The sequence below is a fragment of the Nansenia antarctica genome, assembly GCF_963989245.1.
Source record: "Nansenia antarctica genome assembly, chromosome: 11".
Taxonomy (NCBI): Eukaryota; Metazoa; Chordata; class Actinopteri; order Argentiniformes; family Microstomatidae; genus Nansenia; species Nansenia antarctica.
Window position 1 is genome coordinate 2,690,399 of NC_137681.1, and position 72,089 is coordinate 2,762,487.

The following is a 72,089-nucleotide window of genomic DNA, read 5'->3' on the forward strand; positions in this document are numbered from 1 at the left end:
ATTATTCATGTCTTGCTTTTATCAGGCCTAGACATTGTAGCCTGATTTTACCATTTCATTCAATTTCATTAATTGTGATCTCCATGTGCAGAAGACACGTCTTCTAGAGGGGGGGTCTGTATCGCCTGCTTAGGTGGCGTAGTGGGTTAAGCGTGGGGTTCCCGATTTCATTCATATCCTGCATCATCCTCTCTCTCTCTCTCTCTCACCTATCCTTCCTGTCAAAATCTCTACTCTCTCTATCAATAAAAAGAAAAATATGAGTGGATCTTTTTATTTATTTTGAAAATAAAGTTATCATAAAATAAAATAACTGCCATGATCCTCTGGTTGAAAAGGGAAGCTCAGCTGTGGTCGTCCCTCTGGTGTCGTAGGTGTGTCCATCATAAACCAGACGGGTCTGATTCTAACTGAAAACTCCCGTCTGTGTGATCTACTCAGCGTTTATACAAACCTCAATGTCCCGTCTTATGTGTTCCCCTTTTCTTTTTCTTTTTTAAAGATACAAGATACAAGAGTCTGTCCTGAGTCTGAAATACAAGAGTCTGTCCTGAGTCTGAAATACAAGAGTCTGTCCTGAGTCTGAAATACAAGAGTCTGTCCTGAGTCTGAAATACAAGAGTCTGTCCTGAGTCTGAAATACAAGAGTCTGTCCTGAGTCTGTTTGCTGGGGTTTAGGAGCTTTCATCACATAGTTGCACTTATTCCTCCCATGACTGCTACATAAAAGGCAGGATTGTGTGTGTGACTGAAATCAGAGTGATTGGAAGTTGGCTGGACTAAATATCAGGTAGTAAAATCAGAAAAGGGCAGAGAGGGAAACAGCCTCTCATCCAATCCATCTCCTCCAGCCCCGTGGTCCAGAATTAACTTCTGCTGGGTTGGCAGATCTGGAACCAGATATAAGGAGTGTGAGACCACCACATCCACAGGCAGATTCAACCTCTGAGGTAAGACCCTCCACCTCCTCCTCCTCCTCCTCCTTACATGATTGACCTTGTCTTATCTAGGAGCTCCTTGTCTGATGCATTGTGGGAGTTGTTCTGGATGTTTTTACATTCATACTTGTTTCGCTCTATTTCAAGTCCTGCATTTTATTTGACAGGAAAGTGGCATTGTTTTTAAATCGTGATTAGATAATTCAAAACATGTTTAACTTCACATACAGTATTTTAGAAAGCAAATGGGCATGTTTATACCAAGTGGAAATTGCAGGTGCAAGGTGCAATCTTAAAACTTTTCTAGTCAGAATGACCTTTTTGGCTCTATACTATTATGAGTAATTATGAGGTTAGAGAGTACAGAGTCTCAGCTGTTATTTCATGCTATTTGTGTTCATATTTCACCATTTAGAAATGACAACGTAGTCATTTCATGACACCAAAAGTATTTTGTGAAAAATGTTAGTCAGGTGTGTTCTGTCACATAATGTGTGCAGGCGTAAGAGAGCTGTCAGCGTCTAGTCCTGATTCTAGGTGTTGCGTTTGTCTTTGGCCTCTACTACTCCTGTCTGCCAAGATAAGGTCCAAAGAGGCTTTAGGAAGCCATTATGAGGCTGAAAATATAAAGACAAATCTATTAGAAACATAAAACCTCAGGCTTGCCAAGGATTCCGTAGTAGAGGATGCTGTTGCTGTAGTCGAGTCGGGAAGTCATGAGAACGTGGATGAGTGTTTCAGCAGCGGAAAAGGACATTGAGGGTCGGAGGCGGGCAATGTTCCTGAGGTGGAAGAATGCAGATTTAGTGACCTGGTTGGCATGGGGTAGGAACCAGAGGGTGGGGTCAAGGATGATGCCGAGGTTGCGGACGTGGTTGGAGGGGGTTACGGTGAAGCCATCGATGCTGAGTGAGAATGTCTGGGTGGAACTGGTGAGGGACTTTGGGCCGATGATGAGGATTTCCGATTTACTGCAGTTGAGTTTCAGAAAGTTCTGTTGCATCCATGATTTTATGTCGCTGAGGCAGGTAGTGAGGGTGGAGAGGGTGTTAGGGGAGATGGTTTTGGAGGAGAGGTAGAGTTGGGTGTCGTCGGCAGAGCAGTGGAAGCGGAGGCCGTGGCGGCGGAGGACCTGTCCAAGGGGAAGGATGTACAGGATGAAGAGGAGGGGGCCGAGCACTGAACCCTGGGGGACTCTGTGGGAGGGGGTTGGGGGACTATGTATACATTTTTTTTGTTATTTCTAAATGGTGAAGCCATTGTGTAAAAAAAAAAAAAAAAGCAACAAGCCTCAAATAATGAAGAGAATCTAAACTTACTAAAGAAACAAAGCCTCAGCATCCCAATAACTCCGGAGGTCTCTGTTATATAATTATATCATTCTAACTACGGAGGTCTCTGTTATATAATTATATCATTCTAACTACGGAGGTCTCTGTTATATAATTATATCATTCTAACTACGGAGGTCTCTGTTATATAATTATATCATTCTAACTACGGAGGTCTCTGTTATATAATTATATCATTCTTCTTCTTTAATTGTCTTTGTTTGTTTTTCAGCTGACTGTGTTTGTAGGACCTCGGGTTACCACGAAGATACGATTTCATCTGGGAGGAGAAGAGAAGGTGAGACACGGTTTGAGTCTTCACATGATCAGAAAACATTCTGTTAAAGATACTGCCTCTAACAGGGTTCCTACAAGTTTCAACAAGTCGAATTTAAGACATTTTTAGACCTTGTTGAATATCATTTTAGACCTATTCGCATTCGTTTGCCAATAATTTCTCCCGGGGGCAGGAAATTTTAAGACCCAGCACCTCATTCTTTAGACCTAATAACTGAACCGTGAGACTATTTTAGGCCTTATAAATCGGATTGCTGGATTTTAGACTTTAAGGCTTTTTAAGACCAGCGTGTGAACCCTGTCTCTGGGAACTCTGTTGACTGGGGAGGGGTTAGTAGCACTGCCTCTAACTCTGTTGACTGGGGAGGGGTTAGTAGCACTGCCTCTAACTCTGTTGACTGGGGAGGGGTTAGTAGCACTGCCTCTAACTCTGTTGACTGGGGGGGGGGGTTAGTAGCACTGCCTCTAACTCTGTTGACTGGGGAGGGGTTAGTAGCACTGCCTCTAACTCTGTTGACTGGGGAGGGGTTAGTAGCACTGCCTCGAACTCTGTTGACTGGGGAGGGGTTCGTAGCACTGCCTCTAACTATGTTGACTGGGGAGAGGTTAGTAGCACTGCCTCTAGCTCTGTTGACTGGGGAGGGGTTAGTTAGTAGCCCTGCCTCTAGCTCTGTTGACTGGGGAGGGGTTAGTAGCCCTGCCTCTAACTCTGTTGACTGGGGAGGGGTTAGTAGCCCTGCCTCTAACTCTGTTGACTGGGGAGGGGTTAGTAGCCCTGCCTCTAGCTCTGTTGACTGGGGAGGGGTTAGTTAGTAGCCCTGCCTCTAACTCTGTTGACTGGGGAGGGGTTAGTAGCCCTGCCTCTAGCTCTGTTGACTGGGGAGGGGTTAGTTGGTAGCACTGCCTCTAACTCTGTTGACTGGGGAGGGGTTAGTAGCACTGCCTCTAGCTCTGTTGACTGGGGAGGGGTTAGTAGCACTGCCTCTAACTCTGTTGACTGGGGAGGGGTTAGTAGCACTGCCTCTAGCTCTGTTGACTGGGGAGGGGTTAGTAGCACTGCCTCTAACTCTGTTGACTGGGGAGGGGTTAGTAGCACTGCCTCTAACTCTGTTGACTGGGGAGGGGTTAGTAGCCCTGCCTCTAACTCTGTTGACTGGGGAGGGGTTAGTAGCACTGCCTCTAACTCTGTTGACTGGGGAGGGGTTAGTAGCACTGCCTCTAACCCTGTTGACTGGGGAGGGGTTAGTTAGTAGCACTGCCTCTAACTCTGTTGACTGGGGAGGGGTTAGTAGCACAGACTCAACCATGTTTGTGTTTTATTCTTCCTTTCCTAGTGAGCCGCCACCATGAGTACGGACGCAGAGATGCAGCTTTATGGCGAAGCTGCCATCTACCTTCGTAAGCCAGAGAGGGAGAGGATCGAAGCTCAGAGCAAACCCTTTGATGCTAAGAACTCCTGCTATGTGACTGACAAGAAGGAGCTGTACCTCAAGGGTTTAATTACTGCCAGGGATGGGGCGAAAATATCTGTGAAACTCCTGGTCACCGAGGAGGTAAGACTATAACATATAACCAGACTGCAGCTTCCATAAGCAGGATAAACCTTTCAACACACACTGACCAACGATGTCCCACTGTTTCAGATTAAAGAGTACAAAGAAGAGGACATCTTGCAGATAAACCCCCCAAAGTATGACAAGATTGAGGACATGGCCATGATGACCTACCTGAACGAAGCCTCTGTGCTGTATAACCTCAAAGAGCGTTACGCAGCATGGATGATCTACGTAAGAGACACATACACACCAGTCAACACAGAAACCTAGCCCTAACCCTAACCCATAAGAGACTCATACACACCAGTCAACACAGAAACCTAGCCCTAACCCTAACCCATAAGAGACACATACACACCAGTCAACACAGAAACCTAGCCCTAACCCTAACCCATAAGAGATACATACACACCAGTCAACACAGAAACCTAGCCCTAGCCCTAGCCCTAGCCCTAACCCATAAGAGATACATACACACCAGTCAACACAGAAACCTAGCCCTAGCCCTAGCCCTAACCCTAACCCATAAGAGATACATACACACCAGTCAACACAGAAACCTAGCCCTAGCCCTAACCCATAAGAGATACATACACACCAGTCAACACAGAAACCTAGCCCTAGCCCTAGCCCTAACCCTAACCCATAAGATACACATACACACCAGTCAACACAGAAACCTAGCACACAACACAGAGAACGAAAACATTACATTTACTTTTTGGGCATTTAGCAGACGCCTTATTCCAAAGCGACTTACAATCAATACATTTGACTAAGCAAGTGAATCATCAATCCACCAGTCGTAGCAGGAAGAGTAATCCAGCTCAGGCCCGGGGCCACTGATAGAAGGAAAAGCCTACTTCTATCACCTCCTTCTAAACCTAGCCTTTTTTTAAATTGTATATAGACACTGGAGAAACAGAGAAACAGTACAAGGGGGGCAATAGAAGTTTTTGGGGGACACAGTAAAGGGGAAAAGGTGGGTGTCTTCAAGAGATGCAGTGCTGGGGGGTAGTAGATGTCTCAGGAGGAGCAGTTAAGGTGTAACCTGAAGAGATGGGTCACATACACCCTATCAGTATGTTCAAAGATACCTACGTTTCCACATTCCAGCTAATCTGACTTGTCAAATTCCCATGTTTGATCCACTTCATCCAGACCTACTCTGGGCTGTTCTGCGCCACGGTGAACCCCTACAAGTGGCTCCCCGTGTACAGCGCGGAGTGTGTGAACGCCTACAGAGGGAAGAAGCGCATGGAGGCTCCACCCCATATCTTCTCTGTCTCTGACAACGCCTTCCAGTTCATGTTGGTCGGTAAGAAGACTCACGGATGGATGGATGGATAGTTAGATGTGTGACTTTGTGATGATGCCTTGAATGCAATAATCTACCAACATCCAGTGAATGAGTCTGAACAATGTGTTTCTCTGCTTGCAGACAGAGAGAATCAGTCTGTCCTGATTACGTAAGTTGTTCACTAACTATCTTACTTTTCAAAAAGTGTTCCTCCTTTTGCAGTAGGTTGGGGTAGTATGTAATATGTATGAAGTCAATATTCAGTGACTGAGTGAGAATATTTGAGAACATTAACTTGGTTATAAAACTTAGTTAAAGCAATGCCGTATTATTTTCTTGCTTCATGAATGCTGATATGATCCTAACCCTAAACCTAAACTAAAGCTTTAGACAGCTAAAGACTGTCTTGTATAGACAGGCTTTTGGATAGCCCCAAGGGCCTGTCTCTCTGTGTCCTGTTGATGTTGTTGTACACCTGTTGACTGTTACTTGTTCTTATTTTCACTTGTTTGCCTATTTTAACCTGCTATGACCTTCGCTCTTTTATTATGTTTTATTAAGTTCTTCTTTATTATGTTCTCTATATGTAAAGCACTTTGTGACCCCTGGTCTGGGAAAGGTGCTATCCAAATAAATGTTATTTACCGTACTTACTTACTAAACCCCTGGTTCTCTGTCTATGAACCAGTGGAGAATCCGGTGCAGGAAAGACTGTCAACACCAAGCGTGTCATCCAGTACTTTGCCACCATCGCCGTGGCGGCCCCAAAGAAGGATGGAGGACCAGCAGCCGGGAGCTCTGGGAAGATTAAGGTACGTTCTTCTCCTGTTTCCTGTCTTTAGAGGAAGCTGAGGTGAATGATTGAAAACACAAACATTCCTCTAATGTCCTCTAGTTTGGCTGAGGGTTTGGGGTGGGTGTGTGTGCTGTTGGGAACCAGAAGACTCAGAGACAGCTGGGTGGAACCCTGGGCTTTAGAGGGGGAACCACTCTCTCTCATTTCAAACAAAGCGTACCTCACTATAGCCACCGACCTTCTCAGCTGAAAGGAACAGATGTTGTTGAGAGAGACATGACGAGATCTTCAGTTACTAACGCTTTAGCAACTTTGTCTCATTCAGGGGTCTCTTGAGGATCAGATCATTGCTGCTAACCCCCTGCTGGAGGCTTACGGTAACGCCAAGACTGTGAGGAACGACAACTCGTCTCGCTTTGTAAGTATGAGGTGAAACACTTTGGCAGTTGTAGTTTTTTTTTATAACTGATTTCTAACTGACTGTACTCTACACTATTGTAGGGTAAATTCATCAGGATTCACTTCGCGTCTAGCGGCAAACTGGCTAGCGCTGACATTGAGACCTGTAAGTTGGTATCAGTCATTTCTCCATACTTATTCTACAAAACAATACTGCAATACTTTACATTTTCCCTCCTGTTCTCTCTGTCAGATCTGCTGGAGAAGTCCAGGGTGGCCTTCCAGCTGCCTGATGAGAGGGGTTACCACATCTTCTACCAGATGATGACCGACCACAAGCCTGAGATCGTTGGTACGCCAAAGCAGAGATCTGGGAAAACTAGCTAACTAAACTAGCTAACTGAACTATCTAACTAAACTATCTAAACTATCTAAACTATCTAACTAAACTATCTAACTAAACTATCTAACTAAACTAGCTCTAGCATTTTACATTTATGGCATTTAGCAGACGCCTTATTCCAAAGCGACTTACAATCGATACATTTGACTAAGGAAGTGAATCATCAATCCATCAGTTCTAGTAGCAGGCGTAATCTAGCTCAGGCCAGGGGCCACTGGCAATCGTCATGAAAAAGTCTTTTTTTTTGCTGGAGAGACAGTACAAGGGGGACAGTAGAGTCTTAGGAGGCATAGTATAGGGGAAAAGCTATAACCTGAAGAGATGGGTCTTCAGTCTCCGACGGAAGATGGGTAGTGACTCTGCAGTTCTGATAGCCGTGGGCAGCACACAGTAGCTGCTGCACTCAGTAGAGCCAAAGATGATATAAGAATCAGGCTTTGGTTGAGTTGATTAAATGTACCTGGTGGGGGGAAGAGGGAAATCACTCCACTGGTTGTTGAGCACATCTGTCATTGAGTATATGAGGTATTGAGTACAAGTGGTCCATATATCTAAACGCATTTGATTTAATAGACAACGTTGTTCTCTGTTCTCCACAGAAATGTGCCTCATCACCACCAACCCCTACGACTTCCCCATGATCAGCCAGGGGCAGATCACCGTGGCCAGCATCGACGACAAGGTGGAGCTGGACGCCACAGACGTGAGTCACGCAGAAGGGTCCTTCTTTGTATCAATGATTTGTTTTGGAGTTCCCAGTGTTAATGACTTCTCTTATAGGGGTGCATACGGCATCCACAAGAGCGCCCTGTGTAACATTGTTAAAATCCTATTGTGCTGCTAGTCAGCTAGAGGGACAGAGAAGTCTGACGTTTCCATCCATTCTGCTAGATTGAGTGCTTTACAAAGTGAGTTTGTCTTCAAATCCTCTCTGCTTTCTGTCCTGGCTAACGTGAAGTCGCTCTCTTCCAGGACGCCATTGACATCCTGGGCTTCATCCCTGAGGAGAAAGCGTACATCTACAAGCTGACTGGTGCCGTCATGCAACATGGCAACATGCACTTCAAACAGAAGCAGCGTGAGGAGCAGGCCGAGCCTGACGGCACGGAGGGTGAGTTCACCTCCGACCCCAAACATCTAGAAGTTGTTCCTGATGAAACACCAGAACAGCGGATCACTCAGGCCCTACAGACACCCAAACATAGATCTCACTTTCACTGATAAAACACTTAGAACATAGCGTGTAAACAGCTAGCGTGTAAATTATCGTTGTAATTGATTTGTTATTAATAAACTGTGCTATGTTTGTCATTATGAATGTACAATAGATTTTTCAGATGTTTGTAACCAGGGCTCCTCTGAACAAGAGAGCTCTCTCTCAGTAGGGGTAGGGTTAGCCGTAACCCCTCCCTGCATTTGAATAGTACGGCTCTGTCCTTGAGTCTGTTGTTGCTCCTTCTCTTTCCAGTGGCTGATAAAATCTCTTACCTCCTGGGCCTGAACTCAGCCGACATGCTCAAAGCTCTCTGCTACCCCAGAGTGAAGGTCGGCAACGAGTACGTGACCAAGGGACAGACAGTAGGCCAGGTAAGGCATTCATGTATCATTCTTTAAATTCTTTAAATTCATAACATACGACTCTACCATAATATGGTAGAGTCGTATGTTATGAATTTAAAGAATGATTGTTCACAATATTATTGTGAACAATATTTTGACTTGTCTTGGTTTCATAGTGCTTGAGTGTAACAGTGCCACCCTGTGGTTCAACAAGGATACATCATGAAACACAATTTCCCAAATCAGTCAACAGTCAACACCAGTATCCGATCAAATCAAACAAACAAACAGCCCCCCCTCCCCTCTCCCCCAAGTTTATGCAGTCACAACACTTGTATATAGTTTAGTGCCCTAATCCTTAAATCCCCCCCAAAAACCCTCTAATATCCATACCCCCCTCCACCTGCATCCTCTCATCCACACCTGCTATCTCGTGTATTAACTACAAGTATCGTTGTTTCCAGGTGAATAATTCCGTGATGGCTCTGGCTAAGTCCATCTATGAGAGGATGTTCTTGTGGATGGTCATCCGTATCAACGAACAGTTGGACACCAAGCAAGCAAGGCAGTACTACATCGGTGTGCTCGACATTGCCGGTTTTGAGATCTTTGACGTGAGTATGTTGTCAGGACAAGGAAACAACTTTTTAGCGATTATGAAAAGGTTAACAGCCATGTATGACAACAAGATTCCTTTATTCTGAAACTCCCATCCACAGTACAACAGCATGGAGCAGCTGTGTATTAACTTCACCAATGAGAAACTGCAACAGTTCTTCAACCACACCATGTTCGTCCTGGAGCAAGAGGAGTACAAGAAGGAGGGAATCGTCTGGGCGTTCATTGACTTCGGCATGGACTTGGCTGCCTGCATTGAGCTTATTGAGAAGGTAAGCAGCCTGTGAGGACTTAACTATTTAATGACGGATGTCAAAAGCACATTTAATAGAGGTAGGTGTTTGAGACTACTGTAAGGCGCTCTCACGGTGGTACAACACATCTTACTGTTAGTAACTGAACATAGTAACTGTTAGTACTTGCTTAATACGCTTCTATGACATGCGTATCATCATATAAAGGTGACTGCTGTTGAAGTAAAGAACATACTATACTCAATATAAAATATGAACATAAACATACTCGTTTAATAACTCCTAACTCTTTCTGGACACAGCCATTGGGCATCTTCTCCATCCTAGAGGAGGAGTGCATGTTCCCCAAGGCCTCAGACACCACCTTCAAGGACAAGCTGAACTGCCAGCATCTTGGTAAAACCAAGGCGTTTGAGAAGCCCAAGCCTGGCAAGGGCAAACAGGAGGCCCACTTCTCCCTGGTGCACTACGCCGGCACTGTGGACTACAACATCACCGGCTGGCTGGACAAGAACAAGGACCCCCTGAACGACTCTGTGGTGCAGCTCTACCAGAAGTCCTCAGTCAAACTTCTACCTCAGCTTTATCCTGTTCCTCCACCTGAGGGTAACGTTTGCATCATGTTCATAACCAGGCATTAGCTTAGCATTAGCATGATAACATCACGTTCATAACTAGGCATTAGCTTAGCATTAGGATGATCATTGGCATCAAGCCTGGCAGGACACTACTACATTATCTCAGCCACACATTTACAACCCCTCCTGTCCACGCTTGGATATAGTCCTTTTCTTGTCCACGTTTTAAAGGCCTTTTCTCGGTGCGTAAGAAGACGGAGGCTATAGGCCTACAGCAGTAACGTTTCACTATTCTGTGGCCAGCGCCATTTCTACTTCAATGAACAAACATTGAAGGGAGCTGATCAGAGACGGTAGCCTAACGCTAATATGTAGCCTAACACTAACATGTTTTACTGTTTATAGCCTAACACTAACATGTTTTACTCTTTGTAGCCTAACACTAACATGTTTTACTGTTTGAAACAGATTCCACAAAGAAAGGAGGCAAGAAGAAGGGCGGGTCCATGCAGACGGTGTCCTCCCAGTTCAGGGTGAGCTGCTGACAGTCCTGCTGAAGTTACTATCTTTAGAAAAAGTGTAAATAAGTCTCTGAATTATTCGTGAGAGCACTATGGTTTGTAACCCTCACAGGAGAACTTGCAGAAGCTGATGACCAACCTGAGGAGCACCCACCCTCACTTTGTGCGTTGCCTGATCCCCAACGAGTCCAAGACTCCAGGTACGACACAGAGAGACATATTACACACTAAGCCCATGGTGACATTACTAATCCTTACTACAAGTCCACAAGTCTTTAAAATCTACATTATTTGAGAGGTTTATTTGGGGGTTAAGATGCATTTTAAAGAGGCTTTTAAGAGGCTTTTAAAAAACAACTGAAGACTGTCTTGTATCGACAGGCTTTTGGATAGCCCCAGGGGCCTGTCTTTCTGTGTCCTGTTGATGTTGTTGTACACCTGTTGTCTGTTACTTGTTCTTATTTTCACTTGTTTGCCTGTTTTAACCTGCTGTGGCTGTTTTATTATGTTTCTTCTTTATTATGTTCTCTATATGTAAAGCACTTTGACCCCTGGTCTGGGAAAGGTGCTGTACAAATACATTTTACTTATTTACATGTTGTGTTTTCCAGGCCTGATGGAGAACTTCCTGGTTATCCACCAGCTGAGGTGTAACGGGGTTCTGGAGGGCATCAGGATCTGCAGGAAGGGCTTCCCCAGCAGAATCCTCTACGCTGACTTCAAACAGAGGTACAACACACACACACACACACACACACACACACTCACACACACACACACACACACTCACACACACACTCACACTCACACTCTCTCACACACACTCACACTCACACTCTCACACACACACTCTCACACACACACACACACACACACTCACACACTCACACACACACACACACACACACACACACACTCACACACACACACACACACACACACACTCACACACTCACACACACACACACACACTCACACACACTCACACTCTCTCACACACACTTACACTCACACTCTCTCACACACACTCACACTCACACTCACACTCACACTCTCTCACACACACTCACACTCACACTCACACTCTCTCACACACACTCACACTCACACTCACACTCTCTCACACACACTCACACTCACACTCACACTCTCTCTCTCACACACACACACACACACACACACACTCACACTCACACTCTCTCTCACACACACACACACACACACACACACACGAAGTGCCCGTCATTGACGATAAAGAACAGCGTATGTAACATATGTACCACCTCTCCCCCTCCAGGTACAAAGTGCTGAATGCCAGCGTCATCCCTGAGGGTCAGTTCATGGACAACAAGAAGGCCTCTGAGAAGCTGCTCGGGTCCATCGATGTTCCTCAGGATGAGTACAAGTTTGGACACACCAAGGTCAGCGCTCAAATTCACCCAGGAAATGTTACACACCACCCTAACCCTAACCCTAACCCGCACCACGTAACAGGACTAAAATATGAATGTATATATATACAGTATATCCATTAGAAATCTCCCTTATCTCCCTCAAACGACCTGCATTACAGTGCTAATTGTTGTTGTGATGAGCCTCCCTGTGATGTCATATCCTGCCTCCTCCTACATGTGACACCGTCTTACTCCTCCACTGGACGTGTTGTTCACCTGCGCTCAGGTGTTCTTCAAGGCCGGTCTGCTGGGCGTCCTGGAGGAGATGAGAGATGAGAAGCTGGCGACTCTGGTAACCATGACGCAAGCTCTCTGCCGCGCATACCTGATGAGGAGGGAGTTCACTAAGATGATGGAGAGGAGGTACGGGACGGAACATAATCTCTCTATAGTCTAACACCACGTATTAAACATCGCATTATGAATGCACTTCCCAGTAAACAAAGAGTCCAAAAGACGTCCTCAGGGAAGCCGGAATGTGGGTTCAGATGACGTCTTTCTAGGACGTCCTAAAGACGTCATCTGGACATCCTAGAAAGACGTCATCTGAACCCACATTCCGGCTTCCCTGAGGACGTCTTTTGGACTCTTTGTTTACTGGGTTACAGGCCAATTATATAATCATATCGTTTACTTATGTTATCATTGAGCCGTTCAAAAGCATAAAACTCACTACATCACAACTGCCTCCGACTCCCCCTCTCCCTCTCCCTCCCCCTCTCTCTCTCCCTCTCCCTCTCCCTCCCCCTTCCTCCTTGGCGTCGACCAGAGAGTCCATCTACACCATCCAGTACAACGTCCGCTCATTCATGAATGTCAAACACTGGCCCTGGATGAAGGTCTACTACAAGATCAAGCCTCTGCTGCAGAGCGCGGAGACAGAGAAGGAGCTGGCCAACATGAAGGACGACTTTGAGAAGTGCAAAGTGGCCCTGACTAAGGCGGAGGCCCGGAAGAAGGACCTGGAGGAGAAGATGGTGTCCCTCCTGCAGGAGAAGAACACCCTGGCCATGCAAATTGCATCTGTGAGTGAGAGACCAGGGAGGGCACACACACACACATGCACACACACAGACACAGACACAGAGACACACACACCTACACACACCTACACACAGACATAGACACACAGACACAGACACACACACACACACACACACCTACACACACACACACACCTACACACACACACACACACCTACACACACGCACACACACAGACATAGACACACAGACACAGACACACACACACCTACACACCTACATACACACACACCTACACACACCTACACGCACACACACGCACACACACACACACACACACACACACACACACACGTTTTTCATAGATTTGTATTGATTTGCTGTGTGCCCTTGGACTAGAATGAGTTTATATCTGCACACACATTTTGAGAACTGAAGCCATTAGCCTTTTCTTCCATTCTTGTTTATATGTTTATATGTTATAAAAGTACATAGTTACATGCTAACTCCCCCCTGTCTATATACCCCCTGTGAATAGGCCATATAGTGTATATATAAGTATAGAAGTTCACAAAATAGATACATTCTCAGATGCCTACCGATCACTTATCCCCCTATTTATGTCTATTTATGTCTCATTCTTGTTTTTTTTATTTTCTTAGGACTGTGTTTGTTTGTTAGCACCTAGGGGTTTGCATTTACATTTCGTTGTACCTGTTACAATGACAATAAAGATCATTCATTCATTCTTTCATTCTCCTGCCACCAGGAAGGAGAGTGTCTGAACGACGCAGAGGAGAGGTGCGAGGGTCTCATCAAGAGCAAGATCCAGCTGGAGGCCAAACTCAAAGAGACGACCGAGAGGCTGGAGGACGAGGAGGAGATCAACGCCGAGCTGACGGCCAAGAAGAGGAAGCTGGAGGACGAGTGTTCTGAGCTGAAGAAGGACATCGACGACCTGGAGCTCACGCTGGCCAAAGTGGAGAAGGAGAAGCACGCCACCGAGAACAAGGTCTCATATAACACAACAACAAACTACTGTTGTATATGGTTTCATATAACACATTAGCAAACTACTGTTGTGGATTTAATTGATTCTTAGTAGATTCAGTAGAACTTATAAAGCACAAAGAGCTTAAATCAACTGACTCAAATGAGGCCTTTTATTAAGCAATGTCACATGAGCGCAGAGAGAAAATAGCAGTTAAAAGGCCCCTTTCCTGTGAGAGGAACACACATTTTATAGCAGTGTCCTGCCTGATGAGGTCACTACTCTTGCTTGACCAATCATAATCATCTGCGCCACAAGTTATTGGCACATCTCTTACAGGAAGGGAAGGCCTTCCTTTGTGCTCGATTTCCCAGAATGTAGAGATAGAATGTAGAGATAGAATGTAGAGATAGAATGTAGAGATAGAATGTAGAGATAGAATGTAGAGGTAGAATGTAGAGGTAGAATGTAGAGGTAGAATGTAGAGGTAGAATGTAGAGGTAGAATGTAGAGATAGAATGTAGAGGTAGAATGTAGAGACAGACTTCAATTCTCAGCATATTTGATATAAAACTACAACACTACAATCTGATCAAACTGTCACTGTCAAACAATCAATGAACCCAACCAGAGCAAAACAATGACTGAATCTAAGTGATGTTGTTGGTCCAGAAACGAGAAGACATGAAGTAGTATCAGCAAAGTAGCTAGTCCCCACATTCATAGAACATTCTGGACTCTTCATTCTGTATCTGATATGAATTCAGAGTATACACACTGTGTGCCGTGTAGAGGATCACTTTTAGGATATGCTAACATTTGCACAGTTACATTATATGCTATATAAACTGCATTTCCTTTAGTGAGATTGTGAGGAGTGACAAAAGACTATCTGTGTTGTGGCTGTTTTCAGGTTAAGAACCTGACTGAGGAAATGGCGTCTCAGGATGAGGCTGTTGCCAAGCTCACCAAGGAGAAGAAAGCCCTGCAAGAGGCCCACCAGCAGACACTGGACGACCTGCAGGCGGAGGAGGACAAAGTCAACACTCTGACCAAGGCTAAGACCAAGCTGGAACAGCAAGTCGACGACGTGAGTGGGGAATGAACACCAAGCTGTGCGAGTCTCAACCGAGATTGTAATAGAAGAGTACAGCTTATTGTTTTCCATTAGTTAAAACACACAAGAACATGCGACAGTCAATAAGGTTGTGAATTATTAGACGGCTGTTATATTACGAAAGCCAAGGTTAGTCATTTACTTTGAAGCAATCATCATGAACCTGTTGAACCCTGTCTTATACTCTCAGACTAGGCATTACTTTATTCATGGAGTTTACTTTCATCAACAACATTGTTGTTCGTTATTTAGATCTTGATGACAAATCTGTGTGTTTGTCTCGTCTAGCTTGAGGGTTCTCTGGAGCAGGAGAAGAAGCTCCGTATGGACCTGGAGAGAGCCAAGAGGAAGCTGGAGGGAGATCTGAAGCTGGCCCAGGAGTCCATCATGGACCTGGAGAACGACAAGCAGCAGTCTGACGAGAAGATCAAGAAGTAAACAAAGCAAACAAACGACTCAAAAGTTGTATTTGATACAAATCGATACCATTCATTTTTCTTTAAATCGTTGCAATAGTCAAAATCATTCAGTCATTCTGTTGAAATGAAACGTTTCAAAAACCTTTTAAATGAATTGACAAACTTATCAAACTGTTCTTCAGGAAGGACTTTGAGACCGCCCAGCTCCTCAGCAAGATTGAGGATGAACAGTCTCTGGGTGCTCAGAACCAGAAGAAGATCAAGGAACTCCAGGTACAGAACAGGACCGTCAGATGGTTCAGTCGGCTGTATAGTGTCTAACGACCCAGTAAACAAAGAGTCCTAAAGACGTCACCTGGACGTCCTAGAAAGACGTCACCCGGACGTTCTAGAAAGACGTCATCTGAACCCACATTCCGGCTTCCCTGAAGACGTCTTTTGGACTCTTTGTTTACTGGGACACTACAGTTAACATCGCCAGGATCGCTATGAGAAACAGTGATCAATTTATCCTCCTGTTAGCGCTGTCTTGGTTTGCAATGGTTCAGCTGGTTTAAGCACGATGCTTAAACAACATACAGCACATTCTGTATATTAACTGTAAGTTGCTTTGGATAAACACGTCTTAATAAAATAATCGTTTGTAGGAAGTCGTGACGTTAGAATTATAAGGTTCTATCTCCGTTTAGGGTAGTTCAGAGATATTGAGCGTCAACATTTTTACATTCCATTATGTTTTGTGAGATGGAAATTTTGACCAAAATGGAGATAGAACCTAATAATAATTCTAACATCACGAAGTATTATTTCCTGAGCTCCCTTGCTTTGACTGTGACAACTCAACTCTCTGTTTGTGTCTCGCTACTGTAGGCCCGTATTGAGGAGCTGGAGGAGGAGATCGAGGCTGAGCGTGCCGCCAGGGCTAAGGTGGAGAAGCAGAGGGCCGATCTCTCCAGGGAACTTGAGGAGATCAGCGAGAGGCTGGAGGAGGCCGGAGGTGCCACAGCTTCTCAGATAGAGATGAACAAGAAGCGCGAGGCCGAGTTCCAGAAACTGAGACGCGACCTAGAGGAGTCCACCCTGCAGCACGAGGCCACCGCCTCCGCTCTGAGGAAGAAGCAGGCGGACAGCGTGGCGGAGCTCGGGGAGCAGATCGACAACCTGCAGCGCGTCAAGCAGAAGCTGGAGAAGGAGAAGAGCGAGTACAAGATGGAGATCGACGACCTCTCCAGCAACATGGAGGCCGTCGCCAAGGCTAAGGTCAGTAGCGATGTTTGGATGGAGCGGTGTGTGGGTGACCACTCAAATAAAACTGTAACAAAGGAAAGCTTGGCACTAGATAATCATGTAAAGGAATAACGGTTTATGTTTCTCTACCAGGGCAACCTGGAGAAGATGTGTCGTACTGTTGAGGATCAGCTAAGCGAGATCAAGACTAAGAACGACGAGAACGTGCGCCAGCTGAATGACATTAGCGGACAGAGGGCCAGACTCGTGACTGAGAACGGTACCAATGATACTCCAGATCCTGTAGAACTGTTAATGTAGTATCAGCTTACCCACCCCAAATCCTACCCATAAACATTAGTGAACTGACCATGAATCAAACTTGACACAAATTAGAATAGCATTGAGCAAGATAACGTGTTGTCTATTACAACAGCACAGGGATGAAGTGTCTATATCCTAGAAACTCAGAAATATAACTTATCAAACAACAACAACAACAACAATGAACATTAACTATTAGAACTTAGCGAACAGAGACCCCGTTAACAAGACGCACTGTCCCCCACAGGTGAGTTTGGTCGCCAGCTTGAGGAGAAGGAGGCCCTGGTGTCCCAGCTGACCAGAGGCAAACAGGCCTTCACCCAGCAGATCGAGGAGATGAAGAGACACGTTGAGGAGGAGGTCAAGGTAAGCGACTCAAAATCAGAATCCACCGAACACACGAACACATAGTTTGGATCACAGCTTCCACCCAGTGACATCTTCACTGTACTATCTACTCTCTCCTCCTCTCTCTCTCTGTATCTTTTTCTACGGCACTCTTAACACATTCTCTCTTTCCTACTCCCTTCCACCTGTATTTATCCCTCCTCACCTCTTCTATTTCTCTCTCCAGGCTAAGAACGCCCTGGCCCACGGCGTCCAGTCTGCCCGCCATGACTGTGACCTCCTGAGGGAGCAGTTTGAGGAGGAGCAGGAGGCCAAGGCAGAGCTGCAGCGTGGCATGTCCAAAGCCAACAGTGAGGTGGCTCAGTGGAGGAGCAAGTACGAGACTGATGCCGTCCAGCGCACCGAGGAGCTGGAGGAGGCCAAGTGAGTCACACACAACTATATACATTCTCATCTAGATCTGTCTCAAACTATGCCGTGTTGGGTCCTTGAATTTGAGGGAATTGAGTCTTGAAAGTCCTTGAAAGGTGCTTGAAAGGTGCTTGAATGTGATGTTTCAGAAGGTGTGGGAACCCTGTTTAAAGCCCCTCATCTGTCTAACAGGAAGAAGCTGGCCCAGCGTCTGCAGGAGGCGGAGGAGACCATCGAGGCGACCAACTCAAAGTGCGCCTCTCTGGAGAAGACCAAGCAGAGGCTGCAGGGGGAGGTGGAGGACCTCATGATCGACGTGGAGAGAGCCAACGCTCTCGCTGCCAACCTCGACAAGAAGCAGAGGAACTTCGACAAGGTGTGAAACGACTAAATAAATAAAATCAAATCTTTTTTTATTCATTCTAGCACCATCCATATCAACCTTTTTAAATTGAAATAATAAATCATATTTCTCAATTACCTAATGGACAACATCAATTACCTAACGGACAGATAGAAGAAAGCGAGATATTAAAAGTGGATTGTGTCCCCAGGTCTTGGCAGAGTGGAAGCAGAAGTTTGAGGAGGGCCAGGCGGAGCTGGAAGGAGCCCAGAAGGAGGCGCGTTCTCTGAGCACGGAGCTCTTCAAGATGAAGAACTCCTACGAGGAGGCTCTGGACCAGCTGGAGACTCTGAAGAGAGAGAACAAGAACCTGCAACGTGAGTCAGACAGCAGCGTGTGTTACGAGTGATTCTAGTGTTGGACCCAGATGTAGTGCAGAACACAGGAGGCGGAATGCGAAAGTAGAATTAAAAAATAAAGGTACTCTTTGAGCAATCGGGCAATAATCCATCCGAACTATAAGCGGCACAAACAAAAGTAGGAGAAAGCTAGTCTCTCCAAAAAGACTAATAAGTGCGCAATGCAGTTAAACAATCTCAGCAACAGTCAAACAATACTTAACTTCCTATACGGCGAGGAACGATAAGGCTCTGCTGACACATAGTACTCACGTACATGAAGTGAACAACCGACATATATACATAAATTTTTGAACAAACCACATATATACATAAATAGACCAAGACTAATCACTCACAGCTGTTATCAATCACAGACATTAGGACAGACAGAGAAACAAATACACATCAAAGGGGGCGCCAAAGGGTCGCCCAACAGTAGAGCGATCCCCAAACCTTACAGCATGATGCCTTATTTCATCAAGCCAGGTCAGAACAATGTTTAAACTGTCTAAAACCTTTGCAGACCCTAACCCTCTGTGTTCATGTGTGCAGAGGAGATCTCTGACCTGACTGAGCAGATCGGGGAGACCGGCAAGAGCATCCATGAGCTGGAGAAAGCCAAGAAGACCGTGGAGACGGAGAAGTCTGAGATCCAGACTGCCCTGGAGGAGGCTGAGGTAGAAACCAATGCAGTTTAATCCTGTTGTTCATTTGCAACATATTATACTCATCCTTTAATTTAAGCTTTGCTGTCCAGGTAAGTCTCATTGAGATCAAATTGTTTTTAGACCTGGCCCTCCTATCCTATTAGGATCCTTTTACCACATTTCCATTGCATACAGTAGCAGGTCCCTTTCCAAGACAAGCCATAGTTAATGAGTGCCAGTCCACTACTCTCCCCCACATCAACGCGTGACTACTATGTTGTTGTGTTCAGGGCACACTGGAGCACGAGGAGTCCAAGATTCTGCGTGTGCAGCTGGAGCTGAACCAGATCAAGGGTGAGGTGGACAGGAAGCTGGCGGAGAAGGACGAGGAGATGGAGCAGATCAAGAGGAACAGCCAGAGGGTGGTGGACTCCATGCAGAGCACCCTGGACTCAGAGGTGAGGAGCAGGAACGACGCCCTGAGGGTGAAGAAGAAGATGGAGGGAGACCTGAACGAGATGGAGGTCCAGCTGAGCCACGCCAACAGGCAGGCGGCCGAGTCCCAGAAGCAGCTGAGGAACATCCAGGGACAGCTCAAGGTAAGAATAATAATAATAATAATAATAATAATAATAATAATAATAATAAATTGTATTTATATAGCGCTTTTCCTCGGCCTACAACAACAACAACAACACGTTTAATAATCATATAATAACAAAAGTGAAAATGAAGAGAGGGTTTTTGTCTATTTGTCAATAAAATAGAACACAGGAATAAAGTAGACTTGTGTATAAAAAAATAGAAGGGTTATCAGTGAACACAACGAACGCATCCCGTACCGATCCAATCAGCTTACAAAAACAACAACAACAACAACAACAGGTTTTAATAATCCATGTGTCTTTGTGAATCCCAGGATGCCCAACTGCACCTTGACGACGCTGTTCGCGCCGCAGAAGATCTGAAGGAGCAGGCAGCCATGGTGGAGCGCAGGAACGGGCTGATGATAGCTGAGATCGAGGAGCTCAGGGTCGCCCTGGAGCAGACGGAGAGAGGCCGCAAAGTGGCCGAGCAGGAGCTGGTGGACGCCAGCGAGCGCGTGGGACTGCTCAACTCCCAGGTATAGGGGGTTCCTAGACGACCTCATCTTATCATCTAACCACTGTGTGACTTTTGTACGCTGCTTTCTTGAAATACAGTTCTTCCAACTAACCATTGAGTGTCCCCCATACAGAACACTAGCCTTCTGAACTCTAAGAAGAAGCTGGAGACTGACCTGGTGCAGGTGCAGGGAGAGGTGGACGACACTGTGCAGGAGGCCAGGAACGCAGAGGAGAAGGCCAAGAAGGCCATCACTGATGTGAGTGCCCATATTCAAAACCAAACAAACAAATAAACGTTATTTTGTCTCCAAAGTAGAGGTCTTTACAGATCAACCCAAATCCCCAAAATTCCAGACCAGGGTAAATGAGATTTACCGGAGCAGACCTGATAAACAGTTCTGATCATGAGAGCGTTGCATATACAGTTGTCACCATCAGTCCCAACTCATCAAAACCTGCTACTACAGTCTAGCTGCCTCTGGCCACGATCACACAAAGTGATAGCACATAGTGAGAGAGAGAGAGAGAGAGAGAGAGAGAGAGAGAGAGAGAGAGAGAGAGAGAGAGAGAGAGAGATAGAGCAGTGGAATGTGAGATGGGTAGGGTGAACACACGCACCACATTTTGGCTATTTGTCACTTCCTGCAAGGAAGCTTTTGTGCACTTTGTTCTCTTCACGTTGAAGTGACTTTCTACAGTTAACTGTTAATGTTAATACATTTACTTTTGAGTAATTATGGGACTTATTTATTTTTATATTAATTATCCTTCAGACTTTTTTGTCTGTATGGCAGTGAAATCCCTAATTTCATCACCTCAAGGATGACAAAAAGCTATCATGGTGTCGTGGATAGGTCTATATTTCTATTCAAAGAGGTCTAAAAAGGCATTACATTTTACTTGTTGAAAGTTGTAGGAACCCTGATTAAATGATTATACCCTCTACCGTTCCAGGCGGCCATGATGGCAGAGGAGCTGAAGAAGGAGCAGGACACCAGCTCTCACCTGGAGAGGATGAAGAAGAACCTGGAGGTCACCGTCAAGGACCTGCAGCACCGCCTGGACGAGGCGGAGAACCTGGCCATGAAGGGCGGCAAGAAGCAGCTCCAGAAACTGGAGTCCAGGGTGAGTCAGCAGAACTTATCTTATTCAATAAACCTTCGTTCACTTCACGCAGTCTATCTATGTTAGCTTAGTAGAATCAACCTCTACTTCTTTTCCAATGACTCACCACTGATTTCACCACCGTAACACTAGAAAACGACCCCCTCTTTACAATGCTCAAGCTGCTATTTACACACAACGACCACTAGTTGGCCGTGTGTAAATTAGCCTGCTTCCTACACAGAAAAACGGCAAAATAGCTTTATATTAGCTTATCCTGATGTGATTTAGAATATGTAAGGATACTGGGTGGTAGAACGCAGATATCTAGGAAAAGTCATGAAAGGAGGGTCCTGAAATTTGATCGAGTGCAAAGATATAACACTTTTCTTTACTCACATGACCCCTCATGGCTGTTCTAGTGTTAAACACACGGCTGTGTTCCCTCCTACACCTGTACAGGTGCGTGAGCTCGAGAACGAGTTGGACGGCGAGCAGAAAAGGGGCGGAGACGCAATCAAGGGCGTCCGCAAGTACGAGCGCAGAGTCAAGGAGCTCACTTACCAGGTAAGACTCACAGAAACACCTTCACACATCCTGGTACAGAGTCAAGGAGCTCTCACAGAAACACCTTCACACATCCTGGTACAGAGTCAAGGAGCTCTCACAGAAACACCTTCACACATCCTGGTACAGAGTCAAGGAGCTCTCACAGAAACACCTTCACACATCCTGGTACAGAGTCAAGGAGCTCTCTCACCAGGTAAGACTCACAGAAACACCTTCACACATCCTGGTACAGTCAAGCACCGCAATGCAATTGAAATATGGGGCATTGACTTTCTTCTGTTTCTTTGACTTTGTCCCACAGACTGAGGAGGACAAGAAGAATGTCCACAGACTTCAGGACCTGGTCGACAAGCTGCAGCTCAAAGTGAAGGCTTACAAGAGGCAGGCTGAGGAAGCGGTGAGTCACATACTACCAGTCAAATATCCTTACAGCCTATAAGACACATGGTTCTGTTCGTAGTCAACGTACGTGACTGAATTTGGTATCCACAACGTTCATCGCAAGTGACTGTAAAGGAAATAATACACACAGTGCTTCTTTTGCTTCTGTATTACCTTCACTATTAAGAATAAGTACCTACGTCATCAATATAACTCATATCACTTTGGTTCATTTGTTTTGACAACATTGCAGGTTGAGTGTTATTGTCTCTCTCATTCTTTACCTCTCTCTCTCTCCCTCCCCCTCTCTCCCTCTCTGTCTCTCTCCCTCCTCCTCTCTCTCTCTCTCCCTCTCTCCCAGGAGGAACAAGCCAACACCCACATGGGTAAACTGCGTAAGGTGCAGCATGAGATGGAGGAGGCTGAGGAGCGTGCTGACATCGCTGAGTCCCAGGTCAACAAGCTCAGGGCGAAGGGCCGCGACTCTGGAAAGGTACAAAGCTGCTGTCACATCTATTGATTGCCAGTGCACAAACTTATCCTTTGGGGGAGGGGGGAGGGGTAAAACCTTCTTTTTGGCATTGCACAATGCATTAGGGTCCTCCTGTTAGTGACAGATTAATACAAACCAAACTGACACAAACTGACACTGTGTTCTTTGAAGTGACTGATACGTAAGATGTTCATTCATTTTTTATCTTTCTCTCTTTTCACAGGCCAAAGAGGCTGAATAAACAAGACCACACACTTGATGGCGCACCGAGTGTGAAAACATCATAAAATATGATTTTTCATGGTGAAATTCTAAGCATTAAAAAAACTTTTCCTTTGTGACTTTGTGGTTTTATTGTCCATGAATTATATGGATTATTGTCCATGCACTAAACTGCACAAACATGTTTCAGAAGATCTGTGAAGGGCACTGGAAAAAAACCAAATACATTTTCTTCTCTATGATAAGTCAGTCTTCACCCTGTTGAGTGTCACACCCTGTTCTAATGGACTGCACTTATAGAGCGCCTTTTATCCAAAGCGCTTTACAACGGCCTCTCATTCACACATTCACAGACACACATTCACACACCAATGGTGGCAAGCTACCATGGAAGGCGCCGACCGGCTCGCTCACTGGGAGCAATTTGGGGTTCAGTGTCTTGCCCAAGGACACTTCGACAAGTGGCCAGCCGAGGCTCGAACCGCCGATCTGCCAACCTTAAGATAATTAGATGCCGGCTCTACCTCCTGTCACACCCTGTTCATTCCACTACCCTCCGGCAGGCAGAACCAGAGCATTTGTGACATTCTAATGCTTTGGTCCTCATATCATAGAATTATTGTCCGTGCACACAAATGTTTCAGAAGATCTGTGAAGGGCACTGGAAGAAAAACTGTCCCCCCTGTATCGTGCGCTCGCTCTGGGCACACAGCCCGCGGGCATTTTATTTTGTATAGCGCTTTTCTTAACACTCAAAGACTCCATGGAAACAAAAACAATAGATCAATAAACATTCAAACAAAAGTCAAAAATCACTCAAAACAACAATACAAATAATTAAAGATGAAAAGTTTCAAAATATGGCAACGAAAGAAATACACAATGAAAATGGAAGATGGACACATGATATAACTTGATAACCGAAATAAATCTAGGCGTGTCAATATGCCTGCCAAAGATATCTTTGACTTTTGACACTTTGACATTCTCAGTGACGCGTGACTTAATAGTGAACAGTGTGTGGGAGTTGGAACAAGTCGGTTCCTGTTGTGTCATCTGTTGTGGCTCAAACAGGATATAGAAGTGTAGATATAGCACACATGACACTCTCCTTATCTCAATGACGGACGAGAGAGAAGCAAAACACAACAGCCGAGCCCTGGCAGAGGAGCGGTGCGGATAGAGTACTTTATACGAGGCAGGTAGGCAATGTGCAAACCTATAAGAGCTATACTTTCCTATTTCAGTATTTATAAAGAGAAGTCTACGACTGGTGGATTGATGATTCACTTGCTTAGTCAAATGTATTGATTATAAGTCGCTTTGGAATAAGTCTGCTAAATGCCAAAAATGTAAAATGTAAATGTAAGTCACATTGAATATGTGACACGTTCTGGTGAAAAGGGACGCATGTCGGCAATTCTCAAGTCGCTCAAATGAGCGAAAAGCTTCTTTTAAACAACATAATGTTTTCCGTTTTTTTGCATATTACGAAAGTTTAAGTGTTGAAGAGCCCACTCGATATATATCAGCTGAACTTAGGGGCCTGTCGTCTACCATGCCAGGATGGCGCTGATAGCTGGACTACTGGGTCGTGTCCTGTCCTACCTGGCCCGGCGCTGGTCCGTAGGAGGCCTCCTCCAGCTGGCTGCTCTGGTCCTGAGTCTGGTTCTGTTGGGTCGGGTCGCCCGTCTGCTCTGCAGGCATGCCTGGTACACACGGCGACTACAGTGTTTCCCTCAGCCTCCTACCAAGGGCTGGCTGCTGGGACACCTGGGCATGGTGAGTTAAAGACACCAACATTTACAGTACAACATTTTTATTTATTTTTATTTTTATTTAGCCTTTATTTAACCAGGTCGGTCCCATTGAGACACAGTGATCTCTTTTCCGAGGGAAGCCTGGCCAAGACAGCAGCTTAAAACATCGAGCTTCAACAGTTAAAACAAACAGCAGAATTACACAAGAAAACAACACCAGATCAACAACAACAAAATAGACAGAATACAATCTGGTCAGAGCAATAGAGTGAAATAATGGGACTTTCCTATAAAGCAGGAGCAAGAACGATATGAGGCTGATTCCAAGTTACTCACAAGGTTTTTAAAAGTTCCAAGAGAAATGAGTTCCTTCAGGTTCAGAAGCTCTGTGGTGAATTCCAGGCAGCGGGCACAGAGTGCATGAAGGAGGGCTTGCTGAATTCAGTGCGAACTTTGGGGACATTTAGCAGATAACAGCCGTTGGAAGGTAAGGAGTAAGTAGACTGGGTGGTCCTACTGCATGTACCAGAGGTCTGGTCAGTTTGACTTCAACTCCAATCAATCCAGGAAGTGAAAAATCCTCCCTGAAAATAAGTGTACGTGTACATTATGTTTTGGGATATTGTGTTGGGCAAAAAAAAAAAAGAGATCTTCTCCTGTATTAAAACAGAATTGAACTGTAGTTGTTGTAAGTCGCTTTGGAACATCCAAAATATAAAAACACTTAAAAATAACTGAAATTGTGATTTTGTGAATTTGTATATTTCTTCTATAGTTCTTCGATGTTGCCTGAGAGAAATGTCTGAAGATAATATTTTCCGTTTGACCTTATCTATGTTGCCAATTTGATTTACAGGAATAGAGTGTGTGTGTGTGTGTGTGTGTGTGTGTGTGTGTGAGAGTGAGTGAGTGTGTGAGTGTGTGAGTGAGTGAGTGAGTGAGTGTGTGTGTGTGTGTGTGTGTGTGTGTGTGTGTGTGTGTGTGTGTGTGTGAGTGAGTGAGTGAGTGAGTGAGTGAGTGAGTGAGTGTGTGTGTGTGTGTGTGTGTGAGTGAGTGAGTGAGTGTGTGTGTGTGTGTGTGTTTCCAAGTAAAGTTAGGCAACTTAGTGAGAAGCTGATTTTCATAAGGTGTGGTGTTTCATCGGAAGGTAGTTGAGCCATCAGTACATCTCGTACATGGAGATTGAAGCAACAGTACAGAATGAAAGATAACCTCACGATTTCCAAATCTGCCGTGCTTACGTGTGTGTGTGTGTGTGTGTACGTGTATATGTGTGTGTGTGTGTATGTGTGTGTACGTGTGTGTCTGTGTGTGTGTGTATATGTATATGTGTGTGTGTGTATGTGTGCGTGTATGTGTATGTATATGTGTGTATGTGTGTGTGTGTATGTATGTATGTATGTGTGTGTGTGTATGTATATGTGTGTGTGTGTGTGTGTGTGTGTGTGTGTGTCAGATGCGGAGCACAGAGGAGGGTCTCCACGCCGTGGACCAGCTGGTGAGGAGCCACGTCCACTCCTGCGCCTGGTTCCTGGGGCCGTTCTACGCCCTGGTGCGTCTCTTCCACCCAGACTACATCAAGCCTCTCCTCCTGGCCCCTGGTACGCCCCCCCCCCACCATGGGTACACACACTAGGGTTCCCACGGCTCCTTGAAATCCTTGAAAGTTTTAGAAAAAAAAATCAAGGTCTTAAAAGTTTTTGAAAATAGACATGGGTCGGTCATTGAAAGTGCTTGAATTCCCCTCTCTCTCTCTCTAAAAAGATATCTATATATTCAACTAGTAAATAAGTCTCATCTAGTGTTCACACATTCAAGCCTCTCTTTTTAATTGTGTCATTGTCTGTGAGCGGACAGTTCTGGGGACAGACTATTATATAAATTCTCATCTAGATCTGTCTCAAACTATGCCGTGTTGGGTCCTTGAATTTGAGGGAATTGAGTCTTGAAAGTCCTTGAAAGGTGCTTGAATTTGATGTTGGTGTGGGAACCCTGACACACACACACTGGTTTCATAGTTTTCCACTACTATGTAGTAGTAGTGACTGTTTCCTCTGAACACTCCCTCCTCCACTCCCTCCCTCCACATCCTGGCAGCGTCCATCACAGTCAAAGACGAGCTGTTCTACGGGTTCCTCCGGCCGTGGCTGGGTACGTCAGTCTAAAAACACAACTCTCTTTCTTACTTACACACTCCATTAGTGTTCACTCTCTCCAGTGTCCTCTGTCGTCGTGACAACCACACATCCTCTCTCACGTTTTGTTTTGCAGCAGTTATGATTAACGTCATGTTTTGCAGCAGTTATAATTAAACACAAACACTTCTATCAATGTCTTTTTTCCATTAACTTTTGTCTTATTAAATGTTTTATCTATTTACTTCTTATATTTGCTTACTATGCTCCTCTTGCTGTATTTTTAAATGCTGTATGTAAAGCACTTTGAATTGCCCCTGTTGTATGAAATGTGCTGTACTAATAAACCTGCCTTGCCTTGCTTCACTGTTCCCTCCCTAACAGGACAGGGCCTCCTCCTGAGCAACGGGGAGGACTGGTCCCGCCACAGACGCCTCCTCACGCCCGCCTTCCACTTCGACATCCTGAAGAACTACGTCCAGGTGTTCAACCACTCCACCAACACCATGCACGTGAGTCCAAACATTAGCATATATAGTTGACAGGATCTATACAGGTATACAATGCAACCAAATGCAGAGTAGCTCTACAACATCAACAATACAGTGGAATACCTATAAAATAAAATGAATCTAAATATGAGAAAAACATTTTTGACTGACTTATATAGCTCCTTATTCCAAAGCACTTTACAACGGCCTCTCATTCACCCATTCACACACACATTCACACACCAATGGCGGCAAGCTACCATGCAAGGCGCCGGCCCATTCATTGGGAGAAATTTGTGGGGTTCAGTGTCTTGCCCAAGGACACCATGACATGTGGCCAGCCTGGGTTCGAACCGCCGATCTGCCAACCTTGTGATCATTAGACGCCGGCTCTACCTCCATGAGCACTACCTATACTTTACAGTCAGCAATTTGCATTCTTCTCTATTTGAAATCTTCAGCACATGTACTATAATTTTGTTTACGAGAACCAATGAGGAAGTGGTAAACAGTAGAGCTGACGGGCTGGTGAAAGGGGGAGGAAGTTGCGGAAATTACTTGTGTGTTTTTCGTTTTTATTTTGTTCATATTACGAAAGTTTAAGTGTGAGAGCCCACTAAATATCACAATCAACGGTTTTAAGATCACTAAATACTTCTAATTTGTCTGAACCTGTGAGTAGTTCCCTTTCTGTGGTCAGTTAATCTCTAGTTACTCTCCCTTCATCTTCTGCAAGCTCTCTGTCACATGAGAGCCTTCTGACACACACAACGTTAAAGAGAAGGGGACAGACACATTCTAATGCAAAAAAGAGGCATGCAAAGATATCATCTCATCAGATCCTTTTATACACTCTTTATTTGCATGTACGCAATGTTTACACATGCCTATTGATTGTGTTGAAAGATAACGTGATCATGTTGACATTCTGGACCTGCATCTGAGACATCTACTGCCCCCCCCAGCACTGCGTCTCCTGACACCCGCTTTTCCCCTCTACTGTGTCCCTAAAAACTTCTATTGACCCCCTTGTACTGTTTCTCTGTTTCTCCAGTGTCTATATACAATTTAAAAAAAGGCTAGGTTTAGAAGAAGGTGGTAGAAGAAGGTTTTTCCTTCTATCAGTGGCCCCGGGCCTGAGCTGGATTACTTTGATTGATTGATTGAAAACTTTATTAGAAGATTTGCAGAAGTAGGTACATGAAAGTACATATTACATACAAGGTCAACTAACAGGATAAAAACCCAAGAAAGCCACTGGCTTATTTCAATTGGGGTCCTTGATTCTCAATTCATCGTTACATGTAAGACAGACAAAAACTAGTACTATCTACAAGATAATACAGACAAATAACTAGTACTATCTACAAGATAAACATACATCCATCATGGGAAGAACAATACAACAAAACATAAGGTATGTACAGCGGGTAGGACAGGTGGGGACATACACCACAGGTGGGGGCGGGGGACAAAACACAAAGTATGTACAGTGGGTAGTTCGGGTCTTTTAATCTGATTTTTGATTTAGAGGGTCCAGTTACGGATTGCAGCCTCCTGTAAATGTTACTCTTCCTGCTACAACTGGTGGATTGATGATTCACTTGCTTAGTCAAATGTATTGATTGTAAGTCGCTTTGGAATAAGGCGTGTGCTAAATGCCAAACATGTAAATGTAAAATGCGTGTCTTTCCCCTGTTCTGTTGAATGGACACACAGGCCAAGTGGCGCCGCCTGGTGGCGGAAGGCGAGCGCTGCCAGGACATGTTCCACCACGTCAGCCTGATGACCCTGGACAGCCTCATGAAGTGTGCCTTCAGCCACAACAGCAACTGTCAGGAGTGAGTCTGATACCATCACTACACCCTGGGAGGAGGCTGGGGGAGGTAGAACACCAGGGGGAGGCTGGGGGAGGTAGAAGACCAGGGGAGGCTGGGGGAGGTAGAACACCAGGGGGAGGCTGGGGGAGGTAGAACACCAGGGGGAGGCTGGGGGAGGTAGAACACCAGGGGAGGCTGGGGGAGGTAGAACACCAGGGGGAGGCTGGGGGAGGTAGAACACCAGGGGGAGGCTGGGGGAGGTAGAACACCAGGGGAGGCTGGGGGAGGTAGACTCTGCTCGTTGTAAAAGCATGGAACAGAGAACACACATGTTTTTGATAACGTTCCTCATTCCCTTCCATTGCATTACAATGAGCCCATCCTCCGATTTCTACCTCCACCAGCCTCCCATAATTAATAATAATAATTTTGCCATTTAGCAGACGCTTTTATCCAAAGCGACTTACAATTACGAATTACAGGGACATTCCCCCTGGAGTAACTGAGGGCTAAGTGCCTTACCCAAGGGCACACTAGTAGTGGTGTGGCTTCAGGCGGGATTTGAACTCACAACCTTCCGATCCCAAGTCCAACTCACTATCCACTAGACCACCACTACCCCCTCCCAGCCTCCCCAGCTACACACACTGACTGAGACAGAAGCCCATCAGAGCCCATCTACATGACCTTTCAAAGCGCTTCACAACAGCCTCTCATTCACCCATTCACACACACATTCACACACCAATGGCGGCAAGCTACCATGCAAGGCGCCGGCCCGCTCACTGGGAGCAATTTGGGGTTCAGTGTCTTGCCCAAGGACACTTCGACATGTGGCCAGCCGGGGCTCGAACCGCCAATTTGCCAAACTTGCGATCATTAGACGGCGGCTCCTCTACCTCCTGAGACACAGCCACCACACAGCCGAATTGTGTCACTTCTACCTGGCGGTGTAAATGCAGCCATAGTGTGCATACAGTTTGTAGTATTCAACCTGAAACAGGCTGCAAACAGCCCTGAAACAAGTGTAACGCAGAGAGAGGAACCAGCCTTGATCCAGCCCTGAAAGCTCAGCTCTTTACATGGGCCATGGAATCTTCTACCACTCTTTGCCTCAGCCACCACCTCCACTTTCTTTGTTGTTGTTGTTGTTGTTGTTGTTGTTGTTGTTGTTGTCTTTCTAACATTCTATCTCTCTCTCCGCCACAGGGGCTCCAGTGAATACATAGCGGCCATCTTGGAGCTCAGCAACCTGATCATCGACCGCCGGGGTCGCATCCTGCATCACTGGGACTGGCTCTACTGGCGCTCCCCGGAGGGCCAGAGGTTCCGCCGTGCCTGCGCCGTGGTGCACGGGTTCACCAGCAACGTGGTCCAGAGACGCCGCGCCCAACTACGCCACCGGGGGGAGACAGAGAGCCACAACACCGACAAGAAAGCCTCCACCTCCACCTCCACCAGGAGGAAAGTGGCTGATTTTATAGATGTTTTACTGCTGTCAAAGGTGGGTGAGAGAGTAATAATGATAATGATAATAATAATAATGCATTTTATTTGTATTGCACTTTTCATTCAAAAAGAGTGCTACAGAGTAAAAAAAATAAAAATAAGCTGCCTAGAACATAGTAAGTTAAAAACAAAAACAGCCTAAAAACATAATAAGTTAAAAAAAGGTGAATAAAACGGTTTTTAGGCCCGTCTTAAAAGAGTCCAGGCTCTGTACTACCCTCTACTGCCCTAGAGTGGGGAACGGGGGGGGGCAGGGGTATAGAGAGAGAGAGAGAGAGAGAGAGAGAGAGAGAGAGAGAGAGAGAGAGAGAGAGAGAGAGAGAGAGAGAGAGAGAGAGAGGGAGACAGAGAGACAGACAGAGCCAGAGGGGGAGGAGGAGGCCGGATATTAAAAGTAGATGATTACTAAGCACTGTAAACCTCGATCGTTATCTATCCATCCAACGCTCTGTCCTCATTGGTCCCACAGGACGAGGAGGGGCGGGGCCTCACGGACGAGGAGATCAAAGCCGAGGCGGACACGTTCATGTTTGGAGGTACGGCGCTTAAGACAATACTGTCTTCTTATGGCATACCGCTTCATGTTATCCTGTATTATCCTTCACTCTTCTCCTGTCTCCTCTCTCAACTCCTAACCTCCACCCTCTCTCTCCTCTCTTCTCCTAACCTCCACCCTCTCTCTACTCTCCTCTCCTCTCCTCTCTCAACTCCTAACCTCCACCCTCTCTCTCCTCTCTCCTAACCTCCACCCTCTCTCTACTCTCCTCTCCTCTCCTCTCCTCTCTCAACTCCTAACCTCCACCCTCTCTCTCCTCTCTTCTCCTAACCTCCCCCCTCTCTCTCTCCTAACCTCCACCCTCTCTCTCTCCTAACCTCCCCCCTCTCTCCTCTCCTAACCTCCACCCTCTCTCTCCTCTCTTCTCCTAACCTCCACCCTCTCTCTCTCCTAACCTCCACCCTCTCTCTCTCCTAACCTCCACCCTCTCTCTACTCTCCTCTCCTCTCCTCTCCTCTCTCTTCTCCTAACCTCCCCCCTCTCTCCTCTCCTAACCTCCCCCCTCTCTCTCTCTCCTAACCTCCACCCTCTCTCTCTCCTAACCTCCCCCCTCTCTCTCCTCTCCTCTCCTCTCCTCTCTCCTCTCCTAACCTCCACCCTCTCTCTACTCTCCTCTCCTCTCCTCTCTCCTCCCCCCCCCCTCAGGTCATGACACCACGGCCAGTGGGATCTCCTGGGTTCTGTACAACCTGGCCCGACACCAGGACCTCCAGGACCGCTGCCGGGCCGAGGTCAACGCCCTGCTGCAGGACCGCCCCACGGAGGACATAGACTGGTCTGTCCGTCTGTCTGTCTGCATGTCTGTCTGTCTGCCTGTCTGTCTGTCAGCCTGTCTGTCTGTCAGCCTGTCTGTCTGTCTGTCTGTCTCTCTGTATCTGCCCTGCTGGAGGACCGCCCCACGGAGGACATAGACTGGTCCGTCTGTCTGTCTGTCTGTCAGCCTGTCTGTCTGGAGGAACGCCCCACGGAGGACATGGACTGGTCCGTCTGTCTGTTGGCCTGTCTGTCTGTCTGTCTGTCTCTCTGTATCTGCCCTGCTGGAGGACCGCCCCACGGAGGACATAGACTGGTCCGTCTGTCTGTCTGTTGGCCTGTCTGTCTGTCTGTCTATCTGTTGGCCTGTCTGTGTGGAACGCCCCAAGGAGGACATAGACTGGTCCGTCTGTCTGTCTGTGTGTCTTCCTCTCTGTGTCTGTCTGTCAGCCTGTCTGTCTGTCTGTCCTGCTGGAGGAACGCCCCATGGAGGACATGGACTGGTCCGTCTGTCTGTCTGTTGGCCTGTCTGTCTCTGTGTCTGTCTGTCAGCCTGTCAGTCTGTCTGTCTGGAGGAACGCCCCACGGAGGACATAGACTGGTCCGTCTGTCGACCTGTCTGTCTATCTGTTGGCCTGTCTGTGTCTGTTGGCCTGTCTGTCTGTGTCTGTCTGTCTGTCTGTCTATAACAAAAAAGGCTCCTTAAGACCTGCCCTTGCTCTGTGTCAAATACGGTGCTTTTATCACAACAAAGGGCACAACGCCTTCAAAATGTGGCCATTAGCTGGCCCAGTAATAAGACTGATGATGATGATGATGATGATGATGATGTTTGTTGCCATAGGGATGACCTGAGCAACATGCCCTTCCTGACCATGTGCATCAAGGAGTCCCTGAGGCTGCACCCCCCCGTGTCTGCTCTCACACGGCGCTACACCCAGGACATGACCGTCCCAGGAGAACGGGTCATACCACAGGGTGAGGGGGGGGGGGACAGGTCATACCACAGGGTGAGGGGGGGTGTTGTGTGTATGTGTGTGTGTTGTGTGTATGTGTGTGTTGTGTGTGAGTGCAGTCTTAGAAAAAAGGTTTTGTTGTAGTTTTTATATAAAATATGCTGAGAATTAAAGTCTGTCTCTCTACATTCTGGGAAATGGAGCACATCCCTCCCTTTTCCATCCTGGACAGAGGTGCCGATTCTGTGGCGCAGTTAACAGTGTCCCTGTGGACAGGAGGGGGGGGGGGGGGGGGGGGGCGCTAATGATGGCGCTAGGGGGCGTGTCTGAAATGTTAGAGCACTATTTTCAAGGCCCGAATTTTGAAGTGCAACTGATCATGGCACTTTGACCTGGTTGTTGTCATGACGATGCACCTCTAGGACCACTACCTCCACCACCACCTGAACACAGGCAAGACAGCGCTGTGGCCATTTCATACTTGTGTGACACACATCGCCAGTACGCTTTGTTGCACTTTGACTTGCATCCATTTTGTGCCTGAACATAGAGCCAGCGACTGGTATGTGTATATTTCAACATAAAGACAGAAAAGCATTTTTGTTTGTTTAATCCCTCAGGTAGCATCTGTCTGGTGAGCATCTATGGGACCCATCACAACCCAGCGATATGGCCTGACCCAGACGTGAGTACTGACTGCTGTTGTAGGCTCTTGTAGTCCTCTTCATACTGCAATTAGCCCTCGGGACTCACTCCACTTCCTTGTGTACTGAGAACACTGTAGTAGTCTCGCTGTAGTCTCGCTGTACAAGCAGACCGTAGCTTGATGGTCGTCTCACTCCTCCTCTGCCCTCCAGGTTTATGACCCCATGCGCTTCGACCCGGCGAACTCAGTGGGGAGACCATCTCACGCCTTCATCCCCTTCTCCTCAGGACCAAGGTAGGTCTCTCCTCTCCTCAGGACCAAGGTAGGTCTCTCCTCTGGTCTCTCCTCTGGACCAAGGTAGGGTCTCTCCTCTGGACCAAGGTAGAGTCTCTCCTCTGGTCTCTCCTCTGGTCTCTCCTCTGGTCTCTCCTCTCCTCTGGACCAAGGTAGAGTCTCTCCTCTGGTCTCTCCTCTGGTCTCTCCTCTCCTCTGGACCAAGGTAGGGTCTCTCCTCTGGTCTCTCCTCTGGTCTCTCCTCTGGTCTCTCCTCTCCTCTGGACCAAGGTAGGGTCTCTCCTCTGGTCTCTCCTCTGGTCTCTCCTCTGGTCTCTCCTCAGGACCAAGGTAGGGTCTCTCCTCTCCTCAGGACCAAGGTAGGTCCAACAAATGTTCTTCAAAGGGTTCTCACACAGGGACAGCCGAAGAACCCTTTTGAAGTGTGAGTGTGTGAGTGTGTGTGTGAGTGTGTGTGTGTGTGTGTTTGTGAAGTGTGTGATGCGTAAGTTATGTGGAAACTGGAAACTGATCTTTGATGCGTGTGTGTAGGAACTGACCCTTCCTGTCCTGTGTGTGAGTGTGTGTGTGTAGGAACTGACTCTTCCTGTGTGTGCGTGTGTGTGTGTGTGTGTGTGTAGGAACTGTATCGGCCAGAAGTTTGCCATGGCGGAGATGAGGGTGGTGTTGGCTCTGACGCTACGCAGGTTCCGTGTGACCCCGGGGGGGGCGGAGGCACGTCGGCTCCCTCAGTTGGTGCTGCGTGCTGAGGGGGGGCTGTGGCTACAGCTGGAGGGCCTGCCCACCCCCCAGGAATGATACATGGACCCCCTGGCTATGACGACCAAACCACCCTCAAGACCACCAGGACCAAGCTCCGGACCTTTTCAGCCGCAGCCCCGTCCCTCTGGAACGCCCTCCCCAACCACATCAGACAGGCCAACACCCTCCCAACATTTAAACAGGCGCTCAAAACCCACCTCTTCCAGCTCGCCTTCACCAGTTAACCCTCTCCCCCTCCCCTTCCCATGTGTCCCCAGCACTACCTTAATTAGGCCCCTATACTTTCCTTTATTTATTTTTTGTTTCTTTTTATTATAACTACTCGATCTTTTCAGTTTGTAAAGCGTCTTTGAGTGTCTAGAAAAGCGATATAAGTCGAATTTATTATTATTATTATTTATTATATGAGATGATTTTTTTAAATATCTGATGATGATTGATTTACATTTACTTTCTTACTTATTCTCCTTGTTGTACTTGTTTTCATGCTTTATGTAAAGCACGTTGAATTGTCTGTTGTATGAAATGTGCTATACAAATAAAGTTGCATTGCCTTGATGATACTGTTGTCTGCTCCTGTGCCCCCTCAGCTCAGCAAGGTTTTGATCTGTTTAAAAATTACTTATAGGTCTTCAGCTGGTGCTGAATGTGGCGCAGGAGGTAGAGCCGCCGTCTAATGATCGCAAGGTTGGCAGATCGGCGGTTCGAGCCCCGACTGGCCACATGTCGAAGTGTCCTTGGACAAGTCACTGAACACCAATTCGCTCTCAGTGAGCGGGCCGGTGTAGGTACCATATTTTCCCACCCTGCCATATTTTCCGGTTCCGGCCATAGGTCCTGCCCTTTCCGGCCATAGGTAGCGCTATGATTCGTTGACGAGGATGACGTACGATCACATGATGACCGCCATTTTTACCCATCAGTAATTTGGGCTGTTTATAGATCTAATCTCTGTAGCTACCTTAAGATACATGGATGTTGTGCGCGGATGTCTCACGAGACTACTATAAATACCACCACGAGGAGGTGCCATTTTCGAGAGGGAGAGAGAGAGCGACAGAGAGAGACAGAGAGAGACAGAGAGCGACGTGAGAGTGTTTAGGTGTGAGAGAGAGAGAGATAGGTGAGAGAGAGACAGGTGAGAGAGTTTAGGAGAGATAGGTGAGAGAGACAGGTGAGAGAGAGTTTAGGTGAGAGAGAGAGACAGGTGAGAGAGAGAGAGAGACAGGTGAGAGAGAGAGACAGGTGAGAGAGAGTTTAGGTGAGAGAGAGAGACAGGTGACAGAGATGGAGAGACAGGTGAGAGAGAGTTTAGGTGAGAGAGAGAGACAGGTGACAGAGATGGAGAGACAGGTGAGAGAGAGTTTAGGTGAGAGAGAGAGACAGGTGACAGAGATGGAGAGACAGGTGAGAGAGAGTTTAGGTGAGAGAGAGAGACAGGTGACAGAGATGGAGTTTGATACAGCACTCAAGTTTTACTTGATGCATGATATGTATCCTCCTGGCATGCCCCCCAGGTTGGAAACCTTAAATCAAGGATTCGAAAGGCGTCCAAGAATTACTTGATGAAAGGTAAGTCAGTGTGAATAACTATGTTATAGCCACTCTTGAAGCCACTGCTTGAAATGGCGAAAATGCATAGGCCTATATCAAAATCTCACAGCAGTTGCCAGGTATGCTCTATATCAGGGGTAGGCAACCTTTTTTATATGAAGTGCCAATTTTACATTTTCTTGTTAGTCAGTGTGCCAACCACAATATCAACATTAATTATGACTCGACATCAAGCCAAACCAAACAGACCAACAGATCTGCAATTTTATTCCACAACATGAACAAGAATTTTCAGCAAAGAGCTATGTATGCAAAGCCATGTATGCTAAATAAACAGGCCTAACAGTCAACTAACTGAAACTTGAACACAATTACCAACATAACATAAGACAACTAAAGCAAATTGGAGCGCTCAATTTCTAACAAAGTTGCTAACTGCGCTCCCTATGGTTATCATTTTAATAAGTAGGCCTAACTGGATGGTGATTATACAAGGGTCTTACTTGTATGAATTATAATTTCTATTTATATAATTATTTGGTTGTTGTTTGTTTTAGTTTTTTTTAGCAAATACCTATGTATGCAAACTGCAAAGCCATGTAAACAGTCCTAACAATCAATGTGATCCCTGGCCCTGTTTTCCTTTGCTCAACTCCATTATCTGGGGTTGGTACTTGGTCACTTTAAGTATCACACAAGCTTCGGAGTGGTCAGTTGTCAGACGGCTGCGTGAGAGGCTCAGCACGCTCTTCATGTGTGAGAATATCTGCTCGCACAGATAGGTTGATCCGAAGACTGTCAGCAAAGCCAGTGCAATGTTCCTGAGACAGCTGAACTTCTCCGGTACAGACATCCAGCAGGTGGCGATGCAGGATCCGTGATCATGCTCTTCGGTGGTTTCCAACTCTTTGCGTAGCTCTGCAAACTTGGACATCCACAATGATGAACTCTTCATCTCAATCAGCTGCATTGTCATGTCCTGTGTGTCCATCCAGTCCAGCAGAGATGAATCCAGTTCATGTCCATCAAAGCTGTCTGGTTTTATCAGGAAAGAGAACATGGGTCCATACTTCTGAAACTCCTGAAAGCGTGTTTTGAACTCCGACTCAAGCATGCTGATGTATTCGGATATTTCAGTGGTGCTGATGCTGTGCGTCACTGACAGCTCCCGTAAGTGTCCGAAGTAGCGGAAAGCGGAGGTAGCGACGTCCCTTGAAAGAACTGCCAGCTTTCCCACAAAAGCCGCCCATGTCTCGTACATATCCAGAACTGTTTGCCCCGCACCTGAAGATAAAATAAGATAAGACTTATTGTTGCACGTTGCACTTGCACGCTCACGCACACACACACACACACACACACACACACACACACACACACACACACACACACACACACACACACACACACACACACACACACACACACACACACACACACACACACACACACACACACACACACACAACAATATTATTATAGTTAACTAAAACTAAACTAACAACTAAAACTAGATTATATTAATAGAAATAAAAAATAGACTTAAAAAAAAAAATGAAAACACACACATAACGATAAATACATACCTTGCAGACGGAGATTGAGCTCGTTCAGGTGTCCAGTAATATCTGCGAGGAACATGAGTTTCACAACCCACTTCTTGTCCTCGAGTTCTGGATAGTCTTGGCCTTTTTCAGCCAGGAAGGCCTTTATGGCATCAAAGCAGCCGACAAACCGGTCCAAAACTTTCCCGCAGCTTAGCCACCTAACCGCAGAGTGGAGAGGGAGATCCTTGTACACGCAGTCCATTTCTTCAAGCAGGGACTGAAACTGCCGGTGTGTCAGTGCAGATCGCTTGACTATGAAGTTAACAACCTTCACCACTGTAACCATAACCTCATTAAGATCAGACTTTGACATCTTTGCACATAGGTTTTATTGGTGTATGATGCAGTGGAGTTTCATAATGGGGTGACCAACTCGTTCCTCAATTAATGCAACCGCTCCCCTCTGTTTCCCGACCATGGCAGGGGCACCATCTGTTGTCACCGCAAAAATCCTGCTAATGTAAATCCCTCGCTCCACAAAATGCTCGATAAGAACTTTGGCGATGTCCTCACCTTTTGTTGTTTCTGGCAGTGGTTTTAGGCAGCAGAGCTCCTCCCTTATAGCAGAATCACAGTATCGTGCTATGACAGCCAGACGTGGCATGTCATTCACATCTACACTCTCATCAAGTGCGAGGCTAAACACTGTCGCAACTTTCAAACCAGCGATCTGCTGCGCTTTCACGTTTTCTGCCATTTCTCCTATTCTCCGTTCCACACTTCTGGCTGACACTGGGATGTCTTTTATTCTTGATTTTATTGTGTCTTTGTTTGATAAACCTTCAAACAAAACATCTGAGCTACTGAGGAAAGCCTCTTTAATATATTCTCCATCGGTGAATGGCTTTCCAAGTTTCGCAATGCAATGAGCAATGCGAAAGCTTGCTTCAGTTCCGTGATTTTTAGCAGTGGCAAATGCTTTAAAGGTGCTGGCCTGCTTCCCATACCGTGACACAGCACGTTTTATTGATTCGGCCTTGTCTGCTTCATCCTTGAACGACTTCTGATGTTTGGTCTCATAATGCCGTTTAACGCTTGAAGTTCTGCAAACAACATTTTCGAGACATAGGACACATACAGCACGGTCTTTCTGGGACACAAAACCCCACTCTTCTGTCCATGAAGGCTGGAATTCACGAAGTTTTACTTAGTTTTTACAAAATTCAGAATTGTACTTTTACGACAATTGGCGCCAGAATACGGCTCTCGTGGAGTGGATGAGAGACTGGCTGCATTCGTAAATTCGCCCTGAGAGCGCCGGAGCGTCCCTGAGACCGCCTCTAGTCCAATCAAATTACTTGGTCCCATTGTGACATTGAACCCAGTGTGCGCGAATTTACGAACGCAGCCAACATAAAATAAATAAATAAATAAATAAATAAATAACTCCCATTCTCGCACTTGCAAGATCTCGCTTGCGTGCCACTGTTTAAGCTGTCGCGTGCCACTGCTGGCACGCGTGCCATAGGTTGCCGACCCCTGCTCTATATCAAGAGAAAGCAGGAGATAATTGTATGCCGTGGCCTAGTGTGACGATCCACACTTGAACCTATAGTGGGCGCTATTACATCTGTTGTCCTGTCTACCTTCTCTTTTTGTTCCAGATGGGCACAGGTGTGGGGCATTATCCTAATTGTCCCAGGAACTTTAAGAGTGGGTCAGATTGATGGACTCGCTCTCTTCCTTGTCTACCAGCAGCCGTTTTTGGTTGTCGTTACCATTTTCTTTATTCATTATTTCAATTCAATATTATTTTCTACAATAAATCTCCTACCATGAGTAACCAGTGTCTCCTCCCCCTCGACCCTGGCTATGGTCTGTGATGTAACAATGACCAAAGTTAGAATTCTTCTAAAACATTCCCCACTTAAGGATGTCACCATGTGATGACATCACAGTGTAGAACATGCAGCTGGGGTTCTAGAATCCAGCTGCAGTACACATTCGGTTCATTTACCTGTCATTCCTCTGTGAAGAGCTTGATAGATAGATTAGTTATTCGTTCTTCTCACAGTTTTTCTCCAACTCTCGCTATCCGAAAGTCACCGCATGGACACTTGGTAATTAGGCCTCACTAGGCCTGGAAGAATAGAACCAGGCTGCTTTATCTACTCACTTAGCCCAGCAGAGAGACACTATGATGGGCATTGACACTTAGTAATTAGGCCTCACTAGGCCTGGAAGAATAGAACCAGGCTGCTTTAGCTGCACACATAGCCCAGCAGAGAGACACTATGATGCTCTCACTCTATGCCTCTGCGGAGTCTCGCAAAGAGCGAGAGTTCACTAACGTGTACGTCAAGAACTTTGGGGAGGATATGGACGACCGACGCCTGAAGGAGAGGTTTGAGAGATTCGGACCGGCCCTGAGCGTCCGGGTCATGACTGATGGCGCTGGTAGATCCGTGGGTTTTGGATTCGTCAACTTCGAGAGGCACGAGAACGCCAAGAGGGCCGTCGAGGAGATGAACGGCCAGGAGATAAACGGGAGGCGGGTCTACGTGGGCCGGGCCCAGAAGAGAGGAGAGCGCCAGGCTGTCCTGAAGAGCCAGTTTGAGCAACTGAACCAGGGCCACAGGACCACATACCAGGTGTGTGTTTATGAAGGAAAAAATGTGACAGCTGCTGGTGAAAAGTAGTCAAAGCAACCAGTAGGCAAAGTCATTTTTCAGTTTTTTTTTTTACATGTGCTTAAACTACAGATACGCTTTCGTACGCTTTCGAATGATGTGTCATACAATCACAATCCAGAGAAAAAGCTGTTTAAAGAGTTGGTTGTTTTTCACACCTTCACACAGCCAGCTAATGGGCGGTAACACAACCACTCCTCCTCTAGATTGACAGCTGTCAATATCTGTCAGTGTTAGTCACTGGGTGAGATAGCTACAGCTAACATTATTATGTGTATAAGAAAAAGAAGCTGATAGTCTCGGTAAACATTGCTGATGTATTTGAGGTATAAAAACATCTCACTAAACATGCTCTCTCTCTACCAGCAGGGTGTCAACCTGTACGTGAAGAACTTGCACGACCGCTTGGACGACGACCAACTGCACAAAGAGTTCTCCCGCTTCGGAACCATCACCAGCGCGAAGGTGATGATGACGGAGGAAGGACGCAGCAAGGGATTCGGCTTCGTGTGCTTCTCCTCCCCCGAGGCGGCCACCAAGGCCGTGACCGAGATGAACGGCCGCATCGTGGCCAACAAGCCCCTGTACGTGGCCCTGGCCCAGCGCAAGGAGGAGCGGCAGGCTCTCAGAACCAACCAGAACATGGCACAGAGGATGGCCAGCGTCTGCGCCGTTCCCAACCCAGACTTCCTACCTAACTTACCCTACCAGGTTGCTCCCCCACCTGGACTCTTCATGGCTTCTGCCATTCCACAGACCCAGGACTGTGGAACCGCCCAATACTCCTCAGCTCAGCTGAGACCCACTCATCGCTTGGCTACCTTCGAACCTGAGGCGAAACCTCAGCACTTCCAGAACACGCCCGACGACACCACCACGTCTCCATGGGCTACCGGGCCTCAGACCTTCGAGGCTATGAAGGCCACACCCTCCCAGGTGCCCCGTAGGATGACGTCTCAGCACATAGGTCAGTTTATTTAGTGAAGCAACCCTGCGCATAGCAGGGTTCCCACGGGTCCTTGAAATCCTTGAAAGTTGTTTGTGAATTTGAGAAAAAGAAATCAAGGTCTTAAAAGTTTTGGGAAAATAGACATGGGTCATTGAATGTGCTTGAATTCCCCCCCCCCCCCCTCTCTCTCTCTCTCTAAAAAAATAATGTTTTACTCAGCTCGTCAACTACTTCTGTCTCAAACTATGCCGTGTTGAGTCCTTGAATTTGAGGGAATCGAGTCTTGAAAGTCCTTGAAAGGTGCTTGAATGGGATGTTTCAGAAGGTGTGGGGACCCCTGACATAGAGACAAGAGCACTATCCAAACATTTGCCATAAATATCCCTTTGGTTATGCTTATCTTCCCCTCTCAGCTACCCAGGCCTTGAGAAAGCACCCTGCCGTTGCAGATGGTGATCCAGCTATGGCACGGCTGCACGCTGTGCCCCAGAACAAGTCCACAGCTGGTGTACACCACCGCCAGCAGCACACGGCTCCCCAGCCACAGGTCCCCGTGCAGCAGCCTGCTGTCCATGTCCAGGACCAGGAGACACTGACTGCCTCCATATTGGCCATGATGGCTACAGTTCCCCATGAGGACCAGAAGCAGATGATAGGTGAGTCTATTTGTTTGTTTCTATGCCAGCAGCACACGGCTCCCCAGCCACAGGTCCCCGTGCAGCAGCCTGCTGTCCATGTCCATGTCCAGGACCAGGAGACACTGATTGCCTCCATACTGGCCATGATGGCTACAGTTCCCCATGAGGACCAGAAGCAGATGATAGGTGAGTCTATTTGTTTGTTTCTATGGATACCCATTAGCTGTTACAGTTACTGTAGAATTTCTACCTCCTGAAATGATGGCTAGGACTGGTGTTATCAAGCGAAAGGTTCTTTATATACAAATCTGCTGACATGCACTTGTGATCACTTTCAATTCAATAAAACAAGCTGTTAGATATTCACTTTCATATTCTGGACGGTACAATTCGCATTTCTCAAAAACAACAAACTGTCAACTTCTGTGAGACGTCTTGCTGCAAGGCATTCTGGAACCTGCAGTTCTGAAACCCATTCTTTAACTAATACAACAGAAATGTACTTCTTTTTTTTTAACTACCTTAACGATAAATAATAACTATTTTAACTGTCAATCAATCATGTAACATATTAATCAATCTCTTTTAACTGTCAATCGATCAGGTAACCTTTAAAGTTACAACAGTTACTGTTACTGATATTTACTCCCCCCTCCCTCCAGGTGAGCGTCTCTTCCCATCCATCCTCAGCATGCACCCCAGCATCGCCCCCGAGGTCACGAGCATGCTGCTGGAGATGGACAACCGTGATCTGCTGCGCCTGCTGGCGTCTCCTGAGGCGCTGCGCTACCAGGTGGATGAAGCGGTCGCTGCGCTGGAGGCCCACTGGGCTGAGGAGGCTGCACAGAAAATTGGCCACTTCCCAGAGTTCCAAGAGGCCCAGAAGAGAGGAGAGCGCCAGGCTGTCCTGAAGAGACAGTTTGAGCAACTGAACCAGGGCCACAGGACCACATACCAGGTGTGTGTTTATGAAGAAAATAATGTGACAGCTGCTGGTGAAAAGTAGTCAAAGCAACCAGTAGGCATTTTTCTACTAAACTAAATTTTCTACTAAACTATTTTTCTATGTACTACTAAACTACAGATTGTACGCTTTCGAATGATGTGTCATACAATCCACAATCCAGAGAAAAAGCTGTTTAAAGACTTGGTTGTTTTTCACACCTTCACACAGCCAGCTAATGGGCGGTAACAATAGCTGGTTAACCCCACCCCCAACCACTCCCCCTCTAGCTGTCAGCTGTCAATATCTGTCAGTGTTAGTCACTGGGTCAGATAGCTACAGCTAACATTATTATGTGTATAAGAAAAATAAGTTGATAGTCTTGGTAAACATTCTTGATGTATTTGAGCAATTCAAAACATCTCACTAAACATGCTCTCTCTCTACCAGCAGGGTGTCAACCTGTACGTGAAGAACTTGCACGACCGCTTGGACGACGACCGACTGCACAAAGAGTTCTCCCGCTTCGGAACCATCACCAGCGCGAAGGTGATGATGACGGAGGAAGGACGCAGCAAAGGCTTCGGCTTCGTGCGCTTCTCCTCCCCCGAGGCGGCCACCAAGGCCGTGACCGAGATGAACGGCCGCATCGTGGCCAACAAGCCCCTGTACGTGGCCCTGGCCCAGCGCAAGGAGGAGCGGCAGGCTCTCAGAACCAACCAGAACATGGCACAGAGGATGGCCAGCGTCTGCGCCATTCCCAACCCAGACTTCCTACCTAACTTACCCTACCAGGTTGCTCCCCCACCTGGACTCTTCATGGCTTCTGCCATTCCACAGACCCAGGACTGTGGAACCGCCCAATACTCCTCAGCTCAGCTGAGACCCACTCATCGCTTGGCTACCTTCGAAGCTATGACACGGCTGCACGCTGTGCCCCAGAACAAGTCCACAGCTGGTGTACACCACCGCCAGCAGCACACGGCTCCCCAGCCACAGGTCCCCGTGCAGCAGCCTGCTGTCCATGTCCATGTCCAGGACCAGGAGACACTGATTGCCTCCATACTGGCCATGATGGCTACAGTTCCCCATGAGGACCAGAAGCAGATGATAGGTGAGTCTATTTGTTTGTTTCTATGGATACCCATTAGCTGTTACAGTTACTGTAGAATGTCTACCTCCTGAAATGATGGCTAGGACTGGTGTTATCAAGCGAAAGGTTCTTTATATACAAATCTGCTGACATGCACTTGTGATCACTTTCAATTCAATAAAACAAGCTGTTAGATATTCACTTTCATATTCTGGACGGTACAATTCGCATTTCTCAAAAACAACAAACTGTCAACTTCTGTGAGACGTCTTGCTGCAAGGCATTCTGGAACCTGCAGTTCCGAAACCCATTCTTTAACTAATACAACAGAAATGTACTTCTTTTTTTTAAACTACCTTAACGATAAATAATAACTCTTTTAACTGTCAATCAATCATGTAACATATTAACCAATCTCTTTTAACTGTCAATCGATCAGGTAACCTTTAAAGTTACAACAGTTACTGTTACTGATATTTACTCCCCCCTCCCTCCAGGTGAGCGTCTCTTCCCATCCATCCTCAGCATGCACCCCAGCATCGCCCCCAAGGTCACGGGCATGCTGCTGGAGATGGACAACCGTGATCTGCTGCGCCTGCTGGCGTCTCCTGAGGCGCTGCGCTACCAGGTGGATGAAGCGGTCGCTACGCTGGAGGCCCACTGGGCTGAGGAGGCTGTACAGAAAATTGGCCACTTCCCAGAGTTCCAAGCGGCTAACCCATAAAAAAGGAGACCCGGACTATGAAACAATACCGATTCACCGATGAAATAAAATGTTAGCATTGAAAAAAAAAACGATTACGAAATGAATAAATTATTTCATTAGGAAATTAAATTGATGGACTCGGCTGTGTCTAGAAAAGGGTAAACTGGACCTTGACGATAAAAGTAAAAACCCTGGTTGGACTAGATCAGGGGTGTCCAAACTTTTTTTCACAGAGGGCCACATACAGAAAAATATACTCAAGGCTGGGCCACTCACTAGAGGTGAGGTATCGCCTCACCTCTAATGTATTAAAGTTAATCAAATGTAGGTAAAGTATGCTTGATACCTGAATATGCTTAAAGAAAAACAGCCCATATCTGTTGTGTCTTGCTGTTCTCTCTGACTTACAAGATACACTTTATAATAATAATGACTCTGGTCTCTGGAGCAACGTTCAGCGTGCGTCTTTATTCACCATTTCAACAACAACTAGACCACACTAGTCAATCGGTGATAACATTGTCAAGATGTAATGCTACGGAGGCAATAGCAATCAATCCCAGATCTATGCTAAACATAGCAATATACTACAATATCATAACTTCAAATCAAACAGCAGCCTCAGATTGCTTCTTAGTCAGAGTGATAGAGCTCGTCCCCATATTCAGCATCAACATCAGATAGGAACACTTGAAATATTCTCTGTGGTAGAGCCCTCGTGCTCTAATTATGTTGATAGTTTTCACAACTGTGTTCATCACATCATTAAGCTGGACTGCCTTGGCACAGAGGGCTTCTTGGTGGATGACGAGTGTACAGGGTTTTTCCTGGCTCAAAATGAGGCGGAGGTGGTACCAGTGGTGTTTAACATCGGGGGGGACCCATGAAGCAGGGCTGTCTGGGGGTCCTTAAACATCAAACACTTAATTTCTTGCATTCTGGTGAATTGATATGCACCAATTTGTGCCCTTTCTGCATCAATTTATGGTGGAAATGTCATTATTTATGTAAAGGAAAACACAATATTCAGGCACCAGATGACCATTCAAAATATAATGTAATATAATGCAATATAAGGCTCTTAGGCATTCTGTACTTTCAAATATGTATTCTCCTTGAGCAGTCAACATCAACTATCAGGTATTTCGCTAGCGAAAACGAAAGCTAACTTATTTGTGAAACAGCGCCCCCGCCACCACGTCGGCGCAATGCCGCAATTGCAGTTAGAAATGACAGAATAATTATATTTTTAGAATCTGTTTTGGGCCAATTAAAAACGGACCATGGGCCACCCCTGGACTAGATAGACCAACAACAAGGCCTCCTAAGTGGTAACTGGACTGCACTTATATAGCGCCTTTATCCAAAGTGCTTTACAACGGCCTCTCATTCACCCATTCACACACACATTCACACACCAACGGCGGCAAGCTACCATGCAAGGTCGCCGGCCCGCTCACTCACTGGGAGCAATTTGGGGTTCAGTGTCTTGCCCAAGGACGCTTCGACATGTGCCCAGCCGGGGACTCGAACCGCCGATCTGCCAACCTTGCGATCATTAGACGGCGGCCCTACCTCCTGACTCCTGGTGAATGAACTACTAAACCCCTCAAAAAAAAGTTTGGAAACGTTAATTCAGTCGATTCTTGCTCCCCTTTAATAATACCAATTGGTATTGTATTTTATATCGTTGGAAAGCCTGATTAGTCACCTTTACAACGAGGTACAACTTGTAAGGAACATGCATTCGTGGAATGAGTTACACAGCTAAAGGTGTGGGTAGCGGCCCAAAATGTTTTGCCAAAAACGACTAGATCATTAGACAGCTGTACTTTTATGGCCCGGCGATCAGCTATGCACCGCCAGGGAGTGTGTGAAGTGGGCGCTCCCACAGGCACCTGGAGACATTGTCTTGTCAAGGTAAACACAATAAATTACATTTAATTAAAACTCGGCTGTTAAAATGCAAAAGGAAACAGTTGGAGTTTGTTTTAGGGCCATGGCTTTGAATGATATCTTGTAGAAATCGTATTGCAATGGAAGATGGAAGCTGTAGCGTTTTGCCTGTTTGTGAACTACATGTCTCCCGATACTGTCTCACGTTATCCTTCACAGAGGAAATACGGCCTCGCGTTATCCTTCACAGAGGAAATACGGCCTCACGTTATCCTTCACAGAGGAAATACGGCCTCACGTTATCCTTCACAGAGGAAATACGGCCTCACGTTATCCTTCACAGAGGAAATACGGCCTGCCAGTGAGTCAGTGTAGGGAACAGACAGCAAAAAAACTAAGGTGGAAAAAGATTAAAGGTTAAACCTCTGCAGGGAGCGACAAATGCAGAGCAACACGTGACAGAGAGAGAGAGAGGGGGGGGGGGGGAGAAAGAGAGAGGACAGAGTAGGAAGAGAGAGAGAGAGAGAGAGAGGGGGAAGAGAGAGAGGGGGGAGTAGGGAGAGAGAGATAGAGGACAGAGGAGGGAGAGAGAGGGGGAGGAGAGAGAGAGAGGGGGGGTAGGGAGAGAGAGAGAGAGAGGACAGAGAGAGAGAGAGAGAGGACAGAGTAGAGAGAGGGAGAGAGAGAGAGAGAGAGGGAGAGAGAGAGGACAGAGTAGAGAGAGAGAGAGAGAGAGAGAGGGAGAGAGAGAGAGTGAGGACAGAGAAGGGAGAGAGAGAGAGAGAGAGGGAGAGAGAGAGAGAGAGAGGGAGAGAGGACAGAGTAGAGAGAGAGAGACAGAGAGAGAGAGAGAGAAGAGAGAGAGACAGAGAGACAAAGAGAGGGTGAGCACTCAGGCCTGCTAGCCTCGGTGACCTTCTCTCTCCTCCTGCAGTCTCCTGCAGTCTAACAACGTTACTCACACAAGTTCGGGGCTGATCCCCCTGAGCTGGCCACCTCTGGCGAGGGTGTATAGTGTGATGGCCGAAACACCCCATGACCTGGAGGAACACTACTGATGATGCGTCCGAAATTAAACCTAACCCCAGCCCCCCCCCGCATGAATCACTCACCATCAAGACGACACACACGCACACACACACACACACACTCTCACGTACGTACCTGCACAAAGGAATTTACATCTTATCCTGTGTTTCATAAATCTGAGTAACTGGGCACTGAGTCCAGTGACCGCTGAGAAAGATCAGCTGACGACAGGGGAAAGTCCTTGTGGCGGCATGGAGAGACAGCTGACGGGAGGGAATAGACCCCACTGGGACGGGCATGGGCTAGCTTCCCATGCTTGTAGTTTCCCATGTCTTTGACATGTTGGATTCACCCGCTATAGCTACGAAAAGACAACAAAAGAGAACACCCCTAGAGTCTGCGAGAGCGGGGGCGGAAGATGACTCATCGGCTGACTTTATGGTAACAGACCCTGGACCGGAAACGACTATGAGTATCGGGAGCACAGTGCAAGAGAGTGCCACAACAGTTGCCCCAGCTACAGCCACGTCAACGGGCCACGAACAGCAGATATGTCCCTGTGGTTGGAGGAAGAATACATCCTACCGGGGGTTGAGAATTCACCAAGGAAAGATGAAGTGTTTGACAGAGGAGAGACAGAGGCCTCGCGTTGGTTACTTTCTGCGAAAGGAATCGAATAAGTCGAATGAAGTACAGCAACTGGACGCAAACCATAGCTTGCAGTACATCAGTACCACTGTCGTGGAGGAAGCAAACACAGAGGGGATAACAACAGTGGTAGAACCGACCCAACCCCCTAGACCTGTAGCCGAAAAGAGACTAGCAGGGCATAGACTGCATGTGAAGTGGCCTGGTGCCGGGGATAAGAAGCTGTGGGAAACTATCAATACTGACCTGACCCTGTCTCTTGAGCAACTTAAAGGGACAGTGGAAAAGAAGTTGGAGAGAATGGGGGATATCATCTACCAGTATGGGGCAGAACGCTTTGGAGTGCAAGAAAGGAAAGGCGGGAAAGATGTTCCAACTGCACCCGTTTCCAGGAGGCAACAGGAGATCCAGCGCCTCGTCCTAGAAAGAAGACAACTTAGGAAACGGTGGAAAAAAGCCTCTGGAGTGGAAAGGGAAGGCATAAACGCACTTCAAGTCGACATCAAATCACGGCTGGCATCCCTCCGTAGAGCAGAGAACCTCCGGAAACGTAGAAGGAAGAAAGAACAAGCTAGAACACGGTTCTATAAGGATCCCTTCAAGTTCCTTAAAAGTATCTTCACAAAGAAAAAAAGTGGAGCTCTAAAAACAACAAAGACAGACCTGGAAAATCACCTGAAAGAAACACACTCTGACCCAAGGCGGCATGAACATCTGACCATTCCCTCTGATATCCCACCAATCGACCCCCCTGAACACCACATGCTGATCAGCCCTCCAACCTGGAAAGAGGTGGAAAACACAGTGCGTCGAGCAAGAACGGCATCAGCCCTGGGGCCAAACGGAGTCCCATACAAGGTGTATAAGAACGCATCAGATGTCCTGAGGTTTCTCTGGAGGCTCATGAGAACAGCATGGCAGAAGAAGATAATACCTAAAGCGTGGCGCAGGGCAGGTGGAGTCCTCATCCCAAAGGAGAAGGATGCAGTCAACATCAGCCAATTCCGTCCAATCTCCCTGCTAAACGTTGAGGGCAAAATCTTCTTTAGTGTCATTGCACAGAGGATGGCCGAGTATCTGAGAAGAAACAAATACATCGACACATCTGTACAGAAAGCAGGAATATCAGGATTCTCTGGGTGCTCAGAACATTTCAGCATGATCTGGCACCAGATCCAAACGGCAAAGGTGGAGAGACGGGACATTCACGTCGTCTTTCTGGACCTTGCCAATGCCTTTGGCTCTGTGCCCCACGAACTCCTGTGGTCTGCCTTCGACTTCTTCCACATACCGGACACCATCACAGCCCTGGTTAAATCCTACTTCCAAGACATGCAGTTCTGCTTTACCACCTCTGACTTTACCACCTCTTGGCAGTGCCTGGAAGTAGGCATCATGGCGGGATGCACTATTTCACCCCTGGCATTTGTGATGGCAATGGAAGTCATCATCCGAGCCTCAAAATGGGTTGTAGGCGGACAGCGAGTTGACTCTGGTCAGCGTCTCCCTCCGCTCAGAGCTTACATGGACGACATTACAACGTTGACCACCACCGTCCCATGCACCAGGAGGCTGCTCAGAAAACTGGAAGAGAACATCAGTTGGGCCCGTATGAAGATCAAACCATCCAAGTCACGAAGCATCTCAATTGTGAAGGGAGTGCTCTCTGACCTGAAATTCTTCATCGGCGATGATCCAATCCCAACAGTGTCTGAGCATCCTGTAAAAAGCCTTGGCAGGTGGTATGATGCAAGCCTGAAGGACAAAGACCAGGTTCTACAACTGCGCAAAGATATCAGCAGTGGCCTGCAGTCCATCGATAAAACACAGCTACCTGGAAAGTTAAAGGCTTGGTGCCTGCAGTTTGGACTCCTACCACGGATGCTGTGGCCCCTCGCAGTGTATGAGGTCCCAATCTCAACCGTAGAGAAGTTGGAAAGAGGAGTCACAGGCTACATCAAGAAATGGCTCGGAATTCCACGATGCCTTACCACCATAGGTCTCTACGGAGATAGCATCCTCAAGCTGCCCCTCACCAGTCTCACAGAGGAGTTCAAGTGTGCAAAAACAAGACTCCAGATGACACTGAATGAATCCAGAGATTTAGTGGTGAGCAACAACGCACCAACCTTGACAACCGGGCGCAAATGGACACCAGCCAAAGCGGTGGAGGAAGCAACAGCAGCCCTCAAACATGCTGATATTGTGGGGTATGTTCAGCAGGGAAGAGGAGGCTTTGGGCTAACAGCTGCTCGCCCTGCTTGGAGTAAGGCCACAGCACCAGAACGGAGGAAGATGGTGGTGGAGGAAGTACGCCATCAGGAGGAGGCTGGAAGATGGGCCAAGGCAGTCTCTCTTGCCAAGCAGGGACAGTGGACGCGATGGGACAGTGTGGAGAGGAGGAAGATTAGCTGGAAGGACATGTGGGCCATGGAAGCGAGGCAGTTGAGCTTTATTATCAGAGCTACATACGACGTCCTTCCAACACCAGTTAACCTTGGCCAGTGGTATGGTGAAGACCCGGGGTGTGCCCTTTGTTCCACGCCAGCCACCCTCAGGCACATTCTTTCAGGGTGCAAAACTAGTCTCGCCCAAGGACGCTACACGTGGCGTCACAACCAAGTCCTGAAGATCTTTGCATCCACCCTGGAGGACAAACGAGCTGCCACCAACTCCCTACCGCCATCAGCATCCAACCACCAACAGGCAATTACCTTTGTCCGTGAGGGGGCAAAGGTTACCAGGAGCAGCTCGACACCATCTGAGCGAGGCCAGCTACGGTTGGCCCGCGACTGGAAGATGCTGACTGATATTGGACGACAGCTTGTGTTTCCTAAAGAGATCGCCATAACCACCCTGAGACCTGACTTGGTTCTCTGGTCCCCTTCTCTAAAAAAGGTGTACATCATCGAACTAACCGTACCCTGGGAGGACGCAGTGGATGAAGCTTACGAGCGGAAACATCTACGCTATGCTGAGCTCGCCGCCGAAGCACAACACCGCGGCTGGAACACTGAAGTCCGCCCAGTGGAGGTGGGGTGCAGAGGGTTTGTGGCAAGATCTACCACCAGATTGTTTACAGACCTGGGAATCAGAGGCCAAAGCCTGCGTTCAGCCGTCAAAGCTGCATCGGAAGCAGCCGAAAGAAGCAGCCAGTGGCTTTTTATGAGAAGGAAAGATCCCTGCTGGGCCCCGAAGTAGCCAACTAGAAGGTATGCGGTCAGCTTAGGCCTGACTCAGGGAAAAGGTCGCCCCTGCCTTGCATAGTCTCATGAGATGTCAGCCATTCTCATGACGAATTAGGATTGACGCAAGTTCGGGGCTGATCCCCCTGAGCTGGCCACCTCTGGCGAGGGTGTATAGTGTGATGGCCGAAACACCCCATGACCTGGAGGAACACTACTGATGATGCGTCCGAAATTAAACCTAACCCCAGCCCCCCCCCGCATGAATCACTCACCATCAAGACGACACACACGCACACACACACACACACACTCTCACGTACGTACCTGCACAAAGGAATTTACATCTTATCCTGTGTTTCATAAATCTTATTTTTAAATGACTGGACTTTTTAAATAGGCACTACCTTTTATAAACACTGCTTTGTCTGTCTGTTTTTATTGTATGTATTAATGTATGTGACCTATGCATGTTTTTTTGGGGGGGGTTAATATTTCACAGTGTTTCACAGAGACATGTACACAACAGGACATAACAACAACAACTAGTATCCGTGGGGGAGGTTATTGTCCCATTAATAGTAGAAAACTAGTTTTGCACTTTGTTATGCAGTACATTGTCCATAAACAGAAAATGTTTAAAAACAAAACAAAAACAAAAAAACAGGGGGGGGAGGAGGCCATGTCACATATCAGAAATAAACAGAAAAGAAAATGACACAACAAATGCCATAATATATGGGGGGATCACCCCCATCGGAGACAGCATCCATGTCTTACAGTCCTAAACACAGCGGCAGCACAACACCAGCACAGTAAATAATATTGTGACCCATACATTGTAGATCTGTTACACATTAGTCTTGTGTACTTTCTTGAGTGTAATCCACCAAACCTTTCATTACAATGGCAGCCAGTCTGGTACCAATATAATCTAAGAACGGAGACCAAATCTTATAGAATGTCTTTATCTTACACTTAGACCTATATGTCAGATATTCCATAGGAATCATATCAAAAATTACCTTGTGCCATCCAGCTATTGTAGGCGGTTTGCAGTCTATCCATTTCAGCAATATATTTTTCCTTGCACAAAAAGTGAGGATACACAGAAGTCTTTTGGAATGCATACTTTTAAGTTGTTTGTCTGGCAACCCAAACAATAGACACATGGGGTCCTTATCCAATGTAACATCTAGAATTAGATGAATTTTATCCACTATACCTTTCCAGTAATCAGCTATATATCTACAAGTCCAAACACAATGAACAAAGCTCCCAACCTCGGTAATACACTTTGTACACATTTCCGATTTGTTATGATCCATTTTATGTCTAAGTTGGGGAGTAATCTGCAAACGTTGTAGTAGTCTAAATTGCGTTTCCTTCGTCCTATTACAGATTGAGATGTCGTTTGCCGATTGCCATATTAGTGACCAAGTTGCTTCATCAGTATTAATGTTCAGGTCATTATTCCAGTCTTTGGGCGTAAATGCAGGTTTGCCTTTATCATATTTCGAAAGTGCTCTATACCCAAGCCCCAGAATGCCTCTCGTCTTTCCAGCAGAGACTATCTCCTCCAGCGGAGAGGGTTGGTGACAGAGGCCAGTGTCTTTTTGGCTATTTAAAAAACTTCGTATCTGAAGGTATCTGAAAAACTCATTTCGTGGTAGGTCATATTTCTTACATAATTGGTCAAATGAAAGTAGTATTTCCGTATCATATAAATGTCCGATAGTAACCATCCCTTTGCTGTCCCACCGCTTGAAACCCCTATCCGTGGCACCAGGGGAGAAGTCTATGTTGCCCCAAACTGGCGAGAGGGAGGATGTCATAATCGTATGTTATAAATAAATAGTAAAATAATTGAGATTTCTCACATTTGCACTTTAACCTATCTTGAAGCTTTCAAGTCTCTAAGCCACAAGGCTAGCACTCAGTTTGATGACAGAAAAGTGTCAGTGTTCAAGTTTTGTTTGACAGTATGTTTTTCCTTTATTTATGCAGTGATACCTTATAATTTATCATTATCTTATTTAAGATTTTATTAAAGATTTTTATTTTTGTCAAGCTGTTTTTAAAATGATGTTAATGTTATTAACATGATTCAATAAAAATACAACAAAATCTAAGATAAAGTGATTACAGTGTGTTTTATTGGCATTCTAAAAAAAAGTTTTTTGTTTTTTTTTGTTTTTTTTAAATTCTCGCGATAATATCGTGGATCGCGATTATTTTGCCCACGATAATCGTGACATGACATTTTCTAATCGTCCCACCCCTATCTGTGATGTAACAATGACCAAAGTTAGAATTCTTCAGTCATTAAGGATGTCATCATGTGATGACATCACAGTGTAGAACATGCAGCTGGGGTTCTAGAATCCAGCTGCAGTACACATTTCAGGTTCATTTACCTGTCATTCCTCTGTGAAGAGCTTGATAGATAGATTAGTTATTCGTTCTTCTCACAGTTTTTCTCCAATTCTCGCTATCCGAAAGTCACCGCATGGACACTTGGTAATTAGGCCTCACTAGGCCTGGAAGAATAGAACCAGGCTGCTTTAGCTGCACACTTAGCCCAGCAGAGAGACACTATGATGCTCTCACTCTATGCCTCTGCGGAGTCTCGCAAAGAGCGAGAGTTCACTAACGTGTACGTCAAGAACTTTGGGGAGGATATGGACGACCGACGCCTGAAGGAGAGGTTTGAGAGATTCGGACCGGCCCTGAGCGTCCGGGTCATGACTGATGGCGCTGGTAGATCCGTGGGTTTTGGATTCGTCAACTTCGAGAGGCACGAGAACGCCAAGAGGGCCGTCGAGGAGATGAACGGCCAGGAGATAAACGGGAGGCGGGTCTACGTGGGCCGGGCCCAGAAGAGAGGAGAGCGCCAGGCTGTCCTGAAGAGCCAGTTTGGACTCTTCATGGCTTCTGCCATTCCACAGACCCAGGACTGTGGAACCGCCCAATACTCCTCAGCTCAGCTGAGACCCACTCATCGCTTGGCTACCTTCGAACCTGAGGCGAAACCTCAGCACTTCCAGAACACGCCCGACGACACCACCACGTCTCCATGGGCTACCGGGCCTCAGACCTTCGAGGCTATGAAGGCCACACCCTCCCAGGTGCCCCGTAGGATGACGTCTCAGCACATAGGTCAGTTTATTTAGTGAAGCAACCCTGCGCATAGCAGGGTTCCCACGGGTCCTTGAAATCCTTGAAAGTTGTTTGTGAATTTGAGAAAAAGAAATCAAGGTCTTAAAAGTTTTGGGGAAATAGACATGGGTCATTGAATGTGCTTGAATTCCCCCCCCCCCCCCCCTCTCTCTCTCTCTAAAAAAATTATGTTTTACTCAGCTCGTCAACTACTTCTGTCTCAAACTATGCCGTGTTGAGTCCTTGAATTTGAGGGAATCGAGTCTTGAAAGTCCTTGAAAGGTGCTTGAATGGGATGTTTCAGAAGGTGTGGGGACCCCTGACATAGAGACAAGAGCACTATCCAAACATTTGCCATAAATATCCCTTTGGTTATGCTTATCTTCCCCTCTCAGCTACCCAGGCCTTGAGAAAGCACCCTGCCGTTGCAGATGGTGATCCAGCTATGGCACGGCTGCACGCTGTGCCCCAGAACAAGTCCACAGCTGGTGTACACCACCGCCAGCAGCACACGGCTCCCCAGCCACAGGTCCCCGTGCAGCAGCCTGCTGTCCATGTCCAGGACCAGGAGACACTGACTGCCTCCATATTGGCCATGATGGCTACAGTTCCCCATGAGGACCAGAAGCAGATGATAGGTGAGTCTATTTGTTTGTTTCTATGCCAGCAGCACACGGCTCCCCAGCCACAGGTCCCCGTGCAGCAGCCTGCTGTCCATGTCCATGTCCAGGACCAGGAGACACTGATTGCCTCCATACTGGCCATGATGGCTACAGTTCCCCATGAGGACCAGAAGCAGATGATAGGTGAGTCTATTTGTTTGTTTCTATGGATACCCATTAGCTGTTACAGTTACTGTAGAATTTCTACCTCCTGAAATGATGGCTAGGACTGGTGTTATCAAGCGAAAGGTTCTTTATATACAAATCTGCTGACATGCACTTGTGATCACTTTCAATTCAATAAAACAAGCTGTTAGATATTCACTTTCATATTCTGGACGTACAATTCGCATTTCTCAAAAACAACAAACTGTCAACTTCTGTGAGACGTCTTGCTGCAAGGCATTCTGGAACCTGCAGTTCTGAAACCCATTCTTTAACTAATACAACAGAAATGTACTTCTTTTTTTTTAACTACCTTAACGATAAATAATAACTCTTTTAACTGTCAATCAATCATGTAACATATTAATCAATCTCTTTTAACTGTCAATCGATCAGGTAACCTTTAAAGTTACAACAGTTACTGTTACTGATATTTACTCCCCCCTCCCTCCAGGTGAGCGTCTCTTCCCATCCATCCTCAGCATGCACCCCAGCATCGCCCCCGAGGTCACGAGCATGCTGCTGGAGATGGACAACCGTGATCTGCTGCGCCTGCTGGCGTCTCCTGAGGCGCTGCGCTACCAGGTGGATGAAGCGGTCGCTGCGCTGGAGGCCCACTGGGCTGAGGAGGCTGCACAGAAAATTGGCCACTTCCCAGAGTTCCAAGCGGCCCAGAAGAGAGGAGAGCGCCAGGCTGTCCTGAAGAGACAGTTTGAGCAACTGAACCAGGGCCACAGGACCACATACCAGGTGTGTGTTTATGAAGAAAATAATGTGACAGCTGCTGGTGAAAAGTAGTCAAAGCAACCAGTAGGCATTTTTCTACTAAACTAAATTTTCTACTAAACTATTTTTCTATGTACTACTAAACTACAGATTGTACGCTTTCGAATGATGTGTCATACAATCCACAATCCAGAGAAAAAGCTGTTTAAAGACTTGGTTGTTTTTCACACCTTCACACAGCCAGCTAATGGGCGGTAACAATAGCTGGTTAACCCCACCCCCAACCACTCCCCCTCTAGCTGTCAGCTGTCAATATCTGTCAGTGTTAGTCACTGGGTCAGATAGCTACAGCTAACATTATTATGTGTATAAGAAAAATAAGTTGATAGTCTTGGTAAACATTCTTGATGTATTTGAGCAATTCAAAACATCTCACTAAACATGCTCTCTCTCTACCAGCAGGGTGTCAACCTGTACGTGAAGAACTTGCACGACCGCTTGGACGACGACCGACTGCACAAAGAGTTCTCCCGCTTCGGAACCATCACCAGCGCGAAGGTGATGATGACGGAGGAAGGACGCAGCAAAGGCTTCGGCTTCGTGCGCTTCTCCTCCCCCGAGGCGGCCACCAAGGCCGTGACCGAGATGAACGGCCGCATCGTGGCCAACAAGCCCCTGTACGTGGCCCTGGCCCAGCGCAAGGAGGAGCGGCAGGCTCTCAGAACCAACCAGAACATGGCACAGAGGATGGCCAGCGTCTGCGCCATTCCCAACCCAGACTTCCTACCTAACTTACCCTACCAGGTTGCTCCCCCACCTGGACTCTTCATGGCTTCTGCCATTCCACAGACCCAGGACTGTGGAACCGCCCAATACTCCTCAGCTCAGCTGAGACCCACTCATCGCTTGGCTACCTTCGAAGCTATGACACGGCTGCACGCTGTGCCCCAGAACAAGTCCACAGCTGGTGTACACCACCGCCAGCAGCACACGGCTCCCCAGCCACAGGTCCCCGTGCAGCAGCCTGCTGTCCATGTCCATGTCCAGGACCAGGAGACACTGATTGCCTCCATACTGGCCATGATGGCTACAGTTCCCCATGAGGACCAGAAGCAGATGATAGGTGAGTCTATTTGTTTGTTTCTATGGATACCCATTAGCTGTTACAGTTACTGTAGAATTTCTACCTCCTGAAATGATGGCTAGGACTGGTGTTATCAAGCGAAAGGTTCTTCATATACAAATCTGCTGACATGCACTTGTGATCACTTTCAATTCAATAAAACAAGCTGTTAGATATTCACTTTCATATTCTGGACGGTACAATTCGCATTTCTCAAAAACAACAAACTGTCGACTTCTGTGAGACGTCTTGCTGCAAGGCATTCTGGAACCTGCAGTTCTGAAACCCATTCTTTAACTAATACAACAGAAATGTACTTCTTTTTTTTTAACTACCTTAACGATAAATAATAACTCTTTTAACTGTCAATCAATCATGTAACATATTAATCAATCTCTTTTAACTGTCAATCGATCAGGTAACCTTTAAAGTTACAACAGTTACTGTTACTGATATTTACTCCCCCCTCCCTCCAGGTGAGCGTCTCTTCCCATCCATCCTCAGCATGCACCCCAGCATCGCCCCCAAGGTCACGGGCATGCTGCTGGAGATGGACAACCGTGATCTGCTGCGCCTGCTGGCGTCTCCTGAGGCGCTGCGCTACCAGGTGGATGAAGCGGTCGCTACGCTGGAGGCCCACTGGGCTGAGGAGGCTGTACAGAAAATTGGCCACTTCCCAGAGTTCCAAGCGGCTAACGCATAAAAAAGGAGACCCGGACTATGAAACAATACCGATTCACCGATGAAATAAAATGTTAGCATTGAAAAAAAAACGATTACGAAATGAATAAATTATTTCATTAGGAAATTAAATTGATGGACTCGGCTGTGTCGAGAAAAGGGTAAACTGGACCTTGACGATAAAAGTAAAAACCCTGGTTGGACTAGATCAGGGGTGTCCAAACTTTTTTCACAGAGGGCCACATACAGAAAAATATACTCAAGGCTGGGCCACTCACTAGAGGTGAGGTATCGCCTCACCTCTAATGTATTAAAGTTAAATGTAGGTAAAGTATGCTTGATACCTGAATATGCTTAAAGAAAAACAGCCCATATCATAACTTTCCATTAAAAGTTTTTTTCTTTTTTTTATAAAGACGGCTCATTCTCAAAACAGCAGCCTCAGATTGCTTCTTAGTCAGAGTGATAGAGCTCGTCCCCATATTCAGCATCAACATCAGATAGGAACACTTGAAATATTCTCTGTGGTAGAGCCCTCGTGCTCTAATTATGTTGATAGTTTTCACAACTGTGTTCATCACATCATTAAGCTGGACTGCCCTGGCACAGAGGGCTTCTTGGTGGATGATGAGTGTACAGGGTTTTTCCTGGCTCAAAATGAGGCGGAGGTGGTACCAGTGGTGTTTGACATCGGGGGGGACCCATGAAGCAGGGCTGTCTGGGGGTCCTTAAACATCAAACTTAATTTCTTGCATTCTGGTGAATTGATATGCACCAATTTGTGCCCTTTCTGCATCAATTTATGGTGGAAATGTCATTATTTATGTAAAGGAAAACACAATATTCAGGCACCAGATGACCATTCAAAATATAATGTAATATAATGCAATATAAGGCTCTCAGGCATTCTGTACTTTCAAATATGTATTCTCCTTGAGCAGTCAACATCAACTATCAGCTATTTCGCTAGCGAAAACGAAAGCTAACTTATTTGCGAAACAGCGCCCCCGCCACCACGTCGGCGCAATGCCGCAATTGCAGTTAGAAATGACAGAATAATTATATTTTTAGAATCTGTTTTGGGCCAATTAAAAACGGACCACGGGCCGCAGTTGGCCCGCGGGCCGTAGTTTGGACACCCCTGGACTAGATAGACCAACAACAAGGCCTCCTAAGTGGTAACTGGACTGCACTTATATAGCGCCTTTATCCAAAGTGCTTTACAACGGCCTCTCATTCACCCATTCACACACACATTCACACACCAACGGCGGCAAGCTACCATGCAAGGTCGCCGGCCCGCTCACTCACTGGGAGCAATTTGGGGTTCAGTGTCTTGCCCAAGGACGCTTCGACATGTGCCCAGCCGGGGACTCGAACCGCCGATCTGCCAACCTTGCGATCATTAGACGGCGGCTCTACCTCCTGACTCCTGGTGAATGAACTACTAAACCCCTCAAAAAAAAGTTTGGAAACGTTAATTCAGTCGATTCTTGCTCCCCTTTAATAATACCAATTGGTATTGTATTTTATATCGTTGGAAAGCCTGATTAGTCACCTTTACAACGAGGTACAACTTGTAAGGAACATGCATTCGTGGAATGAGTTACACAGCTAAAGGTGTGGGTAGCGGCCCAAAATGTTTTGCCAAAAACGACTAGATCATTAGACAGCTGTACTTTTATGGCCCGGCGATCAGCTATGCACCGCCAGGGAGTGTGTGAAGTGGGCGCTCCCACAGGCACCTGGAGACATTGTCTTGTCAAGGTAAACACAATAAATTACATTTAATTAAAACTCGGCTGTTAAAATGCAAAAGGAAACAGTTGGAGTTTGTTTTAGGGCCATGGCTTTGAATGATATCTTGTAGAAATCGTATTGCAATGGAAGATGGAAGCTGTAGCGTTTTGCCTGTTTGTGAACTACATGTCTCCCGATACTGTCTCACGTTATCCTTCACAGAGGAAATACGGCCTCGCGTTATCCTTCACAGAGGAAATACGGCCTCACGTTATCCTTCACAGAGGAAATACGGCCTCACGTTATCCTTCACAGAGGAAATACGGCCTCACGTTATCCTTCACAGAGGAAATACGGCCTGCCAGTGAGTCAGTGTAGGGAACAGACAGCAAAAAAACTAAGGTGGAAAAAGATTAAAGGTTAAACCTCTGCAGGGAGCGACAAATGCAGAGCAACACGTGACAGAGAGAGAGAGAGAGGGGGGGGGGGGGGGAGAAAGAGAGAGGACAGAGTAGGAAGAGAGAGAGAGAGAGAGAGAGAGAGGGGGAAGAGAGAGAGGGGGGAGTAGGGAGAGAGAGATAGAGGACAGAGGAGGGAGAGAGAGGGGGAGGAGAGAGAGAGAGGGGGGGTAGGGAGAGAGAGAGAGAGAGAGAGAGAGAGGACAGAGAGAGAGAGAGAGGACAGAGTAGAGAGAGGGAGAGAGAGAGAGAGGGAGAGAGAGAGGACAGAGTAGAGAGAGAGAGAGAGAGAGAGAGAGAGAGGGAGAGAGAGAGAGTGAGGACAGAGAAGGGAGAGAGAGAGAGAGAGAGGGAGAGAGAGAGAGAGAGAGGGAGAGAGGACAGAGTAGAGAGAGAGAGACAGAGAGAGAGAGAGAGAAGAGAGAGAGACAGAGAGACAAAGAGAGGGAGAGCACTCAGGCCTGCTAGCCTCGGTGACCTTCTCTCTCCTCCTGCAGTCTCCTGCAGTCTAACAACGTTTCTCACACAAGTTCGGGGCTGATCCCCCTGAGCTGGCCACCTCTGGCGAGGGTGTATAGTGTGATGGCCGAAACACCCCATGACCTGGAGGAACACTACTGATGATGCGTCCGAAATTAAACCTAACCCCAGCCCCCCCCCGCATGAATCACTCACCATCAAGACGACACACACGCACACACACACACACACACTCTCACGTACGTACCTGCACAAAGGAATTTACATCTTATCCTGTGTTTCATAAATCTGAGTAACTGGGCACTGAGTCCAGTGACCGCTGAGAAAGATCAGCTGACGACAGGGGAAAGTCCTTGTGGCGGCATGGAGAGACAGCTGACGGGAGGGAATAGACCCCACTGGGACGGGCATGGGCTAGCTTCCCATGCTTGTAGTTTCCCATGTCTTTGACATGTTGGATTCACCCGCTATAGCTACGAAAAGACAACAAAAGAGAACACCCCTAGAGTCTGCGAGAGCGGGGGCGGAAGATGACTCATCGGCTGACTTTATGGTAACAGACCCTGGACCGGAAACGACTATGAGTATCGGGAGCACAGTGCAAGAGAGTGCCACAACAGTTGCCCCAGCTACAGCCACGTCAACGGGCCACGAACAGCAGATATGTCCCTGTGGTTGGAGGAAGAATACATCCTACCGGGGGTTGAGAATTCACCAAGGAAAGATGAAGTGTTTGACAGAGGAGAGACAGAGGCCTCGCGTTGGTTACTTTCTGCGAAAGGAATCGAATAAGTCGAATGAAGTACAGCAACTGGACGCAAACCATAGCTTGCAGTACATCAGTACCACTGTCGTGGAGGAAGCAAACACAGAGGGGATAACAACAGTGGTAGAACCGACCCAACCCCCTAGACCTGTAGCCGAAAAGAGACTAGCAGGGCATAGACTGCATGTGAAGTGGCCTGGTGCCGGGGATAAGAAGCTGTGGGAAACTATCAATACTGACCTGACCCTGTCTCTTGAGCAACTTAAAGGGACAGTGGAAAAGAAGTTGGAGAGAATGGGGGATATCATCTACCAGTATGGGGCAGAACGCTTTGGAGTGCAAGAAAGGAAAGGCGGGAAAGATGTTCCAACTGCACCCGTTTCCAGGAGGCAACAGGAGATCCAGCGCCTCGTCCTAGAAAGAAGACAACTTAGGAAACGGTGGAAAAAAGCCTCTGGAGTGGAAAGGGAAGGCATAAACGCACTTCAAGTCGACATCAAATCACGGCTGGCATCCCTCCGTAGAGCAGAGAACCTCCGGAAACGTAGAAGGAAGAAAGAACAAGCTAGAACACGGTTCTATAAGGATCCCTTCAAGTTCCTTAAAAGTATCTTCACAAAGAAAAAAAGTGGAGCTCTAAAAACAACAAAGACAGACCTGGAAAATCACCTGAAAGAAACACACTCTGACCCAAGGCGGCATGAACATCTGACCATTCCCTCTGATATCCCACCAATCGACCCCCCTGAACACCACATGCTGATCAGCCCTCCAACCTGGAAAGAGGTGGAAAACACAGTGCGTCGAGCAAGAACGGCATCAGCCCCGGGGCCAAACGGAGTCCCATACAAGGTGTATAAGAACGCATCAGATGTCCTGAGGTTTCTCTGGAGGCTCATGAGAACAGCATGGCAGAAGAAGATAATACCTAAAGCGTGGCGCAGGGCAGGTGGAGTCCTCATCCCAAAGGAGAAGGATGCAGTCAACATCAGCCAATTCCGTCCAATCTCCCTGCTAAACGTTGAGGGCAAAATCTTCTTTAGTGTCATTGCACAGAGGATGGCCGAGTATCTGAGAAGAAACAAATACATCGACACATCTGTACAGAAAGCAGGAATATCAGGATTCTCTGGGTGCTCAGAACATTTCAGCATGATCTGGCACCAGATCCAAACGGCAAAGGTGGAGAGACGGGACATTCACGTCGTCTTTCTGGACCTTGCCAATGCCTTTGGCTCTGTGCCCCACGAACTCCTGTGGTCTGCCTTCGACTTCTTCCACATACCGGACACCATCACAGCCCTGGTTAAATCCTACTTCCAAGACATGCAGTTCTGCTTTACCACCTCTGACTTTACCACCTCTTGGCAGTGCCTGGAAGTAGGCATCATGGCGGGATGCACTATTTCACCCCTGGCATTTGTGATGGCAATGGAAGTCATCATCCGAGCCTCAAAATGGGTTGTAGGCGGACAGCGAGTTGACTCTGGTCAGCGTCTCCCTCCGCTCAGAGCTTACATGGACGACATTACAACGTTGACCACCACCGTCCCATGCACCAGGAGGCTGCTCAGAAAACTGGAAGAGAACATCAGTTGGGCCCGTATGAAGATCAAACCATCCAAGTCACGAAGCATCTCAATTGTGAAGGGAGTGCTCTCTGACCTGAAATTCTTCATCGGCGATGATCCAATCCCAACAGTGTCTGAGCATCCTGTAAAAAGCCTTGGCAGGTGGTATGATGCAAGCCTGAAGGACAAAGACCAGGTTCTACAACTGCGCAAAGATATCAGCAGTGGCCTGCAGTCCATCGATAAAACACAGCTACCTGGAAAGTTAAAGGCTTGGTGCCTGCAGTTTGGACTCCTACCACGGATGCTGTGGCCCCTCGCAGTGTATGAGGTCCCAATCTCAACCGTAGAGAAGTTGGAAAGAGGAGTCACAGGCTACATCAAGAAATGGCTCGGAATTCCACGATGCCTTACCACCATAGGTCTCTACGGAGATAGCATCCTCAAGCTGCCCCTCACCAGTCTCACAGAGGAGTTCAAGTGTGCAAAAACAAGACTCCAGATGACACTGAATGAATCCAGAGATTTAGTGGTGAGCAACAACGCACCAACCTTGACAACCGGGCGCAAATGGACACCAGCCAAAGCGGTGGAGGAAGCAACAGCAGCCCTCAAACATGCTGATATTGTGGGGTATGTTCAGCAGGGAAGAGGAGGCTTTGGGCTAACAGCTGCTCGCCCTGCTTGGAGTAAGGCCACAGCACCAGAACGGAGGAAGATGGTGGTGGAGGAAGTACGCCATCAGGAGGAGGCTGGAAGATGGGCCAAGGCAGTCTCTCTTGCCAAGCAGGGACAGTGGACGCGATGGGACAGTGTGGAGAGGAGGAAGATTAGCTGGAAGGACATGTGGGCCATGGAAGCGAGGCAGTTGAGCTTTATTATCAGAGCTACATACGACGTCCTTCCAACACCAGTTAACCTTGGCCAGTGGTATGGTGAAGACCCGGGGTGTGCCCTTTGTTCCACGCCAGCCACCCTCAGGCACATTCTTTCAGGGTGCAAAACTAGTCTCGCCCAAGGACGCTACACGTGGCGTCACAACCAAGTCCTGAAGATCTTTGCATCCACCCTGGAGGACAAACGAGCTGCCACCAACTCCCTACCGCCATCAGCATCCAACCACCAACAGGCAATTACCTTTGTCCGTGAGGGGGCAAAGGTTACCAGGAGCAGCTCGACACCATCTGAGCGAGGCCAGCTACGGTTGGCCCGCGACTGGAAGATGCTGACTGATATTGGACGACAGCTTGTGTTTCCTAAAGAGATCGCCATAACCACCCTGAGACCTGACTTGGTTCTCTGGTCCCCTTCTCTAAAAAAGGTGTACATCATCGAACTAACCGTACCCTGGGAGGACGCAGTGGATGAAGCTTACGAGCGGAAACATCTACGCTATGCTGAGCTCGCCGCCGAAGCACAACACCGCGGCTGGAACACTGAAGTCCGCCCAGTGGAGGTGGGGTGCAGAGGGTTTGTGGCAAGATCTACCACCAGATTGTTTACAGACCTGGGAATCAGAGGCCAAAGCCTGCGTTCAGCCGTCAAAGCTGCATCGGAAGCAGCCGAAAGAAGCAGCCAGTGGCTTTTTATGAGAAGGAAAGATCCCTGCTGGGCCCCGAAGTAGCCAACTAGAAGGTATGCGGTCAGCTTAGGCCTGACTCAGGGAAAAGGACGCCCCTGCCTTGCATAGTCTCATGAGATGTCAGCCATTCTCATGACGAATTAGGATTGACGCAAGTTCGGGGCTGATCCCCCTGAGCTGGCCACCTCTGGCGAGGGTGTATAGTGTGATGGCCGAAACACCCCATGACCTGGAGGAACACAACTGATGATGCGTCCGAAATTAAACCTAACCCCAGCCCCCCCCCGCATGAATCACTCACCATCAAGACGACACACACGCACACACACACACACACACACTCTCACGTACGTACCTGCACAAAGGAATTTACATCTTATCCTGTGTTTCATAAATCTTATTTTTAAATGACTGGACTTTTTAAATAGGCACTACCTTTTATAAACACTGCTTTGTCTGTCTGTTTTTATTGTATGTATTAATGTATGTGACCTATGCATGTTTTTTTGGGGGGGGTTAATATTTCACAGTGTTTCACAGAGACATGTACACAACAGGACATAACAACAACAACTAGTATCCGTGGGGGAGGTTATTGTCCCATTAATAGTAGAAAACTAGTTTTGCACTTTGTTATGCAGTACATTGTCCATAAACAGAAAATGTTTAAAAACAAAACAAAAACAAAAAAACAGGGGGGGGAGGAGGCCATGTCACATATCAGAAATAAACAGAAAAGAAAATGACACAACAAATGCCATAATATATGGGGGGATCACCCCCATCGGAGACAGCATCCATGTCTTACAGTCCTAAACACAGCGGCAGCACAACACCAGCACAGTAAATAATATTGTGACCCATACATTGTAGATCTGTTACACATTAGTCTTGTGTACTTTCTTGAGTGTAATCCACCAAACCTTTCATTACAATGGCAGCCAGTCTGGTACCAATATAATCTAAGAACGGAGACCAAATCTTATAGAATGTCTTTATCTTACACTTAGACCTATATGTCAGATATTCCATAGGAATCATATAAAAAATTACCTTGTGCCATCCAGCTATTGTAGGCGGTTTGCAGTCTATCCATTTCAGCAATATATTTTTCCTTGCACAAAAAGTGAGGATACACAGAAGTCTTTTGGAATGCATACTTTTAAGTTGTTTGTCTGGCAACCCAAACAATAGACACATGGGGTCCTTATCCAATGTAACATCTAGAATTAGATGAATTTTATCCACTATACCTTTCCAGTAATCATCTATATATCTACAAGTCCAAACACAATGAACAAAGCTCCCAACCTCGGTAATACACTTTGTACACATTTCCGATTTGTTATGATCCATTTTATGTCTAAGTTGGGGAGTAATCTGCAAACGTTGTAGTAGTCTAAATTGCGTTTCCTTCGTCCTATTACAGATTGAGATGTCGTTTGCCGATTGCCATATTAGTGACCAAGTTGCTTCATCAGTATTAATGTTCAGGTCATTATTCCAGTCTTTGGGCGTAAATGCAGGTTTGCCTTTATCATATTTCGAAAGTGCTCTATACCCAAGCCCCAGAATGCCTCTCGTCTTTCCAGCAGAGACTATCTCCTCCAGCGGAGAGGGTTGGTGACAGAGGCCAGTGTCTTTTTGGCTATTTAAAAAACTTCGTATCTGAAGGTATCTGAAAAACTCATTTCGTGGTAGGTCATATTTCTTACATAATTGGTCAAATGAAAGTAGTATTTCCGTATCATATAAATGTCCGATAGTAACCATCCCTTTGCTGTCCCACCGCTTGAAACCCCTATCCGTGGCACCAGGGGAGAAGTCTATGTTGCCCCAAACTGGCGAGAGGGAGGATGTCATAATCGTATGTTATAAATAAATAGTAAAATAATTGAGATTTCTCACATTTGCACTTTAACCTATCTTGAAGCTTTCAAGTCTCTAAGCCACAAGGCTAGCACTCAGTTTGATGACAGAAAAGTGTCAGTGTTCAAGTTTTGTTTGACAGTATGTTTTTCCTTTATTTATGCAGTGATACCTTATAATTTATCATTACCTTATTTAAGATTTTATTAAAGATTTTTATTTTTGTCAAGCTGTTTTTAAAATGATGTTAATGTTATTAACATGATTCAATAAAAATACAACAAAATCTAAGTTAAAGTGATTACAGTGTGTTTTTTTATTGGCATTCTAAAAAAAAGTTTTTTGTTTTTTTTTGTTTTTTTTAAATTCTCGCGATAATATCGTGGATCGCGATTATTTTGCCCACGATAATCGTGACATGACATTTTCTAATCGTCCCACCCCTATCTGTGATGTAACAATGACCAAAGTTAGAATTCTTCAGTCATTAAGGATGTCATCATGTGATGACATCACAGTGTAGAACATGCAGCTGGGGTTCTAGAATCCAGCTGCAGTACACATTTCAGGTTCATTTACCTGTCATTCCTCTGTGAAGAGCTTGATAGATAGATTAGTTATTCGTTCTTCTCACAGTTTTTCTCCAACTCTCGCTATCCGAAAGTCACCGCATGGACACTTGGTAATTAGGCCTCACTAGGCCTGGAAGAATAGAACCAGGCTGCTTTAGCTGCACACTTAGCCCAGCAGAGAGACACTATGATGCTCTCACTCTATGCCTCTGCGGAGTCTCGCAAAGAGCGAGAGTTCACTAACGTGTACGTCAAGAACTTTGGGGAGGATATGGACGACCGACGCCTGAAGGAGAGGTTTGAGAGATTCGGACCGGCCCTGAGCGTCCGGGTCATGACTGATGGCGCTGGTAGATCCGTGGGTTTTGGATTCGTCAACTTCGAGAGGCACGAGAACGCCAAGAGGGCCGTCGAGGAGATGAACGGCCAGGAGATAAACGGGAGGCGGGTCTACGTGGGCCGGGCCCAGAAGAGAGGAGAGCGCCAGGCTGTCCTGAAGAGCCAGTTTGAGCAACTGAACCAGGGCCACAGGACCACATACCAGGTGTGTGTTTATGAAGGAAAAAATGTGACAGCTGCTGGTGAAAAGTAGTCAAAGCAACCAGTAGGCAAAGTCATTTTTCAGTTTTTTTTTTTACATGTCCTTAAACTACAGATACGCTTTCGTACGCTTTCGAATGATGTGTCATACAATCACAATCCAGAGAAAAAGCTGTTTAAAGAGTTGGTTGTTTTTCACACCTTCACACAGCCAGCTAATGGGCGGTAACACAACCACTCCTCCTCTAGATTGACAGCTGTCAATATCTGTCAGTGTTAGTCACTGGGTGAGATAGCTACAGCTAACATTATTATGTGTATAAGAAAAAGAAGCTGATAGTCTCGGTAAACATTGCTGATGTATTTGAGGTATAAAAACATCTCACTAAACATGCTCTCTCTCTACCAGCAGGGTGTCAACCTGTACGTGAAGAACTTGCACGACCGCTTGGACGACGACCAACTGCACAAAGAGTTCTCCCGCTTCGGAACCATCACCAGCGCGAAGGTGATGATGACGGAGGAAGGACGCAGCAAGGGATTCGGCTTCGTGTGCTTCTCCTCCCCCGAGGCGGCCACCAAGGCCGTGACCGTGATGAACGGCCGCATCGTGGCCAACAAGCCCCTGTACGTGGCCCTGGCCCAGCGCAAGGAGGAGCGGCAGGCTCTCAGAACCAACCAGAACATGGCACAGAGGATGGCCAGCGTCTGCGCCGTTCCCAACCCAGACTTCCTACCTAACTTACCCTACCAGGTTGCTCCCCCACCTGGACTCTTCATGGCTTCTGCCATTCCACAGACCCAGGACTGTGGAACCGCCCAATACTCCTCAGCTCAGCTGAGACCCACTCATCGCTTGGCTACCTTCGAACCTGAGGCGAAACCTCAGCACTTCCAGAACACGCCCGACGACACCACCACGTCTCCATGGGCTACCGGGCCTCAGACCTTCGAGGCTATGAAGGCCACACCCTCCCAGGTGCCCCGTAGGATGACGTCTCAGCACATAGGTCAGTTTATTTAGTGAAGCAACCCTGCGCATAGCAGGGTTCCCACGGGTCCTTGAAATCCTTGAAAGTTGTTTGTGAATTTGAGAAAAAGAAATCAAGGTCTTAAAAGTTTTGGGGAAATAGACATGGGTCATTGAATGTGCTTGAATTCCCCCCCCCCCCCCCCTCTCTCTCTCTCTCTAAAAAAATTATGTTTTACTCAGCTCGTCAACTACTTCTGTCTCAAACTATGCCGTGTTGAGTCCTTGAATTTGAGGGAATCGAGTCTTGAAAGTCCTTGAAAGGTGCTTGAATGGGATGTTTCAGAAGGTGTGGGGACCCCTGACATAGAGACAAGAGCACTATCCAAACATTTGCCATAAATATCCCTTTGGTTATGCTTATCTTCCCCTCTCAGCTACCCAGGCCTTGAGAAAGCACCCTGCCGTTGCAGATGGTGATCCAGCTATGGCACGGCTGCACGCTGTGCCCCAGAACAAGTCCACAGCTGGTGTACACCACCGCCAGCAGCACACGGCTCCCCAGCCACAGGTCCCCGTGCAGCAGCCTGCTGTCCATGTCCAGGACCAGGAGACACTGACTGCCTCCATATTGGCCATGATGGCTACAGTTCCCCATGAGGACCAGAAGCAGATGATAGGTGAGTCTATTTGTTTGTTTCTATGCCAGCAGCACACGGCTCCCCAGCCACAGGTCCCCGTGCAGCAGCCTGCTGTCCATGTCCATGTCCAGGACCAGGAGACACTGATTGCCTCCATACTGGCCATGATGGCTACAGTTCCCCATGAGGACCAGAAGCAGATGATAGGTAGGTCTATTTGTTTGTTTCTATGGATACCCATTAGCTGTTACAGTTACTGTAGAATTTCTACCTCCTGAAATGATGGCTAGGACTGGTGTTATCAAGCGAAAGGTTCTTTATATACAAATCTGCTGACATGCACTTGTGATCACTTTCAATTCAATAAAACAAGCTGTTAGATATTCACTTTCATATTCTGGACGTACAATTCGCATTTCTCAAAAACAACAAACTGTCAACTTCTGTGAGACGTCTTGCTGCAACGCATTCTGGAACCTGCAGTTCTGAAACCCATTCTTTAACTAATACAACAGAAATGTACTTCTTTTTTTTTAACTACCTTAACGATAAATAATAACTCTTTTAACTGTCAATCAATCATGTAACATATTAATCAATCTCTTTTAACTGTCAATCGATCAGGTAACCTTTAAAGTTACAACAGTTACTGTTACTGATATTTACTCCCCCCTCCCTCCAGGTGAGCGTCTCTTCCCATCCATCCTCAGCATGCACCCCAGCATCGCCCCCGAGGTCACGAGCATGCTGCTGGAGATGGACAACCGTGATCTGCTGCGCCTGCTGGCGTCTCCTGAGGCGCTGCGCTACCAGGTGGATGAAGCGGTCGCTGCGCTGGAGGCCCACTGGGCTGAGGAGGCTGCACAGAAAATTGGCCACTTCCCAGAGTTCCAAGCGGCCCAGAAGAGAGGAGAGCGCCAGGCTGTCCTGAAGAGACAGTTTGAGCAACTGAACCAGGGCCACAGGACCACATACCAGGTGTGTGTTTATGAAGAAAATAATGTGACAGCTGCTGGTGAAAAGTAGTCAAAGCAACCAGTAGGCATTTTTCTACTAAACTAAATTTTCTACTAAACTATTTTTCTATGTACTACTAAACTACAGATTGTACGCTTTCGAATGATGTGTCATACAATCCACAATCCAGAGAAAAAGCTGTTTAAAGACTTGGTTGTTTTTCACACCTTCACACAGCCAGCTAATGGGCGGTAACAATAGCTGGTTAACCCCACCCCCAACCACTCCCCCTCTAGCTGTCAGCTGTCAATATCTGTCAGTGTTAGTCACTGGGTCAGATAGCTACAGCTAACATTATTATGTGTATAAGAAAAATAAGTTGATAGTCTTGGTAAACATTCTTGATGTATTTGAGCAATTCAAAACATCTCACTAAACATGCTCTCTCTCTACCAGCAGGGTGTCAACCTGTACGTGAAGAACTTGCACGACCGCTTGGACGACGACCGACTGCACAAAGAGTTCTCCCGCTTCGGAACCATCACCAGCGCGAAGGTGATGATGACGGAGGAAGGACGCAGCAAAGGCTTCGGCTTCGTGCGCTTCTCCTCCCCCGAGGCGGCCACCAAGGCCGTGACCGAGATGAACGGCCGCATCGTGGCCAACAAGCCCCTGTACGTGGCCCTGGCCCAGCGCAAGGAGGAGCGGCAGGCTCTCAGAACCAACCAGAACATGGCACAGAGGATGGCCAGCGTCTGCGCCATTCCCAACCCAGACTTCCTACCTAACTTACCCTACCAGGTTGCTCCCCCACCTGGACTCTTCATGGCTTCTGCCATTCCACAGACCCAGGACTGTGGAACCGCCCAATACTCCTCAGCTCAGCTGAGACCCACTCATCGCTTGGCTACCTTCGAAGCTATGACACGGCTGCACGCTGTGCCCCAGAACAAGTCCACAGCTGGTGTACACCACCGCCAGCAGCACACGGCTCCCCAGCCACAGGTCCCCGTGCAGCAGCCTGCTGTCCATGTCCATGTCCAGGACCAGGAGACACTGATTGCCTCCATACTGGCCATGATGGCTACAGTTCCCCATGAGGACCAGAAGCAGATGATAGGTGAGTCTATTTGTTTGTTTCTATGGATACCCATTAGCTGTTACAGTTACTGTAGAATTTCTACCTCCTGAAATGATGGCTAGGACTGGTGTTATCAAGCGAAAGGTTCTTCATATACAAATCTGCTGACATGCACTTGTGATCACTTTCAATTCAATAAAACAAGCTGTTAGATATTCACTTTCATATTCTGGACGGTACAATTCGCATTTCTCAAAAACAACAAACTGTCGACTTCTGTGAGACGTCTTGCTGCAAGGCATTCTGGAACCTGCAGTTCTGAAACCCATTCTTTAACTAATACAACAGAAATGTACTTCTTTTTTTTTAACTACCTTAACGATAAATAATAACTCTTTTAACTGTCAATCAATCATGTAACATATTAATCAATCTCTTTTAACTGTCAATCGATCAGGTAACCTTTAAAGTTACAACAGTTACTGTTACTGATATTTACTCCCCCCTCCCTCCAGGTGAGCGTCTCTTCCCATCCATCCTCAGCATGCACCCCAGCATCGCCCCCAAGGTCACGGGCATGCTGCTGGAGATGGACAACCGTGATCTGCTGCGCCTGCTGGCGTCTCCTGAGGCGCTGCGCTACCAGGTGGATGAAGCGGTCGCTACGCTGGAGGCCCACTGGGCTGAGGAGGC

General features: G+C 46.9%; 1 protein-coding gene and 1 pseudogene across 2 annotated transcripts; both read left to right on the plus strand.

Moving 5' to 3' along the window:
• Positions 1-3,912: 3,912 nt before the first annotated feature.
• Positions 3,913-19,700, plus strand: LOC308167381 (myosin heavy chain, fast skeletal muscle-like; annotated as a pseudogene). Its single transcript has 32 exons — positions 3,913-4,119; positions 4,210-4,353; positions 5,284-5,440; positions 5,564-5,591; positions 6,111-6,234; positions 6,544-6,636; positions 6,720-6,783; positions 6,871-6,969; positions 7,620-7,723; positions 7,993-8,131; positions 8,489-8,607; positions 9,045-9,194; positions 9,300-9,470; positions 9,755-10,058; positions 10,499-10,563; positions 10,664-10,751; positions 11,163-11,280; positions 11,849-11,972; positions 12,232-12,368; positions 12,775-13,030; positions 13,759-14,001; positions 14,894-15,070; positions 15,386-15,531; positions 15,699-15,789; positions 16,387-16,776; positions 16,897-17,023; positions 17,315-17,433; positions 17,642-17,838; positions 18,019-18,202; positions 18,381-18,546; positions 19,123-19,247; positions 19,508-19,700. The product of its transcript is annotated as a myosin heavy chain, fast skeletal muscle-like (transcript).
• Positions 19,701-24,659: 4,959 nt separating this feature from the next.
• Positions 24,660-34,811, plus strand: cyp4f3 (cytochrome P450, family 4, subfamily F, polypeptide 3; the record flags this gene model as incomplete). The annotated part of the gene is made up of 12 exons (XM_080541882.1): positions 24,660-24,875; positions 26,310-26,454; positions 26,951-27,004; positions 27,373-27,500; positions 29,199-29,320; positions 30,509-30,803; positions 31,278-31,344; positions 32,010-32,139; positions 32,962-33,095; positions 33,694-33,758; positions 33,931-34,013; positions 34,634-34,811. The coding sequence occupies 12 exons, from the start codon at positions 24,660-24,662 to the stop codon at positions 34,809-34,811; spliced, it is 1,617 nt and encodes a 538-aa protein (XP_080398008.1).
• Positions 34,812-72,089: the final 37,278 nt, after the last annotated feature.